Source organism: Ornithodoros turicata, chromosome 7, assembly GCF_037126465.1.
Source record: "Ornithodoros turicata isolate Travis chromosome 7, ASM3712646v1, whole genome shotgun sequence".
Lineage (NCBI taxonomy): Eukaryota > Metazoa > Arthropoda > Arachnida > Ixodida > Argasidae > Ornithodoros > Ornithodoros turicata.
Genome location: NC_088207.1, coordinates 17,692,735 through 17,764,140, shown reverse-complemented (window position 1 = coordinate 17,764,140; position 71,406 = coordinate 17,692,735). Strand labels below are relative to the sequence as shown.

At 44.7% G+C, this 71,406-nt stretch overlaps 5 protein-coding genes across 5 annotated transcripts; 2 read left to right on the top strand and 3 right to left on the bottom strand.

Annotated features, from left to right (window-relative positions):
* Positions 1-3,032: 3,032 nt before the first annotated feature.
* On the bottom strand, positions 3,033-4,828 carry LOC135399619 (5'-nucleotidase domain-containing protein 1-like). The gene has a single exon (XM_064631343.1). The coding sequence runs from the start codon at positions 4,541-4,543 to the stop codon at positions 3,179-3,181; it is 1,365 nt and encodes a 454-aa protein (XP_064487413.1). The 5' UTR covers positions 4,544-4,828; the 3' UTR covers positions 3,033-3,178.
* A 957-nt stretch (positions 4,829-5,785) lies between these two features.
* Positions 5,786-12,287, top strand: LOC135400262 (transcription cofactor vestigial-like protein 4). Its single transcript, XM_064632043.1, has 6 exons — positions 5,786-6,025; positions 7,614-7,690; positions 7,760-7,886; positions 10,084-10,325; positions 10,663-10,764; positions 12,088-12,287. The coding sequence occupies exons 2-6, from the start codon at positions 7,627-7,629 to the stop codon at positions 12,261-12,263; spliced, it is 711 nt and encodes a 236-aa protein (XP_064488113.1). The 5' UTR covers positions 5,786-6,025; positions 7,614-7,626; the 3' UTR covers positions 12,264-12,287.
* Positions 12,288-16,979: 4,692 nt separating this feature from the next.
* LOC135400507 (ubiquitin-like modifier-activating enzyme ATG7) lies at positions 16,980-55,320 on the bottom strand. Its single transcript, XM_064632339.1, has 18 exons — positions 55,165-55,320; positions 53,435-53,489; positions 51,312-51,429; positions 47,642-47,719; positions 43,665-43,781; positions 40,084-40,221; positions 37,379-37,467; positions 35,718-35,836; positions 33,957-34,047; positions 31,757-31,901; positions 29,871-30,029; positions 27,565-27,622; positions 22,759-22,889; positions 22,329-22,487; positions 21,601-21,716; positions 20,793-20,967; positions 17,298-17,417; positions 16,980-17,218 (listed from the first exon to the last, which is right to left on the bottom strand). Exons 1-18 carry the CDS (start codon positions 55,304-55,306, stop codon positions 17,186-17,188), a joined length of 2,043 nt encoding a protein of 680 aa, XP_064488409.1. The 5' UTR covers positions 55,307-55,320; the 3' UTR covers positions 16,980-17,185.
* Positions 55,321-59,686: 4,366 nt separating this feature from the next.
* LOC135400261 (peptidyl-tRNA hydrolase 2, mitochondrial-like) lies at positions 59,687-60,361 on the bottom strand. The gene has a single exon (XM_064632042.1). It carries the CDS (start codon positions 60,214-60,216, stop codon positions 59,698-59,700), a length of 519 nt encoding a protein of 172 aa, XP_064488112.1. The 5' UTR covers positions 60,217-60,361; the 3' UTR covers positions 59,687-59,697.
* Positions 60,362-65,867: 5,506 nt separating this feature from the next.
* On the top strand, positions 65,868-67,592 carry LOC135400506 (androgen-dependent TFPI-regulating protein-like). Its single transcript, XM_064632337.1, has 2 exons — positions 65,868-66,217; positions 67,244-67,592. The coding sequence occupies exons 1-2, from the start codon at positions 65,868-65,870 to the stop codon at positions 67,590-67,592; spliced, it is 699 nt and encodes a 232-aa protein (XP_064488407.1).
* Positions 67,593-71,406: the final 3,814 nt, after the last annotated feature.

Below are 71,406 nucleotides of genomic sequence, written 5' to 3'. Positions count from 1 at the left end.
CCCAGAGTTTCCCTCGCGAGACAGAGAGCAGAAAACCAGAGCTCCCATATCCCATGAAAGGAGCAAGAATCCAGAGTTTCCCTCCTCCCGAGCGGAGCAGGAGGCCAGGCCCCCCATCACCCTGCGAAGAGCAGGAACAGAGTTTCCCTCCCAAGAGAGAGAACAGGAATCCAGAGCTTCCATCCCATGAAGGGAGCAAGAATCCAGAGTTTCCCTACTCCCGAGTGGAGCAGGAACCCAGATCTTCACTCCCCCTGTGAGGAGCAGGAGCCCAGAGTTTCCCTCGCGAGACAGAGAGCAGAAAACCAGAGCTCCCATATCACATGAAAGGAGCAAGAATCCAGAGTTTCCCTCCTCCCGAGCGGAGCAGGAGGCCAGGCCCCCCATCACCCTGCGAAGAGCAGGAACAGAGTTTCCCTCCCAAGAGAGAGAACAGGAATCCAGAGCTTCCATCCCATGAAGGGAGCAAGAATCCAGAGTTTCCCTACTCCCGAGTGGAGCAGGAACCCAGATCTTCCCTCCCCCTGTGAGGAGCAGGAGCCCAGAGTTTCCCTCGCGAGACAGAGAGCAGAAAACCAGAGCTCCCATATCCCATGAAAGGAGCAAGAATCCAGAGTTTCCCTCCTCCCGAGCGGAGCAGGAGGCCAGGCCCCCCATCACCCTGCGAAGAGCAGGAACAGAGTTTCCCTCCCAAGAGAGAGAACAGGAATCCAGAGCTTCCATCCCATGAAGGGAGCAAGAATCCAGAGTTTCCCTACTCCCGAGTGGAGCAGGAACCCAGATCTTCACTCCCCCTGTGAGGAGCAGGAGCCCAGAGTTTCCCTCGCGAGACAGAGAGCAGAAAACCAGAGCTCCCGTATCCCATGAAAGGAGCAAGAATCCAGAGTTTCCCTCCTCCCGAGCGGAGCAGGAGGCCAGGCCCCCCATCACCCTGCGAAGAGCAGGAACAGAGTTTCCCTCCCAAGAGAGAGAACAGGAATCCAGAGCTTCCATCCCATGAAGGGAGCAAGAATCCAGAGTTTCCCTACTCCCGAGTGGAGCAGGAACCCAGATCTTCACTCCCCCTGTGAGGAGCAGGAGCCCAGAGTTTCCCTCGCGAGACAGAGAGCAGAAAACCAGAGCTCCCGTATCCCATGAAAGGAGCAAGAATCCAGAGTTTCCCTCCTCCCGAGCGGAGCAGGAGGCCAGGCCCCCCATCACCCTGCGAGAAGCAGGAACAGAGTTCCTCTCCCAAGAGAGAGACCAGGAAACCAGAGCTTCCGTCCCATGAAGCGAGCAAGAATCCAGAGTTTCCCTCCTCCCGAGTGGAGCAGGAACCCAGATCTTCCATCCCCCTGTGAGGAGCAGGATCCCAGAGTTTCCCTCGCGAGACAGAGAACAGGGAAGCAGCCCAGCAGCAGCCCTGAGGAGCAGGAACACAGTGTCTCTTCCCTGAAAGCAGCAACTCAGTTGTTCTCCACCCCCATTCACCCCCCCCGAGACGAGCAGGAACCCGGGTTTCCCTCCCCAAAGTGGGTCAGGGACCTGGAGTTTCTCTCCTGTGAGAGGAGCTGGAACCCAGACTCCCTTCCTTGAACCAGGATATAGGTTTTTCAGCAGAACAGTGTTTCTATGCCTACACAAGCAAAGTTTCCACAACACAGCCACTTGGAGAACACAATGGAAATGTTATGTAGAGCTGTGAGGCAGTGGTTTACCCACAGTTGCACACATGGGGGGGGGGGTAAAATATTGGAGGGGGTCAATATTAGTTACATTAATAACTTGCTTAATAATGAATTGTTGCTGAAATGTGACTAAAGTTGAAACAACAGAGGGGTGCTTGGGGTGGGGGTGGTAAACTGTTATGAGGGGTGTAGATGGCACCTGGATAAATCACTAGCACTCACTCACAAACTGTCACCATTACTACTCACACCATTCCACCTTTACTGTCTACTGAGCATCTCCACTGACCGACTGATCGAAGAAATAATACGCAGGGGGACAATACGAGGTTTGATCCAAAATTTCCGGGACTTGCATTGCCGTTTGAACACTACTTATTGGGGGACAATGCAAAGGTAAGTGGAAGCACTAGCTTAAGTTGAGAGTCAGCTTGGTAAATTACATGCTTCTCGGCAGACGCGTTCACATGATACGTCCGTTTATGTCATACAGTGCGCTCGAAGATTGGCGTTTTTCATGATGGACCCGAAGACGGAACAGCAAGTGTGCATAAAATTTTGTACGAAGCTTGGCTAGCACACTGCGGAGATACTAGACATGATCCAACAGGTGTTCGGCAAACAGAGTATGAGCCCTACATGGGTGTTTGCATGGCATGCTCAGTTCAAGGCAGGCTGGACGACAACGCACAACCTGCCTCAACTGCACAACACCCGACATGGTTGGCAAAATCGAACAGTTCGTTCGTAAGGACCGACGTCGAACCATGCGAGACATTGCTGATGAGGTGGGAGTTGGTTACGGGACATGCCAACGCATTTTGTCGACGGATCCATCCTGAACTTCGACGTCGGAAGAACTGGCCGCTGCGCCACGACAGCGCGCAGCCTCACATGTCATTGTTCACCAGGGGCTTCTTGACCAGAAACAATATGACTGTTGTCCCACACCCACCATACTTGGCTCCCTGTGACTCTTCTGTATCACCCCGACAAACGTTGAAGATGAAAGGCTACTGTTTCAACACGACTGAGGTGAACCGAGCAGAAATGCCAGGCAGCAGTCGACACCCTCACCGAACACGACTTCCAGGACGTGTTCCAAAAATAGCAGACATGCTGGGACCAGTGCATACATGTGGAGGGGGACTACTACGAAGGTGGTGGCCACTAACAGGCAGAAGCTAAGATTTTGCAGAAGCGACAGTGCCAGTCCCGAAAATTCTGGATCAAACCTCGTATGTCTGCAAATCGATACACACAAAATTGCAGATTTCCTCCAGATAATTCACCTTAGCTGTCCTTGCGCAACCGACAAGCTCAAATGTCTTGGAAGCCACATTTCCCGAATAATGCTAAGTGACAGTGGTGGAACAGATTGTTTATTCTTTCTCCGCATGAGAATAGCATGTCTACTGTTCTACGCGCATATCCCTGAGCATAATTTGTAACTACGCATGTAAAACGCGAGATTCCACGTTGATTGTCGTCGCAAAGATCAATGGTCACCACTACAGCTTGCTTAGACCATTCGGTTTGTACGGTTGAAACCCGCGTGCAAAACTAACTCCATCGAATGCGTCCAGTCGAACTTGTGGAGGTAAGCACGCTAGATACTCCAACGAAGGGATTGCAATTCGTGCTGTCCTGCTCACGGCATCCGCCCACATACTAGGCGATCCTTCACCAAAAAATGATCCCCACACGTCGGAAGACAGATAGACTTGGGCCTCGTGAGACGAAGTCATTTCAGCGGATAGTTCTTCAATTATAGCCACGGTATCGCAGCAGTCATGCAACGATGGTGTCATCACGTCGTCTGTAATGGAGTCGCCTATGTAGACAGCCCGTGGATGATCTTTTCCAGTGCAACGAGCCAACAGCTTCTTCAACTGCATCCAATTGCCTTGCGAGTATACTCCATTTTCCACTAAATCTCCATTCAGTACACCGCCTTCTTTCAATGTATCGGTCACTCGATAATATGGACGCCTGTGTGGATCGTGCATGAAATAACCTGGTTTTCGCGCGTACGTTAGCACGACGTCGAAGTAATCTCGCCAGTCGGACCCTACGCACGCGTTTGCTAGCACCTCGACAAAATCGGCGTTGGAACTCGACAGAAGAAACGTTCGTTTGCCTTCTGCTCTGAGTCTTCGTATCCAAGCAAGCAGCGTCTCCGAGCACGGATGGATCATGTCGTTGGGACGCTCCTTCATAGTGGGGTAAAACAGTCCAGAATTGTTCTGAAAAGAATCGCGCCGATACATTTCGACGAAGCCGCTGTACAAGTCCTCCCATGCCATTTTGTAGTCGTAGGACGAACGGGAATCTACGAAGTCGACCAGATTACAGTACAGGTGTTGTGTGGACACTGTGAAGTAATCGTTGAAGGCAACAAAATTGCTGATGTCTACTTTTGTGGGGCTTCCTCTTATGTGCGGAAAGCACTTCAAAGCTGCTGACGTTCGGGATGGCCCATAAGTTGCGTCCAGTTCTTCATCTGTTAGCTGGCGATGGCCGTGGTAGCCCATGACAATGGCCCGGCTGTCATCAAGCTTGAGAATGTTGCCATTGCACTTGTCAACGATAAGACCCTTCTGGAAAAATCTGATGCCGTCTGCGTACGATCCCAGGTGGGAATCTGGGTAGCCTTTTAGATGCAAATGCGTCCGGACAGAATCGTACACCACTTTGTACAACTTCTTGAGTCTGTATCTTGCCAGAGTATGATCGAGGTCAAAACCCACAGCGTCATAATCGTCGATGCTGAAAGTGGGTTCACGCACAACCGATGCTCCTGTCGGAGGCATACCGCTTACTACTCGAAGAAAAGGAGACTTAAAAAGCACTCTTGAAAGGCAACGCGTTATCATCGAGATATTAGAATGCAGATCGCTCTCATACTGCTAACACCAATGTTCGGCTCACAAAAATTTCGATGCTTGAAAGCACATCAAGAATGGCACAAGCAGTCTCGTTTGGCCTTTCCAGTTGTTTGCATTTTGCTTATTCTTCAAAATTAAAACGGTTAAAATTCAGAGCTATCGCAGGTCACGTATCGCAGTGTCGCGCGCACTGGATCCAAAACGTGAGGCGGCTTGAAAGCTTGAAATGAAGTGTGAAATTCATTTTACCATATTCGCGGTGCAAAACGTACAATCGATACAGACCCACTTGAGGCAGCTTATGTAGTTCAACACAGCTTATATGTTCGTGTGCGTAGTTTCGTGTTTGCCGGTTTGCCCTTTTCTTGGTAGCCAGCGTAGCATGCAGCGTAGCAAGCACAGCAGACGACGCCACGACTGGGACACTCGCAGATATCTCGCTTGTGACGACAACAACAGACTTTCTTCGAATGCTGGAATTTCTAATTGTTTCATGTTCGGAAGAAAGGGTTCCTTTTATTTTGTCCGCAAAATAATTACCGCTGCGTGTCCGGTTTAAGCTGAACTTGCATCGTTAGTGTTGATCACCGTGGTCTTGATAAAGGTTATTTCACTACATATATGAGTTTGTTGAAGTACTAAAGTAAACGTATTTGAAAGCGCGTGATTGAACACTTTCAAAGTGATCTCCACCCATTAATATTTCTGGCTTGAATTCTGAAATAAAACTGGTTAACAACTGAGTAGTCGGTTCGACATTTAACGTGATATCAAACTTTTAAAAACACACCAACAACCAAAGGGGCAACAGATAAGGTGAATGGTACATATAAAGCATTTGGAATCGCTCCATAAGTCGCGTCACCGACTTTCTCTGGTGCGCAACCTACACAACCACAACCCAGCGCGGCTGCGGTTTGTGATTACAAACGGAGAAGGCCTAGTTGGTGGTCGTCTGCTGCCAGTTTGCTTCTAAAATCGATGCGCGAGCATCGACGGTCGACTTATCCGCGATGTTGCTGCAGTATAAAAGCCCTGGCCAGAAATCTGTAGGGTGTTGTGATTTTGAAGTTGGCACCCTTGTTTTTGTATTTTAATGCGCGCACACACGTCCAGAATGGATACCGAACCGAATTCCTGAGCAGGACCCACAAAAACGAAAGGAATTTTTTTGCGCGCAACGCGGTTACGACAGCCAATCGGAGCGGACAACTGGGGTCACGTGAAAAGCGGCATACCACGCATGTTTTCGGGTGGGGGAATCGGAGAATGTTTCCCACTCGCTCTCTTTTTTCTTTTACAGTTTACTGTTGTGTTCGTACTGCATATCCATAAAGCTGTAGTATCGTCAATGAATTGAAGCATCTTCCTTTGTTGTAGACGCCAACTTTGTCTTCGTGAAACTGCAGATCAGTTGCTCCAAGATCGAGCGTATGGTGGAAGGAGCGACGTCCGCCAAGCATACGCCAAGTAAGAGCCTTCCTCCATGGTAAAATTCCAACGCATGACACAGTAACTATTGCCGGCAATGCGTTTTCGCGTGAGCTACAGGCGCTACAAGCGATTCCTAGCGACATTTCTGACCGTGTCACTGATATCTTCATCTGTGTAGCGTCCGTTATCGGCTGGAAGGGCAAGACGGATGCCAAAGAATTCTAGGAATTCGTGCTCGGATCGCTGCGACACCATATGATTCGAGCTCATTTTGAATAACTTTTAGCGTGCAGCAGAATACCAATAACCACACAGCTCCCGGTATGAGCTTTCCAAAGCATGTCGAGCTATTCCTCGGTTTATCCGCATGCACCACACGCACATTATGACATTATGTACTTGGCGTTTTCTTTTTTTTTTTCTTCCTGCATTCTTTAACATTTTTTTTTCTGTTCACTGGAACATTTTTTTTCTTTTTTTTGTCCTTCTCGACCCATTTTTGCGGACTTCCAGTTGACGTACGAGCACTCCAGCTAAATTTTGTGGACACAGCTAGGCACCTCACACACCGCATGGACCTCCAGCTGTGCATAGATTGACAGTCTGGGACTGCCTTGAAGCGCTGGACTAAACCGTTCCCTACAGAGAAGGGCATTTAAGCGCACCACAATGCCCCATGTGCCAGGTCCCACTTGCATGAATGTTGAGGAAATTCCTCAACAGTGTCCTCGGTAACGTTGCCAGGAGCTCTACGAATGAGCAGCATTGATGACGGTGGAACCCGCCTCAAGCTTCCGAAACTACTGAGGACACTACCAAGAAATTTCTTCGCCGTTATGTGGACATGGCTTTCAGGCACCACTTGTCAAGTAAATTGTCCAGTGCTGATGACGAAAAAAAAAAACATCCTCCAAAATCTTGACCAGGGGTCCTTCCCTTTTGCCAAAATCATGGTCAGATGAGTACACTCAGGCAACATGCTTCATGTGTGCACATGTGGTTTCGACCTTACGGTGACGTAAGCGTGGCCTTTGTCGATGTCGCAGAGGCGTGTTACCGAGATACGGGTGATTGAGGACAACGCGGAGATATGATAAAACGTAATCTGCAAGCTTTCTCTGCAGTCGGTGGCTTCCATGCTCGGCACAACAAAGGATGGAAGGTGTTGACACAGCAGCGACATAGCTGCCTATAGAATTGAGTTATAAATAACCGGCTGCAAGTTGAGTTGAAATACTTTTCTAATGGCATGGCTGGGAGGTGGAAGGTTTGAATCTTTCCATCAGCTGTGCTGTCCGAGGTTTCCTCCGACAGACTTTCCCGAATGGATGTTGGCAGAGTTTCCCATCAAGTTGGCCCAGGATGCGTATTAATCCCCTCACGTTCCCTCCAACTGTCCCACTTCAGTTTTTCCCGACTATACGCCACCTACGGCCACAGCTGCTCTGCGGTGCTAATGCCGAATTTAAAAGGCAACAACAAAAGCTCTTCCTCTATTTGAGGAAGCACACTCAATATGCAATCGATACGAAGCAGATAGAGACAGACAGATTTGCGTTGAGGGCCTTGTCTCGCTAAAACACGCGAGTAATTGATTTTTTTTTTCTTTTTTTTATGGTTGCAGATTGCCAAAGAAGATGGAAAACTCGTCGCTAGAAGTTCTTTCGCAGGCGGCAACGTTCGTTGAAACTGAGTCCGCAGGTAGGCATTGGGGCTCACGAGCTTCATCTCCGTACCGACAAATAACACTCGACTGTTGTTCATTCGCAGGTGAGAAATGTGAGGCGATCAGCTCCCCGCGATGCTTCAAGAAAAGAGCCATTGCAAACGCGAGGCAAGATGGCTATTGTGCACCGCCAGCGCAGAAACTCCGTCGAAATGGAAACTTGGAGCCCTTGTAAGTGGACGCGCACGGATACGTTATTGTACCGTGTGTACGCGAGTCTAACGCCTGTCTTTGTTAAACTGTAAGAGCAGTAACTTTTGGGAGAATGTCATTTTAGACAATGAAAAAGTGGCTAGGAAGCAAGCGAGCTGGTGAAGATGATGCATAATGTAAAAACCCCCGAGACTAGGGAACACAAAGGGACAGACACAAACACGAAGTCTCAAACACAGCTGAAAATTTTGCTTCACAAACAAGAAATATATACAAACAGAAGGGAAGGAAACACCAGTTGAGAACAAAACAGGAGGTCATTTCGGGGGAACGAGCAGTCTGTTCAAGGCCGGACCGAGGATTACGGAAGGTTGCTGACACAGTTCCCACAAAAAGTTATGAAAAGGGTCTCTCTCAAAAGCCTTCTGTGAGGGTCCACTTCGGATGCCTTTACAATTGTTTCATCCCATAGAGGGAAGCAATCTGAGCATTCTTCCAAATGTTTTGCAATTTCAGAGTTTGAAGCTTTTTTTACTTTTAATGAATGCTCTCTCAAATTAATGCTCTCTCTCATTTTAGAGATTGTCATAAATAAAATATAGATTAAAAAATATAGGTAACGATAACAGAAAAGTACAGAAAACTTGGAATTTGCAATGAATTAGTTCCACGAAGTCTGAACTTTCCAACAGAGCACAGTTTACTGTAGCACACCTTGGCACTACTTGCGCTACTGGATGTTGATTCAACGCTCTTTCGAACGTAATTTCATTGAGGGATTTACGTAGTAATTTGACCTCGGGGGGGGGGGGGGGGGGGGGGTGCTGGAATTGAGTTGATCAAAAGGGGCGTTCTGACACCCATACGTGCTGCCCTTTTCACCGTTTTTGGCAGGTATTTTTGGGTCTGTGCGGAATAACCCTGGTTCCACTCTCATCCTCAACTCGAGAATTTACGCTTGGTCGCCAAGTCCGCCTGTGAAGGGTTTGATTCCACATGGGCGTCACAGGAGCATTCGCATCTTCACATATCCTGACGAAGCCTCAGGCTAGCAGAAAAGATGCATAACTAAATTATGGCCCCACAATAGATTCCCCAAATTGTCTTGCTGAGTTAATTGTGAGCATGATTGTGAGTGAGCTGACATTGTGAGTATGTGCGGAGATAAATGGCATGGATTACGATTTTATCACTCATGCATGACAGGCCAATGAGAAATGCAAGCTGCTAGATGTGCAGACTCTCTTTGTACCCGATTTTTGTTATCACTAGTTTCATTTAGGCAATACATGCCTTTATCTAGGTTATATCTCGTCCCTCGCGTGACCCGCAAACTTGGTGACAGAATACCGTTGACTCACACACAATAGTAGATACATTACCTTTTGCCACTCAGTTCTGCAGATGCTGCTGTGCAGTGCTTATCCCTTACACCACTACAAATGTTATGCCAAAATAAAAAGATTGCCGTATACAGGTTGCACGGGTGTTCCCCACAGGGAATTGTTGTGTACATGTTGTGTATCTTGAGTGTTCTTTGACATCTGGAACTAGAGCCCTGCACTATCCGCGGATGGAAGCGGATATCCGCAAGTATGGATGAAGTTTGGATGAAAATTCAGAACTTTCTGCGGTGCGTGGATCAGATGCGGATGGCGCGAGGTCGGATGCGGATACGAAGGCGGCGGATCGGTAGCGGATCGGATGCGGATATACCGCGCGCTGTGATTTTTCCATGAGCAATTTATTTGTATCGCATGCCGACAGCGAGCGTATGTTCGGGTTCGCCTTCGACCATGCACGGCCATGATAGAAGAGAAAGCATTCTGGCGTCTCGAACCATGCGACCACCGCCGAGGTAGCGTTCCACGCGCGTTCCAGAAGTCTCTCCATATCGCATTTGTTGAAATGTTTACCTTTGCTTGTCTTTGTGAGTCCTTCCGTGACAGCATGGAGGAATCCGAAATTATACCAACATATGCTTCCTGCGGTCTTTCCGCGTCCTTCGAAACATGCAGATTTTGCGGATGGTGCGTTTTGCTCAGCGGATCGGATGTAAATTGTTGTGTATGCTGCGGTGCGGATCGGATGCGGATAACGTGTGCGCGGATGCGGGTCGGATGCGGATGCCAAAAATCTCATCCGCGCAGGGCTCTATCTGGAACTATACTTGTGAAGCGTATGTCCTAAGACCTGCTTGCCTCACCGTATGCAGGGCTCATCAGACACAGCGTCCCGCGAGCTCGAGCGACTCGGATGACGATGCAGACCAGCCGCTGGACATGAGCAACAAGTCGAGAACAATACCGGAGGCACGTCAGCAGCTGCGACCCTCCGTCATCACCTGCGCTTTCCGAACGCAGTGCCACGTTAAAGATGTCGCAGATACATCTGACAGTTCAGAGGAGAGGGTATCTTCTACTCCAGAAGAATCTCACCTTCCTCCCGATGAATCCAGTGAGTCGGGGCAAAACAGGCAAACTTGTCTCGTGGACATGCACCGTTATTATGTTCGGTCTGTTTGTAACTGTATTAAATTCGGTATCATCATTGGATATTTAAGGTGTTTGAGAAACTAGGCTGATACGCAAATGAGCCTTTTAAATATTCATCAAACGAGAGTTCATTGGAAGGAATACGTTCCTGCGCTTGTATTGTCTGTTTGTTATAGCTTCGTGTAATACTTTGTGCCATTTTACGCTCGTTACGTGGTAAAAAGATCTGAAAGTTTTCGAGTGATGACACCTGTCATTTCATCCTATCTCATGGCACCTGCTACTTTTTCTCTTGGCAGGTATGTGTGACCCAGTGATTGATGAGCACTTTCGACGGTCCCTGGGAAAAGACTATGCGGAACTGTTCACCCCCAACACCTCGAGTAGTGTGTCTGTCACTGGTATGTCAAACCTTCCAAGTCATATTCGCAGCATATGCTACACAATTTAAACCTGATAATGTGTTCAAGCAGTTGGATAGCCCCTTCTCTTCCGCCGATTGGTCACCCCATTGTGCGCAGCAGGTACAGCGGAATGAAAAGCCTAACATCCGCTACAAAAGACGCAGGAGAATAATCTTTTCTTTATTTTGCTCTCCAAACTTAGGCTAATGTAATGCACTTAAAGGACCTTCTTGGTGTGATATCACTTAAAGCACACAGGCAGTTGTTTACTTTTATGTAGTCGCATCACTATCACCGTTGTGCCGCATTATGACCTTTGTCGTCAATGCACCAAAAAGACTCATCATCATCGTAACATACCTTGGTGCGTTAGAAGTCCGCGGTGCAGACACCACTGAAACGTTGCAATTGGACGCCTCACTGACTCTGTCCTCATTCCTACACTCGAATTCTTCATCTCTTGTAAATTCTAGGTCATCATAATCCTCACAGTCTCTCTCGAATAATCGCTGCAGTGTTTCATCACTGGTGAGACTCCTGCTTCTCCGCGATCACATGTCCTCATACAAAAAACGTGTTCCCCCGCAAATTGCCACTGCAAACACTACTGGAATACGATTGCCACCTGTCGTTAAAGGGACTAACCAAATGGGGGGTGCATTGACAGTGTCGCCATCTATTGGCATGCTTTCAAAACATGCACTTTTCTCGAGGCTGATGGATCGCCGGCTTCTTTCGCTTTGGCCCCTTTCACGGGTACCGGCGGATCGCCGGCTTCACAATCGAATGGGTTAAAACAGTAAAAACATCTATGTGGTGTGCTTCCAAACATGTTATATGGATGGATGGATGTTATATGGATGGATACCTGGCACGTGGAATTAAACATGGATGTAAAAAAATCTCTCTCACATGTTCATGCTTTAACAAAATTCTTTCCCATCCCCTTCTCCCCCTGTTCTCTTAATATTGTTGTGTCCCCAGAGTCCCACAGGCAGCAGAAAAACTCCCCCCCCCCAAAAAAAAAAAAAATTGTTAATGTACATAAAGCAACAGACACTATGCAAAAAAAGTGGGTGGGTTCTTCTAACAGAAAAAAAAAAAGAAAAGCAATAGGAGAAACAAAACAAGCACTGAACTTCTGCATTCTTATAAATACAGCACTGCTAAAGAACTTTTATGCAGTTTTACTTGTTATGCAACAGCTGTCAAACTTTCGAAGCTTTTGACATTGTTCATGACTTTTTTGGTGTGCCCAGGACTACAGCCAGGGCATTCCCTAGAGATGATGCTTGAGTAAATGTCTCTGTGATTTTCCAGTGGACGACCACTTTGCAAAGGCCCTGGGAGACACTTGGGTCCACCTTCAGAAGCAGACGACAAAACCTGGGGAGGAGTCAGGTGACCGAGGGTCAGATAGTGGCGACCGCGCTTCCTCACTTGCAAGGTGCCGTCTTGTCATGGAAGTATCGTCTCCAGAGGGCCTTACTGCTTAAATGTATATATTTGTTTGAGTTACAGCGTGTTATGGCATTGTGTCTGATCTGATACATGATGGAGTAAGTTAAGGAACAAATGCTATGGAATGAAATTAATCCACTAGGGCAATCAATGCTCAGATGTATTCCCGCATAGGATTATGGCGACCGTGCCAATCGATAGCAGTAAGTTACATGATTGATGGAGAGAGTCAGATTTGTGAAAGATTCCGTTCAGCATTGGTATGACTGATACCGTGGAAAAATCTTATCGCAGGCAGACTAACGTGTAAATATTCAACACTGACCGTTTTCCCCACATTGGTTTGTGTTTGCAGTGCACGGTAAATGCACTACATACGATGCATTTGCCCCCGGGACGGTAACCAAAATACTACCGTGAAAGAGTTACTTTTAAGATGTAATATAGTTACAAGACTCAAGAAGGAACTATGAAACTTGTGTATGTGAAAGAATGTAACTATAGTTGTACCCTTATTATTTTTTGATGACAGAGAGAGTGCTGGTGTGCATGCATTTTTTACAGTTCATTTGTTTGGGAATATATTCACTCGTGTAATTCTGCTTCCAACACGATTTTGCGGGTCTGCAAGGAGCTGCGGACAAGTGGGTGCATAGCTGTGTGTACTGCTCGCATCAAGGTTAACTTAAACGTTATTTCACGTCTGGAAGAACACACATTACTTTATTTTGTGGGCCACGTGCATTAAGAGGCAAAGCACCACACATGGCACAGTGTTGCACATTATTAGAGCCTGAAGTTTTAGGGTTTTACCCGATTCTTCCCCGAATTTGCACCCCGAATTGAAGGTTGCCTCTTTAGGGTGAAACCCGATTTTTACCTGGCAAATTGCCCTCACTGGGATGTCTGTAGGAATGCATTAATTTACTTGTTTGGCAGAAAAATTCAGTTACATCACCATTTGTACCAAACCACTACAGTTAGTTGAGTAACTGTGCCCAATTTCACCCTGAATTTAGCATACCGGAAGTTTTTTGACCCAAATTCGCACGAATTTACTGCACACGTTTATTTACCCGATTTTTATCCCCCGAATTTAGAAAAAATATTTCCCGACAACTTCAGGCTCTACACATTATTCCTCTCTTTGATCCGGTACAATGTTATGCACGTACATTTAACCCTCGATTTATGTATAGTTAAAGATTCTTTTTAAAAAAATGTTGTTCCTAAGTTGAAGCCTGGAATGAATGCAGATGCACTAGAATGGTAAGACAGGCACTGTGATGTGGGACTATTTTCATTCTTGAAAATACTTTGCTATACTTTGATCTGCACAGTAGTTTCTTCTCAATCATTTCTTTTCATGTCGATCTTGCTTGGGGGAAATGTTAGGAACCTGACAAGTGATGTCTCACTCGTCCTCAATATGCACCCATTTCAAAGTTTGGCTCTAGAGCGAGAGCTGCCTGCCAAGGCTGCCCGTTCGTGCCCCAAGAAGATTGAGAATACTTGGTCTTGTGTTTTAGGGTTACAGCTGTATTTACCCGATATGCATCATTGTCACTTGGGGAGAAATAGCCCGAAAATGAACTTTACAAAGTACCGATTCAACCACCAATACAGGCACTGGAGAATGCTACACGCTGTGCGTTCAGCATAGCCACTTAGTTGCGTGTTCATCTGAATTGTGAGGCAATGTCTTTTTTATTTTACCATGTTGAGTTAAAAAAAAAAAGAAACGAAAAAGGGTCTAACCATACTTCATGGTCGAATCGGCTCAAATAGACTTTCCAGTGTTCGGTATAACTCATTACTGTAACTAGGCTACTTTTTTTGGGTAGCTTTGAACTTCACTTGTTGCATTTCAACTGCAGAAGGTTCTTGAGCAAATCGTTCAATTTCTCTATGTGAGTTGGTTGAGTTCCTTTGGTTTGAGGTTAGTCCCTAAAACATGCGTTCATTATTCGGTAATTGAGGGCATATAAACTGGGGTGGGGGTGTTGTGGAGTGAGTCTCTTGTCCCAGGAGGAGCCAGGGAATTCGAGGGAATCAAGGGTTGGCTGTAGTGGGATCTACAAATCCTGCAAACAAGGCTCTACATATTGATGCTGTTTTACTTCAAAAATGTATTACTATGTAGGAATGGCGCATGCTCCTGCTAAGCAATTATTAAGTTTGTTATATCTTGTACACACACTAAAATGTTGTGCTTCTGCCATGCCAAAGTGCCTACAGTGGGAGTGACACTAACTGACCAAAAGTGCAAGACCGGGATATTGGAGCAATACATTTACAGAGGCCCAGTAAATTTCAACAGGGTTTTGCTGCTGGTTAACACATTCGTGAGAGGAGTAATTAAATCAAACAACTTAACTGTGTGTGTTTCTTTGACGGCGAGACTCATTGCTGCAGGTGCGTGTAAATATGTGAATTTTTTTTATCCATTGCCCACAGCAAGGAGTGCTTGGGAGAAGTGCAAAGTGGTGTTAATGACAACTGCCATAAAGAAGTACCTGCTATTGTGGATTGCTATCCTGTGTTCTGTATATCATGATGAAGCAAAACCACTCCTTGTGCTGCAGTGAGAGTGTGTGTGCGCGCACGCTTAAAATTTTGCGTGAGTGCTACATTTTATTTATTGCTTTGATACACTGTAAATAGAAACTGTTGTAAATTGAACTTATCACTCGAATAAATTATTCCACATATTTGCAGCAGGTGTTAAGACTGATTTGCATTCAGATAGTAACCAATAGAGCAAACTGTCTACCAGTAACTCTTTCATGTCATGCGGACCATTCATAGATATTTGATACAGACAACTGGGGCACAAGAAACAGGCATGCGACAGTTTTTCAAGTTGACAAATATCGTAGCTGAAGGTAAGAGGAGATGGAACAAATGTCTTGCTGTATATCCAGTGGCATACCCACAGAATATTCTAGTGGAAGACAAAGCAAAAAGAAAAGCTTCTCATGGTGCAGAAGTTCTGCCACGTCTTGTGTTCAGTATTTGCAGCATGGCTGTTTACATAGCAGACGACACCATTTGGCCTTGTCATCTGCTACAGCAAAGTGCCAATTTAGCCACCAATACGGGCACTGGCGAACACTGTGCATGCGGCTGTTCCACATTTTGTGTTCATCTAAAAATGCAAGAAGTGCTCTTTTTTATTCTCCACCCAAAAATCTGTTTTTCCTCCCAATAGTGCCCAATTTTACCACTTTATGGCTCCTGAAATAAACCTAAATTTTTATCCCAAATTAAAAAAAAAAAACGGAAATACAAGGCTGTAAGTGCTCTAGAGAACGTTGCTCGTGTGAATCCACGGTTAATGGTGGAGGTTTTAAGATGAATTTTTTAAGACCAAGATGATGTAACTGCATGGTTATTACCTTCCGCCAAGGCCTATGATGACACGACCGTATCATAACAAAGTATATGTTTGACTGCACCAGACCATTAATTAAGGAAAACCGCACAGGGTAAATTCAGACAAAAAATTATTCTGCTCTACGGCAACTCCACGCACATCCAGTTTACACGAGCAACCAGGGTGTCGAACCGAAACGTTTTTCGTTCCGGTTCTATCATAAACGGTCCGGTACCGATCTGCTCCGGAGCAAAAAAGTAACGGTTCATACCGGTTACCGGTTCCGCTTCTGGTGGACATGTTGATTACCAGAAAAAAAAATCAATGCTGCAAAATGTAAACCCGTTTATATGCATACATCATATTTAATATCAATAGGCAGCTGAGAAGTTTTTGCTTGGGCCGAAAACCGTTAAATAAATTTTTCGGTTTCCCTCCTGAGCGAAAAAAACGTATACGGTTTCGATTCCGTTCCGGTTCGCACCAAAATAGCGGTATTTTTCGGTTTTCGGTTCCGGTTTTCGATTCGCTCCAACACCCTCCGAGCAACTATACAGGACAGTAAGCAGCTACTGTTACCTATTACCCTCCACGTCCTACGGACCTGTTCCTGTTCTGCCATTTGAAGTACCGCCTACGAGGAAACGAATTTCATGAGGATAAGGGTAATTTGTAAAGTATGACACAAGTTAATCGGGACTGTTAGGGCACATCCTGTAATACGGGAACGGAAGCTGGTGCAGGTAACAGAAACGGGAACATGTGCCAAGTCCTTTGTTACCGGCAATGCAATAGAAAGTCACCTGCTTGTATTGCATTCGGGTAATGACTATCACTGTTAGTTAGTATTTATTATTATTATTTTCCTTTTTCAGGGAGACTCTATTCCCTGTAATACAAGTTGTTTCTTTGTTATTCAATACAGATTTTCTATTAAGAACCTTGGAGAGCAGCATCGACTGCACTTTTTGCGGGTGGGTTTTTTTCGCGGCCAGGTGGACATTCTGTCGCAGAGAGCACGTAATTACTAGATTAAGAGTTACCTCAAATTAATTAACTTTCTTTCTAATTACTTAGTTACTCTTAATTAATTAGTGGTTGTGAGATAGCAGTATTGGGGACAGACATTATTTAAAGCCACCCTCTTTTTTGAAAATCGTCAAATGAGCACATACCAGTTCGAGATATCCATAGCCAGATTTTGGAATGCAAAAGGTTGAGGAAGAGACGAAAACTGGACCAGGCTATGCCTTTGGGGGGGGGGGGGGGGGGGGGGGGACCGCCCCCCGACGCACCCCCCTTGGAACCACCACTGCCTCACCCTAAGGTGGCAATGGTTGAGAAAGAGCAATGAAGAAACCAGCATAAACGAATGTTCTCGCTCCTAAAAGTTTAGATTCAGATGAATTTATTTGCAATCGGCGCTCTTCGTATTTGTGTAAGTTAGCTGTGCACAAGAGTTGTAGCCATGCACGGTATATTACTGCATAAAATATAACATATATGTGTATGTATCATTTGAAACTGAATTACTTTAGCCGATGTCCGAAATGAAGAATACCGCAGCTAAGTGAGGGAGCTTCATTGTGACTCCGAATCGCTCAGTGCCCAGACCTAGAACAAGAGAAGAGATCTCAGGATTACTTGACGTGTTTCAAGAGCTGCGTAATCAGAGCGAGATTTCCACAATCACCTCGTCAATATCCGTATCCGCATGGAGCTTACTCAGACCGGTGACTTCTTCCAGGTAGCTTGAATCATTAAATACTTTCAATAAAAAGTCGAACCCCTTTTCTTTGTATTCACTAATAACCTGAAAAAAAAAAAGAAGTTCATTGTACTACTAACCACTATATGTTTCATTTATAGTGTTTATCAGTAAACAAAAAGGAAGGGAAGAGAGAGAGGAGATACGGCTGACCACAGTACAGCATAGTACAGATAGGGCCTGACTTTTTCGGGTTTTATTTTTGGCCAAATTCGGGGGGTAAATATCGGGTGATATTTTTCATTTGAAAATTCGGGTGTATTCGGGTTAAATCCCGTTACGGCATATTCTGTCGTCAGGAATTCGGGTGTATTCGGGTGATTTTTTTTTTTGTTTAATAAAAATTTGTCTTAACATGGAACTAATGTTTAGCAATGTTATCAAACTTTATTTTAATGCACGCTTATGAGTGTGCCACGCGGCCCGGATGTTTTCGGGTAGATTCGGGTTAAACCCGAATTTTACAGATTTCGTTCGGGGGGTAAATATCGGGCGGATACGGGTTTAACCCTAAAAAGTCAGGCCCTAAGCATAGTACAGAGCTACAGCCTATAGCAAAATTTAGAAGAATGCAAAATATAACTGTTATCTGTGGGGCACTGATCTTGAGGCACGTTTTCCCTCAAGGTCGAGGGTTCATGCCCCTTTCCCGCAGAAAGGGTTAAGGAAGATGGCTTTTCTGTATGGACCGAGTTTGACACCAAGTGAAAGATGATGGGTCACCTGCTGCATGTAAGGCAATAAACATGCTTGCTTCTTGTTTTTAGAACTGCATGTTCGTGTTCTCTGAGGCTGTGTCTGTGGTTAAGACAGGCCGCGAAGAGAGTCCCTGTGATTTTTGGTGCGAAATCCCACACACGTCTTTTGTAATACAGCAATTATGAAGCTTCAATCAACCACACTACAGTGAAAAATGTTTAACAACAACACTTGAGCAATCTGTGGAAAGAAAAAGAACTGGCTAGTATATCCTTTCAGAATTACAGACATTGTCCAAACTCCAAATTTATTCATCTTACAAAGAATAGAAAGTGTGCATAACCTGTGCTGTGGGAAGAAAGCCTTGTACTTAAACCCGATTTAAACCCGAGTTAAACCCGATACAAATCGTTTTCACTCCCTGACCTTCACCACCGGGGAAACTGAACTTGCCTTTTCTTTTCTATCTGAAAATATGCTCTTTAGTATAATATCATCTGATTTTCTCTATTTTAAAGCACGTGGCATAAAACTAGGTCTTACCCATATCCACAGCATCCATAGGGTTTCTTCGTTTTCGGGTTTTATGATTTTTCAAATTCGGGAGGGAAAAATCTGGTACTATTTACGCACGAGAATTCGGGGAGAAATTGGGCACTACGACCTCTGTTTAGGGTTTCCACCAGGCCGGTATTATACCGGCACGGCCGGTTATTTGCGCGCTCTGCCGGTTGCCGGTAAGAAGGTGATACCGGCAGCCTTTTGCCGGTATTTGTGGCGCAGGACCTTTCATAAGGGCTTTTACGGGGTTTTTCCTTCAACATTCCACTACAGCTAGAATAAATCTGGAGCACAGACCTGACTCCGCAGTCTCCAGTCGTTTTCTTAGTTATTCATTATTATGATTATTCATTGTTATCATTATTATCATTGTTATTCATTACGTCTTATGTTCGGAGGGGACAAGAGCAGTGGTTGTGCAAAGCTGTTGGTGGTTGTGTCGATCAAAGGGAGGAAGAGGGGAGTTGGTGATAGTTCATGTCGCTTCAATGCAGCACTGAGACGGGACGAAGGGCGGTTAAGACAAGGAGACAAACGTATCTGCAAACTCACAACTGACAGGAATTTATTTGCGCAGACAAATCGTGATTGTTTAAATTTGTCTGCGCAAATAAATTCCTGTCAGTTGTGAGTTTGCAGATACGTTTGTCTCCTTGTCTTAACCGCCCTTCGTCCCGTCTCAGTGCTGCATTGAAGCGGGGGTTGTGTCGAGCCAGCTAGAACGTTCCTCACCCACTTTCCCTTTCCCACGAGCCTTTCCTCCTTTCCCTCTATTCCACCTCCTCTCCCTCAGACGGTATTTTTCACTCCGAAAAGTGGTAACCCTACCTCTGTTTGATATGTTGTCGGGGAATTTTCGGGTGAATCGAGAGGCATACGAGAAAAGCCACTGCTGTGACACTGGGACGGGAAACGAGAATCTTTATATTTGAGCTCAGAGCTGGGGTGGCGAATGACCGCGGTATTTGAACACTCGCACGAGCTCCACGAGAGCTCGTCTTTCACTCCTGCGGGAGGGAATCAATAAAGGGAGGACAAATGGGTTGTCACAAATAGCTCTCTTTGCTGATACAGTCGACCCCCGTTTATCCGGAGTTCAGTTTTCCGGATCCCGTGGTATCCGGACAAAAGGCACGGGAACGCATTTTCCTCCGTGTATTTTGTTCTCGTTTATCCGGACTTCAGCTTCCGGACTCGGACAAGAATTCCAGGGAACGAAAGTCTAAAATTCTTGTCATCCAGCTTCAGTTATCCGGACTACCGTGAATAAGAGGAGACGCCGACCCCGCTTCGTCACCATTCTCGCTGCGTTTGGGTTATTCCCGTCACACGTCAGTGACCTACATTCTCCCGAAGGGGACACAACCGTGCACGATGACCCCCTTTTCTATTTGTGTGCGTCCGGTCACGTTGACCATAACGGTACGTTGACCATAAGCCAAGAGACCCGATGACGCCATGACGCTGATGACGCCAGTGAGAAAGAAGGCCCCGTTGAGGAAGAAGCCCCCGTTGTGACAGTTGAGCACGCGAGATCGGCATTAAGGACTGCACTGACATTTTTCTAGCAGCGCAACAACGTGTCTCACATCTATGCAATTAGCAAAAGTTTGCAGGAATTCAGTGCCTACACTACCATGAAACAACTGTCATTCACGAGCTTTCTGTGTTTCAATTAAACCTTGCTCTGTATGACGTTTCTGTTCGGTCCTTTCATTTATCCGGATGCCCCGGTATCCGGACGATTTCGCCGGGAACGGCACCGTCCGGATAAACGGGGGTCGACTGTACTATGATTCACTTTTCCGACGGTTTACCTAGAAAGACAAGTTGAAGGACCACGAGGACGTCGGGTAGATATCGGGTTTTACCAAAATTCTTGAAAACTTGTTCGAGGGGAACTATTGCGAAAAATCGGGTTTAACCTAAAGACGAAGAACCCTACGGATACACCAATGCACATCCACTTTGTGTAGACAGAAAAACACAGAAGTAACAGTGATTAACGCGCGTCCGAATAAACCAATTTCTAGGAGGAACAAGAAACATCCTGACTGCACTACAAGTGCTGCACCATGCTCCGCACACGAAAAATTAAACACGGGAAAAGAGAAAATGCCGCAAAGTTACGTTACGAGAACAGCAAAAGTGCTCGCATACCGTGGGAGAGCACGCCGTGCACATGTGGAACGAAGCACACGATGGAATCATGTAATGCTGTCTGCTGAAGAAGCACCGTATTTGGTGTGGGACGACACCCAGCGGCCCCATCTCTCCCCCTCCGCTTGGAGCACATGCCTGCTCATCTGTGTGATTCTCAGCCGGTGCGTGGCCCCTAAACAGAGAAATGGTTTTCAATCTAGCGAGAGTAGCTCACGAAAGAGAGCCAAAGAGTGCCAGCACCAGGAATTGTTAGCTGTTGAGAAGCTCCATTGATTTATTTTATTTTCAGAGACTACTAACGTCCTCTGAATGTCTACGTCTATGCGTTTGGGTCGTCCTTGGATGGTGCTTGCCTCGGCTTTCCTTTTGACTTTCAACGAGGTCACAGCGAAGAGTACAAGCTGCAAGCACGATGCAAGTTTTGTGCCGAGCTGCATTACACAGTCACTAAGTAAGCAGAACCACGCGTAAAAATAAAATAAAGGCACGAAGCCTGTAGCTCTTCAAACGATGTTCAAAACAAAATGGCGCTGACACCAAACGCCTCTACGAAAAAAAGAAATAAAAAGTTTAAAGGAGCATTGCATGAAGTGTTCACACAAGCAGCTAAAAAAACAATACATATGAAGAGAAAAGAGACATCCCATCCACTGCTGGAGCAACCTTCTTTCAACAATGAGAATTAGCCGAAGCATACTACAAACATATAAGCCTTCAACACCCAAGAAACATTAAAAGGCATCAGCACCTCCCCCCCCCCAATGTTATATGAATTTCAGTGAACTTTCATTTGTGAAGTACTGACCTCAAAGGATGTTGAAGAATGTTAATGAGAAGTTCTACACCCATAGCAGCAGCCATCATACTAATCCCAGGCCTTGTCACTGTACATTGTTGATCTAGTGTTCTGTCCCTCGTTGACTAAGCAAACAGAGGAAGACAAGGGATAAATTATGGGGGTGCAAAATGACTAGAAGACATAACATATACTTTGCAAGCAGTATTTACTATTTCATTTGACGAACAGGCTTGAGAGTGTGCAGCCATCTTTTCTAGTCCAGGGTGTCTGACAAACCGTAACCTTCAAATTCCCTGACTTTTCCAGGTTTTCACTGGCTATTTCAAGCAAAATTCCCTGACCAAAACCAAACAGGAACTGGCACCTGCTCCTAAGAAGAGCTGTGAAGTAACAATTATACTTTCTGAGTAATTTATTACTGTACCTAAGTACATTCTAAAAAGGGGAACTGTTATTTAGGCCCAAGCTGAAAAAAATTTATAGCCTTCCCTGCCCCTCAACTACAAGGTACAAGGTAGCGAGCTATAAAAGTTGGCCATGGCTAACTAACAGTGGTATGGCACAGGCTCCAGTTTGACTCACGCCCCATCAATGTACGGGTCCCGGGACCACAATGTCGAGCCCAGCCCAGGCCCGCCTAAAGAAGGCTTTACCCGACCTGGCCCAAAGACGTGGCTTCCGGGTAAGCTTGAGCCTGGCGTCGTGCTCTAGTAGGTAGGTACATCGATACTTACGTCTGTAGGACCAACTACATCATTGCAGAAGTAGCATCCTAGCTGGTCACCTTTGAGGGGCACACCCATCACGGCTGGAGCGGGAACCTCATTTTCATTCCGCACGCCATGCCTCATCACGAGGAAAGTATCAAAGCCTACGGCAGCATTGATCACAATCTGTGGAACAATAATCAACTTCGAGGACGCTATTCTTCGTATAACATATGACTTCACATATTGGACACATTTACGGAAGAAACCTAAGAAATGCAAGATGAAAAACGGAATTTTGCAATTCTTGCTTTGCAACTTGTTACAGAAATGTAATCTAGCAATGCAAAACATCTACAACGCAACCATTCCCCATTCCTGAATCATTCATATATCCATGCAATGTGGAGATCTACACTTGGGAAATGCAATCTAGATACATAAAGTATCATCAGACCTTTCCCATTGCAGCCCCCAATAGTGTAGGCAGCCATCTTGCTTCTCTGGTGTCCAAGAGCAAGAAAATTACATCATGTTCAGCAATGAGCTCTTCTAATCTGGCCACCTGTGCCTGTGTGCTCCCCTGAGCTGGAAAAGGATGTTTGAGGCACACGGTGAACGGTAGTTATCCACATATGTCAAACAACAACTTTATTTTGGCTTTGGAGAGTGTGTGTGCCTGACATATTGTCAGGAGTCACCGGTAAAATAAAATACCAGCATTGCAAGTGGAGTGGTAATCTCAAGGGGATTAACAAAGCCTCACAAGGTAAGAGAGTAAGTTATACATAGGGCCTGACTTTTTCGGGTTTTATTTTTGGCCAAATTCGGGGGTAAATATCGGGTGATATTTTTCATTTGAAAATTCGGGTGTATTTGGGTTAAATCCCGTTACGGCATATTCTGTCGTCAGGAATTCGGGTGTATTCGAGTGATTTTTTTTTGTTTAATAAAAATTTGTCTTAACATGGAACTAATGTTTAGCAATGTTATCAAACTTTATTTTAATGCACGCGTATGAGTGTGCCACGCGACCTGGATGTTTTCGGGTAGATTCGGGTTAAACCCGAATTTTACAGATTTCGTTCGGGGGGTAAATATCGGGCGGATACGGGTTTAACCCTAAAAAGTCAGGCCCTAGTTATACAGTTGGATCTTGAGAGCAAAAAAATGTGCATGCTGGCCTTGACAAAAAGAGCTACTTGGCAACAATGAACCAAATGTATGTCACTGATGCATGTAACATGATCATGCACTGATAACACGATGCTGCCTCTCACAATCTCGCAGTGCATTATCAGTGTGTGATATCTTTGGACCTGATTTATACAGGGTGTTTCAGTTAAATCCCCGGGCTAAATAATTTGCGAACCGGTGCACCAATCGAATAACTTTCTTTTTTACAAGTATCTGTCCAATACCGCCTACAAGATGCGCACCGCGTGAATGAGCGGGAGGCGCTCATTATTTAAATAAAAATGCAAATGAGTTTCGTAAAAAAGCGTAACTTCTAAATCAGGGCGCTGTCGGTATTAAAATGGGTACTACCCCTTTTGGGACCTTCAGTGGACACCTTTCAGAGAAAAATCTGCCACCGAAGCGGGTCATTTGTTGCAGTAATTAATTGGTTTCGGTTTACGTATTTTTGTCGCGGCTGGTCGCGGCGAAGCGCAAAAGGACGTAATTCATTGGTGTAATTCATTGGTGTAATTCATTGGTGTAAGGACGTAATTCATTGATGGATAAGGGAGTGAAAGAGCGTCTTTTTGCGCTTCGCCGCGACCAGCCACGACAAAAATACGTAAACCGAAACCAATTAATTACTGCAACAAATGACCCGCTTCGGTGGCAGATTTTTCTCTGAAAGGTGTCCACTGAAGGTCCCAAATGGGGTAGTACCCATTTTAATACCGACAGTGCCCTGCTTTAGAAGTTACGCTTTTTTACGAAACTCATTTGCATTTTTATTTAAATAATGAGCGCCTCCCGCTCATTCACGCGGTGCGCATCTTGTAGGCGGTATTGGACAGATACTTGTAAAAAAGAAAGTTATTCGATTGGTGCACCGGTTCACGAATTATTTAGCCCGGGGATTTAACTGAAACACCCTGTATAACTTGTTCAAAGGCAATGTTTTCCTGCACTTTCATGTACATACTGTACGCTGTATCACAGATAAATTGCAAGGCTATCTTTTTGTGCAACATGATATCGAGATATCAGCTGCAGCAGCAGAGCAACCACAAGCATTCTTTTGGAATGCACTGAATTAGAGCTTGACCCTTGTGTATTCGCGTTTTCTGTTTATCGAAAATCTGGGGTTTCAAATCGGGTGTTATTTCAGGAGCTGTAAAATATGGCAATATCGGGCTATGTAGGTATATACCGGGAAGAAAATAAATAAAGTGCGCGTCTTGCATTTCTGACAAACAACGAGATGTCCAGCAGCTGTGCTGTTTGCACAGTGTTCTCCAGTGCTTGTATTGGCGGCTCAGTTGATGCTTCGCCAAGTTAGTTTTCGGCAGTGATAAAGTTCCGGGAAAAGTATTTTCTGCAAAAATATGTACCTATTTTCACGCGTATTAGCCGCACCGCAGATAAGCCGCAGGACTCGTTTTTAGATACATTTTGAATTTTTTTTTGCAGATAAGCCGCACTCGCAGATAAGCCGCGGGTAATACGACGCGACTGCTTTGTGCGCTAAACCAGTGATGCACATACAAACTCAATAGAGACTTTATCGCTATGAAAACGGGTATCATTTCTTCGACAGAAAAAAGGCTAACATCAGAAATATTACAGAGCGGCTCACTAAGACATGTTCCAGAAGACATGATTCACTGTCACCCCTTTTGTTAAAGCTGCGTGGGGGAATGTATCTGGAAGGTCAGACCACTCGAATATGGACTCGTCCCTGTTCGGTATTGTTCGTGCTATGGCAGGGCGGTCCTGTTCCGAAAAACATGACGCACTGCCTGCCCTTTCGTTTCATCCAGGGTATTGGGAAAATACCAGGGAAAGATAGTCATCAGATAAGCCGCATCCGCGCATAAGCCGCAGAGCGTCCGTGAAAACAAAAAATCTCGCATAAGCCGCGGCTAATACGCGTGAAAATACGGTACCTTATATGCAGTAAGAAGTCCTGCCAGTACTACTTGCACTACTACTACTTGTACTTGCACAGCACTACTAAATACTTGAAGTAAAGTATAAGGCAGGGAGAAATGTAACTGAAGTACTTTTTTAGGTACCCTCAAATACAACATGTTGTTTTCGTGTTACGCCTTTTAGCTGTTTACAGGGACTAATATGCACATACATTCGTTCAAATGCAACCTCTTAGATAAACCACACATGGACGCTATATGCACCAGCAAACAAAGCGGGAGAGCACGTTCAAGCGAGCCAATAGACCTCTACCAGAGAAACGTCATCATGACGTTGGTAGGCAGACTGAAACCTAAAGAAAAACGGAAGCGGAGGGCTGGGCTCCACAAATGGGCACGTGTTCGCTGCCTCCTATTGAAAGAAAGGTGGGCCCAAAGGTCGCGTTCCCTTTCAGGGACCATCATAATCCCCTCAAGACCGTGGCTTTCAGACGCGACCTTGTTTGCCCCTAGCCTTTGAGCGTAGTTCAAGTCAACCAAACTGGTGGCGCTGTCGAACACTATGACGTTATTTGTTTACAAACAGGGAGAGGTCTATTCAATGGCTCCGACAGGATTGCGAACTGACGCATGCTGTCAACACCACAATGAACATTGCAGTAGCGTGCCGGGTGCGGTGCCGGCTGTACTTCAACCGAAAGTACAGCAAAATGTATTTCAAGTAAAGAAGAAAGTATTATTCAGCAGAATTACTCGAAGTAAAGTAAAAGTACCTCCAAAAGTACTTGAAGTACTAAAGTACAGAATACTTCAAGTACTGCCCATCACTGTTTTTTTGGGGATTTTAGGGTTTTACCCCAAGTGATGATGGTTCAAACGGGGTGGTAAAAACAGGTTTTTACTGGGTTTAACCGTACAACACAAGGCCATAGTTATAGCTGAATGAAAACAAATGTGAGACCCAGAAGAGGATCTGGGAAGGAAACGAGTATATTTAGGTGAAACTCACAGATAAAACACTAATGCTACATCATGCTTGTTAAATATATATAATCTTGAGCAGATGAGACGTACGTATTGTGCCTCAAGGCTGTTGCATGCACTCCTACACATAAAATCTCTTTTTTTTTTTTCCATCTTGTGAGAAAATGTTTTTCACTCTGAAACCTAATTCACTATTGCATAATTTAGTTTCTTGCACTGAAAAATTTTGCAGTTTGTTGCTGCTGGCAATCAGAGCATCTAGAACCGTCTAGCAGCACCTATACCGGGTGTCTCAGTTAAATCCCCGGGCTAAATAATTCGCGAACCGGTGCACCAATCGAATAACTTCCTTTTTTACAAGTATTTGTCCAATACCGCCTACAAGATGCGCACCGCGTGAATGAGCGGGAGGCGCTCATTATTTAAATAAAAATTCAAATGAGTTTCGTGAAAAAAGCTAACTTCTAAACCAGGGCGTCGTCGGCATTAAAATGGGTACTACCCCTTCTGGGACCTTCAGTAGATATCCTTCAGAGAAAAATCTGCAACCAAAGCAGGTCATTTGTTGCAGTAATTAATTGGTTTCGGTTTACATATTTTTGTCGCGGCTGGTCACGGTGAAGCGCAAAAGGACGCTCTTTCACACCCAAGTCCACCAATGAATTACGTCCTTACACCAATGAATTACACCAATGAATTACATCCTTCAATAACCTTCGGCAACCTTAACAATAACACTGCAAGCGCGATTGCAGCAACCCTTGGGGCCATGGGAAATCTTAACTGAACAAAATTATTCTGTTATTTTAACGCGAGGATTTTGTTCACTTAACATTCCCCCAGTGCCCCCAGGGTGGCTGTAATCGCGCTTGGAAATAAGACTTTTTTTTTCTTCTTGAATGTTATTATTAAGGTTGATGGGAGCTGTACCTTGAGTGACAGAGCAAAGAAATAAAGTCCCACACCTAGAAGTATCAAAATTAAGCACACTAATGTTTTAAGGTTACCATGATATTTCATGGCTCCTTTAGGCCCAGAAAAAATAAAAATGTTCGCTCGAAATATCGTTAGCTTCTGTTCCAACAACTTTTTACTTTTGCCAGCATGACTGATATTATTATTCAGTAAGATCATCTATACACACATGCAGATTACAGAGAGATGTTCAGCACCTTTCTCAGGAACTGAATGACCTGGCATAGGAATGGTGAGATCTACAGCTTTGGAGTTCTGGAAAAAGATATTTGCATTAGTTGTAGCTGCAGTACCAAAATGATCAAATATCCCTCGTCTACCAAGTAGCACATGTCAGCATACTAAATGCTTGTAGCATTGTTAGGGATGTTAGTTACAAGGCATTAGTTTGAAGGGATAAATTAAGACCTTGGTTTAAGGTAACTATAGCTATCGCCAATGGCAAATTTTGAATTCTGCGACATGAAAGTTCAGATTCTGTGCTATTCCATCGAGCACAAATATAAAAAAATAAATAGTAATAAATAAACAATGATAATTCAGTCACAATCGGTGGAATAAAGCTTTGTTTGTTTGTTGCCTGGAATGTAAATTTCACGCATCGTACACAACACTTTGAGCTGTGCTGAACTACCGCATCACAAAGATTGCCATTCCTCAGACAACAGGGCTTCAAGTATATTCACAAAGCCACCAAACAGAAGTGCACATGACATGCATTACCAAAAGCATTGTAGTGAGAGTTCTTACATCATTCTGGGACCCTTAAAGGGGCAATAAACAGGTATACAAGGCACACTTTTTTTTAATGTATCGCGATACGTTGCCGACGGTGAATGTTTTCAAAAAATTGTTGTCGTAAAAAAGTAAATAATGACGCCAAACCGACTGAATATTCACTGCACTCTTTCGCCCTTACGCTCCGCCCTGCGATCTCCTGGCGACAATAGCGACATGTCATTTTGACGTCGCGCATCATCAGCCATTTAGAATGTGGGACGCCTATACATCAATTTTGTTATAATATCGAGAGGTGAGGTCAACTCTAAACATATTCCCACTTGTCAAATCCAAGATAGCCAGTACAAACCGTACCAAAACCCCTCAATATTCTATTTCACGTGCGCATTATGTTTCCCGTGCTGTATTGCTCCGCGAGGTCACCGCGATCACCCCACAACCGGTTCCCTCGCGAGCTGCAGCTTGTCTCAGTGGGGTCCGTCATTGGCTAGGAGAGCGAAAACTCCCCCACTTCCAGCGCCTAGAATTTGGTGTTGCTATACGCTGGAATATAATGACGTGACTTGGTTCCAAGGATAAGGAGATACTCGCGTGGATTATGCTCTTTGAATGGCATTGTTTCGTGTTAAAGACGCGCGCTAGAAGCAAAAGAATTTCATATTTGGATATCGTGAGCTATGTTCTTTCATTGGGCATAATAATTGGAGAATGTTCCTCGACCTGTTTTGTGCCCCTTTAAGCATTGAGTAGCATTAGTATAAACAAAAAGAAGAAAAGAAAAGGTACCACAATCAATTCCGTTTAGTTTAGCAGCAGCCCTGAAGTACATCCCCCATTCTGCTGGCAACTTGTGATGAGGTAACACACACACACACCCTGAACTTTACTAATGGCATGATTCCTTGCTTTAGTAATGGAAAATGGGGGAGAAAACCTGTATACAAAATGATACTATGCTGAGACCTCTACCAACCATGTAAGTGCTTTATAAACAATTGCATAGAGGAACAGTAACAGTTAGTGCAATATGCTTATCTAACCATGTTCGATGTCCCTCCACGTATCCACCTGAGTGTCACGCAAGAAGCTAAAAAAATCGGGGACATTCCTGTGCAAACAAAAAATTGTATCCTTTCAGTTTCATTATAGAACCCTGCTGGAAACCGTCTCGTTCAAAATCCTATGAAAATCTCATTGAACCTATTGGATATCATGTACACAAATCTCATTCAGTGACTGCGAAAATTCTCACCCCCAATAGATGATTTGGGACAAATATTACATTGAAAATGGTGCCATATTCAATGAAATCACAGTATGTGTTGATGAGATGTAATGAGAAATCACAGCAAGTGTTAATGAGATATAATGAGAAGTCACAGAAAGTGTTAATGAGATGTAATGAGAAGTGGTGGCTTCAAACTCATGGAATGCCCCCATCATGTCTCGTTGAACCAATGAGCCCCAGCAGGATCTTTCTCATTGGAATGGTTCTCCATTTCGAGTTGCCAGTAGGTTTGTTGTGGTATAGTCACATTAGATGTGTAGAGCTTTCCAATGAGTATAAATGAATTCCCGCAAAAATGAATTAGACTCAATGTGATTTGGATAATTTACTGGATCAATGCACTACATATTGTATTCTCTCCCTCCACGTATCCACCTGAGTGTCACGCAAGAAGCTAAAAAAATCGGGGACATTCCTGTGCAACCAAAAAATTGTATCCTTTCAGTTTCATTATAGAAAAAGGCTAACACTTACTATGACAGGGAAGATTTCCTTGAGAGCCAGAGCAGCAGCCTCAGCTTTGTGTTTCCCACCTCCTTGACAGTCCTCAAATTTGTACAGTGACTGCCGCACTGGATTTGAGTACGACACTTTTGAGTTGTCCACAAATGTTATGTTCCTTACACCCCAGCCCTGGAATGTTGAAAACTGTACAGTCAACTATATGCGCTTAGTCATTGCATCATATTAATTGTGCTGTATCATTTTTGAGGGATGGTATATATTTCTTGAATGTCTCACTTGTACAGCTATGCCTACATGGCATTGTGATCCGTGGTGGTCCTACCTGAGATGAACCCTGGTCACACTCAAGCTGCTAGCAGCAAAACGAGACCATTTATTCTATGTATCATTATAGGAAGAAGAAACAAAAGTGATGTTCCATATAGTCTCCCTCCCTCATGACATATTTGTCGGCTGAGGAATCTTATTCTCAATTTAACGGCCTTCGATGAGCCAGAACCATCAAGGAACCTTTATAGGCATTACTACGCAACATATAATTCTTCACGAGGAACAAAAACAAACGTGAGCCTCCAGAAAGCACCACTCATCCAGTGAGCGATGCAAGTGAGAACAGAACATGAGAGAACTGATGTTCTGAGGCTGGAACAACATAGAAAGGACAAATACATACAAAGCCTCAAATTGCCTAAGAAATTAACGATGAAAGATGGAAGTCACTGAAAAGGTTAGCCAGCTGTAGGACTCGAACCCACATCTTCTGAAGGAGAGAGAATAGAGAACAGAACATTACTTTTGGGCTAAGTAGTTATAACACTACTGCATCTGGGGCTACCCGATCAGAAGGCTAGCGGGTCTAATTCCTGATTGAGTATGCAAGTGTAGTATAGAATTTATTTACTTCTAGAAATATTTCTAAGATTAAGGCAGTTCAGAAGATGTCACTTCGATTCATACAGATGGCCTAGCTCTGTCAGTGAACTTTATGACAAAGCTGGTGTGGAAACGCTTGGAAAAAGATGTAGAGGAACGTTGTAGCGGATGAGGACAAACACAACACAAGCATCGCAATGCGGAGTTACATAACACTAGACAAAGAGTTGAGTACAAACAGTCAACGACATATGTGACGTAGCAAATTACTGCCGTTGCTCGTGATTGTCACGCTACGAGTCTTAGGTGTCACTACAACAGCCACAGCACAGCATGACTGATGATTAGAGCCTGAAGTTTTCGGGAAATATTTTTTTCTAAATTCGGGGGGTAAAAATCCGGTAAATAAACATGTGCACTAAATTCATGTGAATTCGGGTGAAAAAATTTCCAGTATGCTAAATTCGGGGTGAAATCGGGCTCAGTTACTCAACTAACTGTAGTGGTTTGGTACAAATGGTGATGTAACTGAATTTTTCTGCCAAACAAGTAAATTAATGCATTTCTACAGACATCCCAGTGAGGGCAATTTGCCAGGTAAAAATCGGGTTTCACCCTAAAGAGGCAACCTTCAATTCGGGGTGCAAATTCGGGGAAGAATCGGGTAAAACCCTAAAACTTCAGGCGCTACTGATGATCTCCCTCCATATTGAAAGCAGTAGCTTGAACACTGCTCAGGCACGCCAAGACAGGATGTGCTTATTTATTAGGATTAAACTCTTTTTTCTACATAGCATCTACAGGTAACTACTATGATTATACGGTGAACAGTGCAATTACGATATGGCTTAGACACGAGTGATGTGTTTTACCTATCTATATTCTATAAGCTTCCTTCTGATACACTTCTTAACATACAGGGATAAAATTCAAAAATCAAATGCCACTACCCCACATTGTTTGTATGTATGGAAGGTAACCCATGTTTGCCAGTCACAGTACATTTCACACGGTGTACTTACCATGAGGCCCCGGGCAACATTGCAGCCCAGTGTTCCAGATCCTAGTAACAAGCATCTTGTGGCAGAGATATACTCCAATTCCAGTGAGGGAGCCAGACGCCATCGCATGAGTTTTAAGTTGAGGTCAACAGCAGACTCCGATAGCCTGGAGTGTACAGAGGTCAAATATAACTTACGTGATACTGCCTGATTGAATTGGAATTGGAATTGGAACAGAAAGAAAAATATGGAGAGGTTTGTCCTGACCCAGTCAGAACTGGCTACTCCAAAACGCTTTTGTGGGTTATACTGTTTCTTGGTGTACAGTAGAACAGGCTAGTAAAGCAACCAGGCAAGTTAAAAAAGGAAAAAGACACACTCTCGCCAAAGACAAGGGCATCCCACATATCCCATTCAGTATTTCAATGGTTGCTGCACATCTGTTTATGCAACTGCACGCACAGTATCGTACCAGTCGTGTGCTACCGTTCCCAGGCAGGCTAGCACATGGTTCTGCTTCAACAAACATAACTACCACAATTTCCAGAGTACAGTAGAACCCTGTTATTGTAACCCTAATTTTAGTAAAAACCTGGTTATTGTAAACACAAGTGCCAGTCCCAACTGGATCCCAACTTCTACACGTTGCACACTTGTGCTGTCATTGTTTGCTCTAATTGACTCAAATTTTTCATTTTTTATTTAGATCTGCGTATCTGTCCAATTTGCTCATTTGGAATTAATTTGTAAATATTTTTTATGCTGCTTATATTAACATCCTATTATCAAATGTTAACCACTCCCCTCTGTATTTCCTCACACTCCTGAGGATAAATAAATAAATTACTACACCTCATATAGCTTAATGTTCTGATATAGTCAACCACAACAACTCGGGATATCGGTTATAGTAAAAATTATTTGCCATGGCTGCTGCTGTAGGAGGCATAGCAGAGGGAGGAATAGACAAAAACACCAGAAGAGGCATGGGGAGAACTTAGTTTAGCAGTGGCACTGCATGTGACAACACTGTCGTTGCCCTCAATCGCTTCACTAGTGCTTCGCACGTTTGTGTCGTTTGTCACTTGTGCTGTGCGGTTTCCATGTGTTTCAGCCAGCAACAGAGTCAGTTGCAGTCAAGAACAGGATTAACAACATTTTGCCCAGATGACCAACACGGATAACTTTTTTTGCAAGATACAGTTTTGCTAAGGAGCAGACTGCTATAATCAACTTTTTTAAGCCCACATGAGTGATTTTGCAGCATTACAGTTTTTGTTCTGAGCCCAATAAACCTTCGATTTTCACTGCCTTTTTGTACCCTGTTACAGGGATTTTAAGGGATTTTTAAGATGTTCCTCATATAACAAAAACTGATCCAGTAAATCTAGGGTTTGGTCCTGACCGGTTTACTATAACGGGGTTCTATTGTGACATGTGCGTCATACGTTGCAAAAAGTATCCTGAAGAGGCGGTGCACGCTATCTACCGGCCCTGCTGTCTACCGGTGCGTGTTGTGCATCAATTTTCTTTCTCCCAGAAGAGCGGCTCCTAAGAAGTTGCTGCACTACCTCTATTCTCTAGCCTTGGCTCAGACACTTGACAAAGGCATAAATCATTTATTTAAGTGCCATGTTAGGGAAATATGGTGAACAATGAATGACACACAGCGAGCACGAGTAGCAGAGAGAGGTGATGGGCATGCACATCTGTGATAGATCACATAAGAAGTACTTACACTGGATGCACAAGCTTGATTACCGTTACTAACTTTGATTAGCACTAACTTTGAACCGTTTGATTCCTAACAGTTATATAGAGTTTGCAATTTATGGGCATTATTAATGCCAGTCTTCTCACCTCCCCCCCCCAGTGCATGTTATACATCGATGCGCAATAAACACTGGACATTTTCCAAATTCCGCTAACCATTGAAGTTCATGTTATACAGAGGAAAACATGATACCTGACTAAAATCTATGCCAAACAGGAGCCATATTTCCTGGCACTTGTCAGCGAATTGACACCAGCTATATAAGTGCTCCTAGAAGACATTTCCGTTCACTTGCTAAAGTCTTATGCGAATGTTATGGAGCAGGGCTGACTGTACCGTTCAGTTATGCTTAAATTTGACGTACATTCAAAGAAAACGCAAAAGGAAGTGTAATAAAAATTTGTGACACTCTCTCCTAATTCAATGAGGAACACAACACTGGCTAACCTGACTGGATCCATGCTGTTGCTGAGGTTCACCATACGAGGACCCAGTTGTCCGGATACGTTTCTCTCCCAACCAACGTATTTCACAGGATCTAAGAGGAGAAAATGGCAGGTAAATGCCTGCCAGGTAAAACACGCCCAAGCTGTCCAAACATGGAAAAATAACCTGGTGGAGTGGAAGTGAGCTATCGCGGTTTAGAGGCTGCATGATGCAGAGGAAAAGCCTTCCCTTTGGAAATGACGGGGAAAAAATTTCAAGTGTGATTTTTAAACAATCAAAGGATAAAAGAACTGGTATAACACGCTCCATACAATGTGTACTAACCATATCCTTTTTAACTATCCAAATCTTTTAAAGTAAACGCCTCAAATGTGCAATGAACTATTGTGCAGCCCCGGGCCCTTGGCCACTGAACAGAAGGAAGCTGCCCTCTCAAAAAAGATTAACGTCCATGTGAGGCAGTACATAGCACTTCTTGTGGCTCATGTACAGTAGCCAACTGATTTTCTGGACTTGACGGCAACCGTAAAGAAATCTGAATAATACAGCAGTCTTTAAAATCAGATTATCACAAAATTAAACTTTATTTCACCTCAGCTGCACTAAACAGGTGTGTAATTGCACCCTGGCTCATGTGGCATATGCGTGTGATGATATCTGCCTGCATTTGCATGAGTGTCGCATGTTCGTCGTACACATTTGACGATAGCGGCAACGCAATCGTCTTTCAGACTGACAGCTGCTCGAGCGTGTGCCACACAATTTACTGAATGGATGCGGCCATAGCATAGAAAGCTGGAGGACAGCAAGAGCATGCCCAAACAGAAAATCGAGTAGCATCCCGACTCGCCAAAGTGCCGGCGTGCGCTCGCCCACTCCGGCTTGCCGCCACCGTGGTACGGTTCGGGAGTTTTAGAGCAGTTTCGCCTAGGATTCTAATTACCGTAACTTCACACCTACAAGCCGTACCGCAGAGAAGCCGCAGGGTCTGGTTTCCCTCTCTTACGAAAAAATATCCAGCGCATAAACCGCACCATCAGATAAGCTCTACCTAGGCAGTGAGCAATGTAAAGTGACTTTACACTGCTCCCGACTCCTCACATATTTCAAAAACACATTCGCATAGCTTGGTGAGAGGGTAAGGTTCGGGAGGAGTTTGTCGACGCCATCCTCTACATCCACAAAAACTGTGTAACAGTGATGCGCTTGCCCGTGTGCGTCCTGGATTTAATTTGGTATCGTGCTGTTGTGGTGTTAAACCGAGAGTTCTTGTACGTTTGTGGCCGTGTCTTCTCTTCTTATAGATTTACTTATAAATTTGTTTGATAAGCGCTAGAAATGCGTACGTCACGGCTGGGAATACTAGGCCGGGCTCTATTCGCTGAGTTACCGGCATAGGCCGGGCACTATTCACTGGGCCACCGGGCCGGGCCACATAAAAACGTGAAGGTCTGGACCCTGGCATGGCCTGGAAAGGTCGGCCCATGCAGGGCTCTAGACCGTACATCGAAACTGCACTCCATCTTTCTTTTGTTGAGCTTGAAGTGGGTACTCGGAGCGGTCGCAGATTTTGTTGTTGCCACTATAGCTTCTGCCAATTACGCATCCCTTATTACTGTATTTACTCACATAGTAACTAACACACTTTTTTAACAAAAAAGACAGAGCATTAGTTATGCGAGTTCAATACTCAATGTACAGTTAACTATCACTGTGATACCATCAGCAAAAGTGAAACCTTAAAGATGACTAAAAACATACCTGGTATCGTAAAGTCAGCCAAGTGCACACTAAGCACAAGACTGTGTCTGCAGGAGATCTGCCCATGCTTCGATTGTCTTCTGTAGCAAATAAGTTGCCACTGAGAAACATCTTTGCCCCTGCAGTGAAGGAAAGTTTACACTGTCATCGGATGTTTTGTTCAAGTCCCCTGCTGCCAGCAGTGGTGGCTTATGAGTTAGATTTGAGAGGACAATTTTCTGGCGAAATCGCATGACAAAAACAGTTTCAATCAACACAAGCTCTCAGCTGCAGGACTTTCTATTGCAGGACTTTCTAGTGACTGTATTGACTTGTAGCATTTTTGAACATTTTTAGATGCCATAACAACCTTTTTCAGAGGTGCTTGTGATGTTGCGAACGTATTGGCTTATGCTCAAAGCTACTCAAGGGTGAACGTACAGCAGCCTAGCATGTGAGTGTCAGTTAACAGCGACATTCCAGGAATCATTGTAAGCAGTGACGCTTACATTAACAGATACTTTGGTATGCTTAGTATGAAATACTAGCTTCTGCTTCCACAACACGACATCAGCAATTTCATTCTGAAAGTCGGCACAGAACCTCGGTTCCGAAAATCCGAGTTTATCAGTTCATCTGCACAATGGTGGCGACACCATTCGGACAGGGCATTGTACCAGATGCGATGCGTTTTCTGCAAAACCTTTTCAATGACACAATACTGAGGTTCTACTGGATAAGATTATGTGTTATGAGTATCAATAGCGTCTGAGGTTTTCGGGTTTTACCCGTTTCTTCCCCCGAATTAACCCCAATAAGCACACACTTAGCCTCACAAAGGCTGCAGTACATGAAATAAATAAATAAATTTAGTGATTCGGTTAACCCGATTTTTACCCGAAACGGGGCCCTTTTGTGACGCGCAGCGGAACCACGGTGCACAACTAGTGGAAGAGGGGGAGGGATCACCGACAAAAGGAGGTGACGCTGCAACCGTGACGGCAGTGTCATTTGGGTTTTCTGAGGTCACATGCATCCAGAGCACATGCGTGTCAAGATCTCGTTGAAAAACCGCTGCGGCATGCATGACTTCCCGCAGTCCCACGTGTACTGTGCCCATTCAGGACAACTGTACTGTCCCACAGCGGAAGCAACACCCAGCGCCAAACAACTTAGTAGCAACTTAGATAGTTCTGAAAAGAAAGGAGTCAGGAGCCAATGTAGGCAGAACTGCCGATGAATCGCTGAACGTAACGGAATACTGACGCTCACTTCTCCTTTGTCGTCGCAGAAACGAAAACGAAAGCACTTCTCACGTTAAGACTTGTAACAGTGTCACGTTAAGCAAAGTGCGCAGGTTTCCATCACCATGCAGATTTGAATTACCATTCCACTCAATGCAGGTTTGAATTGCCATAGACCTTTTAGTACAGTCCTCATTTTCCCACAGGCAGTGTTATTACCTACTTTAAAAGCTGTTTTCTTTTTACATTTGTGATGTGTATAACAAGCCTGATAAACCCGATTTTTACCTGTGTCGTATATTACCAGAAATTTTACACCCAAATTCACCCGAATTGGACGCCAATGTTTTCCACCCGATTTTTACCCCCCAAATTTGCCAAAAAATGTTTCCCGAAAACCTCAGACACTATAAAGTGTGATCATATAAAGTCACTTACCAGTGAACAGCAAGGAGGGATATCAAATTCCTCAGAGGCCATCCTGGATGCTTCTCATTTGTTGATGGATCCGAGAAGCAGACGTAGAACTAAAGGAAAAGTGTGACAAACAATATTTCTTTTTTTGCACATGTTTATCTATGCACAGGTGCCCCCAAGATAAAGTACCGTATTTTCACGCGTATTAGCCGCGGCTTATGCGCGATTTTTTTTTCTCACGGGTGCCCTGCGGCTTATCCACCGGTGCGGCTTATCTGATGACTATTTTTTCCTGGTATTTTCCCCGTACGCCGATTTTAACGAAAGGGCCGACAGTGTCTCTGGAACAGCACTGCCCTGCCGATGCACGAACAGTGCGTAACAGGCACGGGTCCACATTCGAGTAGATTGATTTTCCTGGTGGTGACAGGAAAGTGGTGACAGTGATTCACGTCTTCTGGAAGATCACTGACCCATCAGTCCACGAAAAACACCCGACAAGGGCACAATCCGATCTTGGTAGAACTCCAGAACTGACCTCCTCTGTTGTACACTGTGCCGATCCCGGAGTATGGACCACAGGGATTATGGCCTTCTCTATGGTCTCCTTTGTCGCACAAATCAGTCGTCTCGTATTGCCCGCGGCTTATCTGCGGGTGCGGCTTATCTGCCAGAAAATTTTCAAAACGTCCCAAAAAACGCGTCCTGCGGCTTATCTGCGGTGCGGCTTATACGCGTGAAATTACGGTACCGTATTAATCTACCTTTCTCTAACAAATACCTGCGGCACAGAGGATGCTGGAACTTCAATCACACACACTCAAATATTGTTTATAAGATGTTTTAGCTTATAAACTGCTTTCGATAAATCAAAACAGTTGTGAAATGAATCTCTTACTTTCGGAGGAATCATGCTGGTGATGTGGGGATTTGTCTTTCAAACACATCAAGCAAAGTGCAACACTGATGCAAATTGATGTGTTCGGAAATTGCTGGCCACCGAAAATATGGCACTGCGAGAGCGGAGTCGTTCCTCTCTCTCTCTCTCTGGGTTCCCACAAATACAGTCGCCAACCGATTTTTCGGACATGCCCGATTATTCGGACTCGTTCACGGAACGGCCGCGGGTCCTATAGAGTTTATGTATAACAACGTCCACAATTTCGGACGCCGTGCAGCTCCGTCGCTCGATATTTCGGACTCTGTCTGCCCAACCAGCGAATTTCTCTCTTGAGGTGACTCAAAATATTGGTATCGTCCGAAATTCGTATCAAAAGAAATAACCAACTAAAATATTGAGGCAAAAAATAGGCAGTGATGACTGTTCATTTTACATTCCCCTGAGTAGAAGGGGTCTGCTGTAACGGTTTTGCGTCTTCGGTTTTGGCCAACGGCCCAGCACGTGCTGTCCGCCCGCGTGTCGCGCGACAGCGCTGTAAAGTGAGCTCCATCTAATACACGCATGCGTTAGGTGAAGCCGACTTGCGGACTTGATGACGGCGGTGCCTCAGACAACGTACACTGACAAAATAGAAGGTGATGTTATCAGGCAGAGCTGGAAGTGCGTTAGGAAAGCATCGATAAACTTTTCCAGCTTACTAGGGCTTAGTAAAGTTTATTTTGAAGCGAAATTCGTTTTTTCGGACTGCTCGATTATTCGGACTTTTGCGCGATCCCCACAGAGTCGGAAAAATCGGACGGCGACTGCATAATATTGCAAAACACTTATTGTTAATGAGCGCCTAACTTTAGCAAACTTTAAATGTAAGGGCACGTGAAAATTTGGAGCAAGAATTGATGCACTGAAAACAAAATATGAAATCTCGAACTTTATTTTCACAGTTGGCCGTTCGCAAGCATTTAGGGTACTTTGCAGGACAAGCATGTGTAATTCCATTTCGATTAAATATGGTGAGCACAATCTTAGGGGCATCACAAAGTAAGGCAATCAAGCCACGAACTTTAGCGTCTAGATTACGCAAAATTTAGTGGCAGTGAATACGCGTCTTGCACCCGATGCATGAAACACAAAATTATGGGGTTTACAATACTAGGTATTATCACAGAGAAAGACGTCAGAGTCTCTTCATGAAAGGTAGCTGCTTGCTCTTCTGCAGGACAATTCCCCGTTTAGCATCACACAGTTTGGGTGAACGTTATTTAAAAAAGCAGCATGCTTGGGAGACAAGTATGGCTTTGTGCATTGAATACATGGACAATAATGTTACATATGAAGGATTAAAGAAATGTGGTAACAGATGCTGTTCTCAAACCATTTCAGTAAAATTAAAAACCTGCATAGACATCAATACGCTGCCTTGCCATTTTTTTGAGGTGCCGATGAATCATAGAATGCACACTTACTAACAGTGAAAAATAAGAGAAAAGGTTAGTTTTCAAAATTGTAAAAAGTTTTGGAACAGCTATCATAGCAAGGTTTAGACTGCCAGGGTACAACACAAACCTACTGTCAAACAAACCAAAAAGGTTAAGAAGCTAAAAGTTTTCAAATTTTCATGGTTTATCAACGAAGAACAGAACCAAATGGTAATGTTTGTACGAATTTTTAGTGCATAATACATCCTGTAGCATGCAGTACAGTTGCAAACCTTATTTTTATTCATTTTACTTGCAGTGCGAACCCCGTACTTTATTTTTGGGAGCCCTTTGCATCTATCGACACTTGCTCTATTTGTTACGTCCACACACCCATGTTTTTACAATACCTTGGCTTTCTTTGCAATTAGGGAGGAGATGTTGGACAGGGAAGCCAGCTGTACACTGTTGTCACTCATGTCAATCACAAAAAATGCTCTGCATGATGATCCAGAAAGGTTGCTGTAACTTTCATTCAGTTCAGTCATCTGGAAATTAAAATACGGAACATAAGACGACTGGAAGGATATTGCGGTAACACACTGAATCTTGTATGTTGAATGCAATCTAACATTTCAGTAAAGTTTCTTAACCTCACATCAGATTCTTCTAACTTTGCCTTAGTGGACAACCACGTTCTACACTGGAACTGGTCTAATCACTGGTTGGCAAAAACTCGTTCCGGGTTTGCGCCCAGGTGGCAAGATGATGTGACAGTGTAGCCAGTGGAAGATGAAGGTGGATATGTATCACGTGCTACAACTTCTTGTATCAACCAGTAACCAATGTTGAAAATCTGGTGCAAAGTAGGCAAAAAGCAACTCATGGGTGAGGAAAGGAACACCACCTCCTCTACATTTGGTGACCTGGACTACAAACACCTCCGTCCGGTGAAGGATACAGCCTTCTACCGTCCCAAATTACACAACAACCAGCGTCATCAGAACAAAGCACATTCGCACACCTGCTCAGGAAGCAGACGATGCTGCAAGGGCCCCGACACGTGAGCCTACAGAGAACTCCTTTACGACAGGGGTCGTAATGGGAGGTAACGTGCTCGCTTCTTCCAATTCGGCACACTCCAGTTTTAGCTCCCCGTACTGGTCACGGTACGCTGTGATCCCGCCCTCTTCGAGCTGCCACCTACTTTGTGATGGCACTCTCCGGCATCATCAGCAACAATTCGACGAGCAACGCGCTTCGGTACTGGTCTCAGTATGTCGCTAGTATGGGCAGGGGATCCTGAAACAATTTCCAAACTTGCTCTTAACCCCCTTGACCGTTTTTGGAATGATGTCTCACGTTCAAAAAAGGAGGCACCTTCTTTTCCATTTCCAGCTGTTGTAAAGAGAGGAATGGCCACCGGACTGGTTTCGGCACGGTGACGCTCGGGAACTTCGGGCAAGCGCGCACACCTAAAACGCGCTGATGCTGCATCAGAGGCAGTAAACTAATCATCATATTTTCCAGTGTAGTTAACGTGTATGGTAGAAGCTGTTGCTAAGAGGCAAGTACATGTGCGAACGAAGCAGCGAAGTAGCGAGCGTGAGTAAAGAGCAGATAACGGCATCGTACACAGAATGACAGAATCGGTTCCAAAATCAGCACGGTGAGTCGGGCCTGTGGGTGCAAGTTAAAAAATAATAATAATAATGCATAAAAAAAAAAACTCACGGATGAAGATGGCACAAGACACATGAAAGAACTGGTGAGAAGCATGCAAGCTGGTGACTGGAACACATGACAATATCCCTCTAAATCTGTTCGTGTCAGAACTGTGCCTGTTAGGAAGCCTGTTCTCTTTCACCCTTGACCTTGTTTGTGTTTCTATAAATATGTTCATTTATGTATTAAATGCAGTGATGGCCACTAACTACTTCTACAGTAGTTTAACTATAACTACTAACTACTTTGCGATTGAGTAGTTTAACTAGTAGTTCAACCACTTTTCAGGGGAGTAGTTAAAACTACTTCTTTAACTACTGCAATGTAGTTTAACTACATCTATAACTACTTAACGTTGTACATCAACACCAATCCCATTCTATAGCGTTCTTAGACACTTAAATATGAATCACAAGCAGCGATAAAAGTGAAGATTTAGTACACATGCACGTCACAATTGTACTGCACCTCCGTTCTCATCAAATAAGTAGCTCAAGGTAAAAGTCGGAAGTACAATCGTGCCGTAAAGCTTGCGGCAAAATCGGAAGTAGTTGGCGCCTGCAGTAACCTAGCTACTGTAGTTAACTACTCGAAATAGTAGTTTAACTAGTAGTTGCACACTACATTTCTGCAAGTAGTTGATAACTGCTTTTTAACTACAATCAGGTAGTTTAACAAGTAGTATAACTACATGTAGTTAACTACTGGCCATCACTGGTGTCTACCAACCTGGAAAACAGGGAATTGTCAGGGAATTTTGAGGTGACTGGAAAAGTCCGGGGATTGTCAGGGAATTTGGCCAAAAAGCAGCTGAAGTCAGGGGAAATCGCAGACAAGTGCATGATGATGCACGGCGAATTGCGAGTGCCGACCGGTGGTTGAGCGGTGATGCCGCAGCAACGGTGCTGCGAGTAGCAGTTCACCAGCACGACAAGGTCTGAGGCAGAAAGGTAGGGTAGCCTTATGAGGAGGGGGGGGACGGGATATACGTTTATTTCGGAAAGGTCATGTTTATGAGGGATCTGGTACCAAACGTTAAGAGCACCAAAAACAAAAGGGTACCAAGTTCCCTTTTCTTTTTTTTGTCAGGGAATTCACTTGAAATAGTCAGTGAAAACCTGGAAAAGTCAAGGAATTTGAAAGCTACAATTTGTAGTTTAACTACAACTATAACTACTTAACGTTGTCTATCAATACCAATCCCTTGTAGTGCTCTTGGACACCTAAATATGAATCACAAGCAATGATAAACTTTGGCTCAAGCCATTGCTACGATCGTCAAATACAAAGCTTGCGGCGAAATTCTTTCTGTGCCTACGTGATAAACTAAGTTGCAGAATTATTTCACAGCAAATGAGGCTTCACTAGACAAGCATTAAAAGCGAAGATTTAGTACACATGCACGGCACAATTGCTCTGCACCTCCTTTCTCATCAAACAAGTAGCTCCAGGTAAAAGTCAGAAGCACAATCGTGCCGTAAAGCTTGCGGCAAAATCAGAAGTAGTTGGCGCCTTCAGTAACCTAACTACTGTAGTTAACTACTTAAAATAGTAGTTTAACTAGTAGTTGCTACTACATTTCTGCAAGTAGTTGATAACTACTTTTTAACTACAATCAGGTAGTTTAACTAGTAGCTTAACTACATGTAGTTAACTACTGGCCATCACTGATTAAATGTTCAGCTGAGTCTGAGACTATGTCCGCGTGTTTGCCCGTGCCCCTTGTACCTAGACTCTGGGTTTTACCGTCATAAGAGACATACTGCTCCACTACACACACGTTCGTATTGGTTCTACAAAAATCAAAAAAAAAAATATTCTACACACGTTCAATCGTCATGCAGGCCGAGCAAACATGGGATGCCAACAAGTTAGCAGTAATCCTGAACCCATTTGATAAGTCTGGCGTTGATGAGAAGGAATTGAGACACAGAGCAGCGAGGTGACCAATGTCTACCATGATGGGAACTCTGTTGGATCAGAGTTTTATGGGTTTCAGTAATCATTGCATCCACAAAAAACGTAATAGAAAGAACTTAAAGTCGACACAGAGGCATTGATTAACATGGACACTAATGGCGACGTAGAGTATGCAGTTCCCATTCACTACTGAACAGTATCTTCGTCTGCATGGCACGTTACACATCAGCCTTTTTCACTTTTTTTTTTCTTTCAGGGAGCACATTATACAGAGGAAAGCATGGTACCTAAATTGAAGCATGAGGATTGCAAAACAAAGAGCTGGATATAGGTATCGTTCTCTGACCTGTTTGTCTGTGAAAACATCAGAGAGCTGCTTTATGGGTTCAGACAGAAGCGTTTGGCCAGGGTAGCAGACTGCTGGAAATGCGAACCAGTAGTAGTAATGGTATTTCTTGATGTCCTGCAAAAGGGGGACAGATGTGACATTAACAAGGAACCATCATATACATCTACATCAGCTTCACCCTATGAAACGTTTTTATAACACTGTGCTTTCAAACTGCTGCATGAAGTACACATATGAGTACGAGGTAAAACCTTAAGATTTATATAATTTATATAATTAATTTATTTTATCTAGGCTAAGTAATTCACAGCACCCACTGGGTCCACACATAAACCTATTGTATCGGGCTTACATAGAAAGGGCACTACCCAGATTTTTCTACAACAGACATTCCTAACTGTTTATCGTAATGTATATGGCTTGTACAACCATGGAAGTGTCGAGGAACATTCCATGTGTATTGAACTAATGGCGCTTTATACAGAGTGGAACATGTCTCCCAAAGTATGATGCAGTATGAGGAGGATGAGTACACCTCGGCAGGCATAACTCCAAGAGGTGTTTTGTGAGCAGGTACCTATATTCTCACCAGCCTTGTTCGGCACGCAACAGTAGTAGTTAGCTGAAGCGTTGACTGTGAGAAGATTAGGAAGGTCCCCCATAGCCTGCTTAGTCTAACGTATTTTAGGGCTCTGTGAATACGTAGTCATTTTTAAACCAAACCAAGTGCGGAGCAAACGGTTGTACATTTGAAGGAAATGGTCATACATGCAAAGGGAATATAAGGCAAATTGTTATACAGTAGACTTCCGTTAATACGACTTCCGATAATTCGATTTTCCGCTTAATTCGATCGAATTCGAAGGTCCCGTCAAATGCCCGTATGCCTCTATTGATAAAAAAGTTCGTTATTTCGAACGTGAAATCAGTGCACATCGTGTAATTCGATCGATGCGTCCGCGAACCAGGCATCCGCGTCGCCCGCACCGCACATACAAGATAAAGTTCGCCCTGAAGTTCAGGTGGCAGATCGGCAGACGACGATTGAACAGTACCGATCCGTTCCGATAACCGCGAGTTTTTGTGCACCGAACGCTATCGTATTTGCGTACGTAAGCGATAGCGTTTGTGGTTCTGCGCACGCGCAAAACATAGAGCTTCGCGCATTGTGCAGAACCACCACGCATCTCTTGTGTACGCAAAGCCAATGGCGTACGATGCACTAAAACTCGAATTCATTTGGTGGTGGTGGGTGGTGGTTCGTGCCGTGCGAGGAGGAGACGTCTTTTTCTCGTTTTTGCTTTCCGTTTATTGTTCTACGTTTCACCGGGCTTTCGTTCGGAAACTGTTCGTGCAACAAGAGTCCGATACACAACGTGCGCTCGACGAGTTTCGAATTTCGATGACTTCGTGGAAGTGGACATCGTCGTCGTCAGACGTGTCCTGCCCGGGCAAGATGGCGGAAGCGAAACGGAAGACGATGTCACCGAGCGCATTCAGTGGGTGGGTGCGTGCACGCACGCACACTGCGAGCTTTCCGCGAAATCGTCTACAGTTTCGCTTCCGCCATCTTGCGCGGGCAGGAAACGCCTGGCACCGATGTTGTAGCGCGCGCGCGAGCGCTCTATGTGCAATGTGTCGAGATGCGCGTTTCAAGCGTGAGCGACAGCAGAGGAATGCACAAAGGTGACATTGACCTCTACAATTTTTCTGCCTATTCTTTAATTCGACCTTCGGATAATTCGATCAAATTTCGCGTTCCCGTCAGGGTCGAATTAACGGAAGTTTACTGTATAACTGAAATTAATATGAAGTTACGTTTCTAATCGAAATACACACACAGCACATACATAGGGCCCAAATTTTTCGGGTTATAATTTTCCGCAACGTCGGAGGGTAAATATCTTAGGCTTGTTATACAGGGTGTCCCAGAAAACGTGTCATTGAATTAGAATAAAAAAACTACGCCACCTAGAATCATGCGGTCAACAGCATTTGTTCTTATTAGGTTTTTGCCACCTCCTAATGTCAGTGTCATGTACTCCAAGTTTAATTATGTAAATATTTGTGAACTGAACTCGGAAATTTGCCAAGTAAAGGTCACTTTTTTACCCCACCAATATGAAGAGCATGCTGAATTCACTCAAATTCATGATAATTCACAGTAATATTCCCGAGCTATCCCATTGAAAAAAATAGCCGAATATCATGCTTTTCGGAGCACCGGACCATAGTACGCGATGACTTTTTGAGCGCAATCGCTCTCAGTGCGACGAAAGAAGGTTGCGAAGCCAACCCACAGAGTGATAGTAGAAAAAGTAACAGCTCCTAAAATTGGGAGAGGGAAAGCATTATCCCAGCGAAAGTCGAACGTGATAAGCCGTGCCTGTTTTATCTCCTTCTGCGATGTCGGGGAGGGCTGGGTTTCCAACCTCCTTTCGTCGGACTGACAAAGATTGCGCTGAAAAATTCATCGTGCGCTATTCTGTGTGACCTCCGTAGAGCATGATGTTCGGCTATTTTTTCCAATGAGATAGCTCCTGAATATCCCTGTCAATTATCATTAATTTGACTAAATTAGACACGCTCTTCACATTGGTGTGGTAAAAAAGTGACCTTTACTAGGCAAATTTCCGACTTAAGCTCGCAAAAATTTACATATTTAAGCTTACGTTACACGACATACACATGAGGAGGTGGCAAAAACCCAGTAAGAACAAATGCCATTGACCGCATGACTCTAGGTGGTGTAGTTTTTTAATTATAATTCATTGACACGTTTTCTGGGACACCCTGTATAATAGGTTATGTATTTTGCTTCAATAACTCGGGTGTAATCGGGTTCGACTGTACCTGATTCAACCCAATTCTGGATAAATCGGATCAAATCAGCTTTAAATCTTCTGTTTACTCAGCATAATAGTACACATAACACGCCAGTAGACACCGAGTATTAAAGACTAGTACATGCGTCAAAGAGGCGGGGTCTCTGGTTTGACAGTTTGTATGAGCATATTTATGCATTTACACAGATTTGAAAACCCTGTGTTAGTTGTGATGACTTTGGATCACGCTGGTTTAGCAGTTTTCCAAGAAATATCGGGTTAAACACTGTATTTGCCGATTTCCACCAGGGGGTAAGTATCAGGTGTATCGGGTGTAACCCTAAAAAGTCAGGCCCTACATATACACAGTGTACATGATATGTGCGTATAGATCATTGTAGGAAGCAGCACTCGCTCGCTTTTATACTGTCTCTTGTAGCTTACATGCGCAGTTTGAGAAATATTTAAAGAATATTAGTTTTGAAAGAGACATTCGATTTGAAGTTTGAGTCAAACACACAATTCCTCGCATCAGTAGTAGAAAAACCCAAATTTTGAATTTCTTGAAGTGTATTTCAATCTCTCTCTCCTACTTATCGCTCTCTTAATTCATCAACTTCTGCCAATTTCCATCACCCAATCCCTGCTCCTCATCTCTCTTTTGGTTTCAGCCAACTAGTTGGTATTTTTCGTGGTGAAAGATAGCAACCCTTATCTCAGGAGACGAGATGCAGCATGAAGTACTAAGAAATTCCTTAAATGAGGGATGCTCTATGAACTTTGAGGAGTTTTTGCCCTTGGAGGTGGCCATGATCCCAGCTTCCCTATATACACAAGCAAACAATATACTGCTACATAGGTGTACAGCAATATGTACATATTCAGTCATGCGAGTTACAAGGCATGAGCTTTCCCAGCACTCTCCCCTCTAACCGGCAATGATCTTAGATAAAAAAACAAAAAAGTCCCAAAAGCAAAGAGATATGTGCGTCACACACACCCCTGAGTTCCAACACCCTCTGAAATGGAAACCGGCACAAATTCCTGTGTCCAGTGACTGTTCAGATCATTGTCATGTCTCCTCACATTTTAACTCAATGCAAAACAAAAACACAAACAAATGCAAAACAAAGTAGCTTGTAAACTTACGGCAAAGGTGAGGACAAAGAATGGCACCAACAGTGATGGATCGCGCAGTGCATCACCAGACTGGATCTTTTCCCAAAGCTGAGAAAAAGAAAGAACAAAATACAGTCTTAGAAAGAAAGAAAAAATAATTTCCCAGAAAAATTCCAAACACACAAATTCACGACATAAAAGTATGTATTCTATGTTCTTACGATTATATATGCGCACTCCCCCCCTTTGGGTGAGAAAAACTAGGAAAACGATGACCTGCAAAATGGGTCTGAAGTGACATTTGGTAACGGCATGTCCAGTGGGGCCAAGGTGAACAAGTGCTATCTGCTCGGAGTACCCAACCCACATCACAGGGATGACAGCATGGTAAAACAGTAGTGAAATGTGTGCTTGAATCTCGCGGGCAAGTACGCTGGCAAGGCAAACTGTGCAGTTTGTGGAATAAAAAAAAAATTAGGAGGCTGAAGACAACACTTGTGTTATTGGATGGGAAAAGTGGAAGGTGCAATCTCTGGCAAGAATCAGCCGAGTGCACATGAGCGTCTCACGTCCCACCTTCTCACACATTTCCTGCACTGTGGGAAGATTCTGCACTCGTTGGCTTATGTCATGTGCAGCATTGCTTTCACATCTTTGACACGGTTCCCTTAGAAGTCGGCCCAGGACACACATTCCTCAGGGCGTCAGTCACGACGTTGCCCACATCTGTGAGGCCAACAACGGCGAGCCCTTACACCACCACCTCACATACTGGTAAAATTTTGTCCTTGATAACGTCTTTGAGCATACATTCCTCGTCGATCTCCACTGGAGACCCCTTGCTCGAGAAAGCTGCTCATGCGAATACTCGATAGGAACAAGGAGACCAACACAGGCTGAACAGGCAACATGCATGGAAGTGCAGATCAAACGGCCTAACGCAGAGCAAGGCGTACATGCTGATTCCTGAGTACGAAGTGGTTTTTACTTTTTACAAAGTGTTTCATGTAGTCTGGGGTACCTTGGGGCACGCTTTTTGCTAGAATGATTTGAACAAAAGCTTCTGGTAACACAGACACATAATTCAAAACAGACACATGTACTATAACGGGATACTACCTGTTGCACTAATGACTCTGATGAATGTACAGTGACACAATGTAAAAAGGCACATGTTATGTTTGCACGTAATTCCAAACATCCACGGATGACAACCGAGAAATAAAGGTGATGCGTAGTGTAAAAAAATATGGTAGACATGGCCTCAACTTTTATTCCCTCAAAACTGCGAGAGGCTTGTTGCACCGGAATTTTACTTTGTCTCAAACACGGAATATTTCACTTCTTCTAGCTTGCCAGAGCCCACCATTTAGGGTCTGAGGTTTTCGGGTTTTACACGATTCTTCCCCGAATTTACCCCCTGAATTGGACATTTAGTGATTCGGGTAAAACCCGATTTCTCCCCGAACCAGGGGTCCTATTGTCGCGCGGCGCGGAACCACGGCACAACTGCGGCGGTAGGAGAGAGGGAGTGTCACCGATGGAAGGAGGTGACACCGCAGCCATGAGGACGAAACGTGTGAGAAGTTTCCTCAGTGTCAAAATGACACACGTACATACCGTGGCCTTGTACGTGCGTCAAAGTAACGACACCTACAGGGTTAGTCTCGCAAACGTTACACATTTTGATCGCATCATAAAAATAGAAGACTGGGTTTATCCAACACCAAACTTTGCAGACTGGTAGCCATTTGTCTGAAGTTTTGCTCTAATTTTTTGTGAGCATTATGGTCCTGTAGAAGAAAAATTAAAAATCAAGCAAAATTTCACTCTATGCATTTTCTATGGCCTATCTCACTCAAAAGCCGCCATTTTCTGCTGTGTGCACTTCATTTTCATTTCACCACACACAGGTGGCATCAGCATACAGAACAAGACTGCAACAAGAGGTATGGAGGACAGAACAAAGACGTCTAGATGCGACGAGATCAGCTACGGAGCTGATCGTGATTTTAATTCGGCCGCGAGCCTTGCGCTCACTTCCTCTTTCTTGTGGCGAGAAAGAGGAAGTGAGCGCAAGGCTCGCGGCCGAATTTCTCGCCACAGAGGATTGGTGCATAACGTCAGAATCGGCATGTCACATCGTTGTAGGCAGCGCTACCTGTGTGAAGTGATGTGAACGTGAAGCAGACACAACAAAAACTGGTGGTGTTTGTGGGGGATAGGCCATTGGCAACGCATGGGGCGCGATTTTGCTTTATTTTTAATTTTCTTCCTACATGACCATAGAGATTACAAAAAATTAGAATGAAACTTCAGATAAACGGCTATCAGTCTACAAAGTTTGGGATGGGTCAAACCTAGCCTTCTATTTTTACAGTGCGATCGAAATGTGTAACGTTTGCTAGAATAACCCTGTAGATACAGAAGGCGGAGAGGAGGTATTAATACCTCCTCTCCCTCCTTCACTACGTGGACACATATAGTCAGAATTCGTCTGCTACAGTGGTTCGCCATTCTGCCAGTTCAAGAACTCGCAAATGATTGCAGCGAACTTCGCAAATTTGAACCTGTAAACTAGAAGGGCGACAGGCTTTCCAGCAAATGAGTCTTGAAAAAAAAAAAATGTCTAACCGTTTTGTGTTTTATTTTGTTCCCCATTTAGTGCGCAAGGACGTTCATTACTCGCAGACGACAGCGGCTGATGGTGGCTCGTCTCCATGGCTACGATAGCTGAAAGCACGTTTGTCATTGGCTACGGTCGTTGAAAACACGACCCTGATTGGCTGACTCTTAACTGTTACGTCACGTCGACGAGCGTGCGGGCTTTCTGTATCTACAGGGTGAATTTAGCAAAGCTTATACATTTCGATTGTGTCGTAAAATATAAGATAACGTCTCCGGCACTTCAAACTTTGCAGACTGATAGACATTCGTCTCAAGTTTCAACCATTTTTTTTTTCAAATGCTATCACTTTGTAGAAAAAAGGTTAGAAGCAAAGTCTGAAACAGCGAAAAAAGTTTCTAAGGATCAGCAGAACATAACTGTGACCATGCTTGTTTTCGGGACTTAACTGTTACTTCCAGAAGCCTTTATCCTGTGACGTGATATTAGATACGATATCGAAGGGCAATTTTGCAAACATTCGAATTTGATTTGTATTTGAAAATTTCAATATTCGCATGCCTCTAGCATTCTCCTTTGCATTTTGAACAAAAAAAAAAAAAAAAGGGAAACTCCACATAGTTGCTGTTTCCATCATGTAGTGAGATCCGTTGCCGCAACCACTCATACAACATAGTGAACCAATGAAAAAATGGCTAGGAAGCAAGCGAGCTGGTGAACCAGCCATTATGCTGTTGATTTTGACAAGATAGAAATTAATATGCTTTAGAAAAACATTGTCTTCTTCCAAAACATGGGCAGGACAAAAGAAGCAGTGCTGGGTAATGTCAGCCCGGTGTTGCTTTCAGTGACCTCTTGCTTCTAGGAGTTGGAACACCCGCATCGTTGTAAGATCTTCACACTTTTGGAAGGAGATATTTCGCACACATGTTCCTGACAGCTGAAAGGCTACAGATATAGCACAACCTTTGTGGTGATTTTGTGTTGGAATCGCACTTCAATCCATGTAACTGCAGGCACTTGGCAAATGCTCCTGTGGCTACAGTGTCACAGCGATTTCAACAATGATCATACCTTGTCACCAGCGTCTTTCATGAGCTTTGCCTTGTCTATTTCCTTCATGGCATCCAAAGTATTCATGTTGCATAGAAAGCCATGAAGCGGGCAGCTGGCTGGAGGAATTTCTGTATCTCTGCAGAGATGAATTGCAACAACTGAGCATACTACGTAGTAGAGCCTTCAGTCATGTTACCAATGATAAAAGAGTTGTGCCATTGGAGAACACTGCTCACATGCACATTACAAGTGGCATACACCCCATAAAGTGCATATTCACATGAGCGAAGTCCCCAGGGAAGATTCTAGTGGAAGAAAAAGCAGGAAACTGCTCACAGAGACCAAGTTCTGCCCCATTTTATGTTCAGCATTCACATGGTGCCGGAATATCGGGAGTGGCGTATTGCGCACTTAGCAGACGACACCACCAGCATTTTTCTTCCTGTCGTCTGCTACGGAATATCTTGTGGTTGTGTCGCAGGATATTCCCCATGTTCATCAGTGTACGTGAAGACACAATGTTGAGAGCTCACGTCACAGCAGAAAGATGACGTTTTTCGCATCTTCTGCTGGAGTATTCTGTGGAATGTCGCACGCGTGAATACACGGATAGGGTAATGTATTAGGACAGAATAGTGTTCTGGTGACCCATTGACTTGCTCAAGTACGAGTTCTTCAATAAGGTAACTCAGCAGCTGAACATTGTATCCTATGGTGTGGTACAGTAGTAGAAGTAACTGTTACACCCTTGATCAACAGGGGCCAAGGTGGCATGGCCTTTTCAGTAGTCGCATTCTCTCACAAGAAGTTGTTATTAAGGGTGGAACAATGTCATTTCTTTTATCTGTAGTATCAATATTTCATATGGTATCAATAAATATCAACAAGATATCGGTGTAATGCCTATACTCTTCTCACAGATGTTGGCAAAGTATCAATATGTATCCATAAATTACTAATGTTTTTAAATGATATTGTAATCGATGTTTATTAGTATTCAGTTTCAGGTATCAATATTATTTATCATTATCAAAAAATTTGTACGTTTTGTACCTATAGTTGTTAGTCACTGCAAGAGAATATAGGGACTGATTGTGGGAAATTTCCTTTTTAATTCCCCTCACCAGGTATTGTTTTTCCCTGTGCCCAGACTCGGGTTTTTTCAGTATGGAGTTGCCATTCCTATTACCCACAGGGTCGGTGCATCAAAAAGGCATTGAAATAATTTTGCATTGCTCTTAATTAACTAGCTAATTTAGATTAATTTTGTAACTTTTAACTTAAATGAAAACTTTGGGTAGTTGGTACATAGATCCAATCAACGATCAGTGTGAAAGCTACAAAGGAAAACCCTTTCTCTTTGTACTGCGTTTTGGCATGGTTGTTGAGTGCATGTAACTTTTAATCGAGAGAAAATGGGCAATTCATAAAGCCTTCAGGAACCGTGGATTCAGTTGTTTGCAAGGGAGTACCTCTTCTGAGGGTCTTTTTTCCAGATTCCAAAAATGAACAATTTGCCAATATCATGGCTTAATGGCAGGTACAGGAATTAAAGACTTTTTGTTTGCTCACAGCACACTCGAGGGGGCTAGTGTCGTAGTGCACCAAAGTCCCAGGTCAGAATTGTCGCGTGGTACTCTCAAAATAGTGCATGCTTTTTTTCCTGAGGTACTTGATCACAAGTGACTGAATCGGGTGTTTCTGAAGTCACCCTGCAACGTTTTCTGTACTATTTTTCTCCAACCCAAAGCCAGTATATTTAGGAACTGCCTAATTAATCTCAATTAATTCACTAATTAAGTGAATATAAAACTGTTATATTAACAGTTATTATGATTATCACTATTAATTAATAGGTGTAACACTAAAATATGGGGAGCTGCAGAGGACGACTGCCAACGAAAGCCCGTTAGTTTCATTGTCATCTAATGCACCAGTTAGAAAATAGCATGTTCTTAAAGTTTCGTTATCTAGAGCATCCTGTGGGTGCAACATATACACCAATGGACAAACAGAACATAAACATTTCCAAAAGCTCGATCAAGTGGTGGTACATGGACAGCTCACTTGTCCATTATCTCTTGCCTCTGCACAAGTTACAAAAGCAGCAGTAGTGTCGGAGCCATATTTCTTGTACTTACAGCTGGAAAGCTTTGTAATCGAGGTTGGCAAGGGCAGGCAAGCCACTGGCTAAATCTGCAAAGATCAAAGAAGAAACACTACACATGCAATCTAACTGGTGTTCAAAATAGAATTGATGACACGAAAAAGCAGACCAATAAGAGAGGTGTAGCAAGGTTTGTGACTTCTGCTTAACAATAGGCATTCAAGATAGGATGACGAAAAGGGCCACATTAACATAGTAAAAGGGCAACGCAGCAGACAGTGCTGTAAACCACAAAACAAAAATAAGCATGTGTGATACCCTGGTGGTCGTATTCAGCATGCGGCACATGCAAATATAAAAGCCTCTTGCTTAGGGCAAATTTCTTCGATTTCGAGGACAAGGTCCAGCCCAACACCCTTTTGGGGTCAGTAACCTGACTGTTTTAAAGTAGCACAGAAGTCATTTTTAACAACCAGTTTTCTTCCTATAAAACTGTTAAGTAGGCAAGTAAGATGCACCATGTGAAGTAATTTACACCACGGAGTCATAATTATCGCAGAAATTGAATTTAAAATACGCCGCAAAAAGTGACCGTGCGCAACGGCGGTGAAGAGCAGTACCAGCCTGTGATCTGCCTGGAACCTGGCGCTGACGCTATAAGGAGAACGCTCGCTGATTGGCCTAGAGAAATGTTGTCTGCTACTTCGCTGTACGGGGTTCTGATAAAGCCTTTCTCCTTGCTCGGTAATGCTTTGGCCGCTCCTTCTATCCTCAATTCTCCGGGAGAACTGGCAAAACTGGTTTACGGCGGCTAAGGCACAAGGCGCTGACCCTCACTGACCAGAGAACCAGAATGAGTTCTCCTTATACCGTCATCGGTGACGTGGCATCATACCTCCTCATCCTCGTTATAGCTGGAGTGGCGAGTTAAGGGGAATGCGCGGAGCTATGTTTATGTGAGTTTTTTTCTGGGAAACAAATTGCAGACATCAAAACCTTTCGTGCTATTCGGTATAATGACACACACACTTTCATCAGATGTCTTAATCTGAAATTTTTTTGGATGGCCCTCTGTGCTCCTTTAAAGTAGCACAGAAGTCATTTTTAACACCCTGTTTTCTTTGTATAAAACTGCTAAGCAGGCCAGTAAGATGCACCATAAGAATTAATTCACCCCATAGTCATAATTATCGCAGAAACTGAATTCAAAGTATGCCACAAAAAGCGACCGTGCACCACGGCGGTGGAGAGCAGTACCAGCCTGTGGTCTGCCTGGGACCTCACGCTGATGTTACAGGGGCCATGCTCGTTGATTGGTCGAGAGAAACCTTGTCTGCTACTCTGCTGTCGTCTGTTACTCGGCCGTTCGGGGTTCTGAAAAAGCATTGCTCCTGGCTTGGTCACAATTTGGCTGCTCCTTCTACCCCCAATTCTTCGGGGGAACTGCCAAAACTGGTTTCGTCGGAAAAGGGACAGGGCGTTGACCTCCACTGACCAGCGAACCAGAACGAATTGCCCCTGTAACATCATCGGTGACGTGGCATCATACTTCTCCTCCTCGTTACACCCGGAACGGCGAGTTAAGGGTGAACGCTGTTTATGCGAGTTTTGTTTTTCTGGGAAACAAATTGCACACATCAAAACCTTTCGCGCTATGCGGTAAAATAACACACACTTTCATCAGATGTCGTCATCTGAAATTGTTTCTTGATGGCCCTCTGAATTCCTTTAAACTGCCAGCCACAAAAAAGTAAGAGAGCTCACTGCATGAATAGGAAGCCCATATTGGAACAGGTGAGTCATCCAGTCTGTAGATGTTGAGTATACGTTGAGTAAGCTCATACCAGAACCCAGTGTCCAGAGCAGAGGCAAAAGGAACATACTGTAGGCTCTCTGGGTCCCCCATCAATGCCTCATTCCCAGGAGCACTGCAAGTAGTAGACGTGAGGCACATATTGTTACGACAAGACTGCAGCAAGATATGAGGGTTTTGTTCGAAGAATTTATTAGGGCGCACTGAAAAAATTGGTGAAGATAAGCTGTACCAAACATACATAGCGAAATGTTCTGTACCGCGAAACCAAATACAAATTTCTGACATGCAAAACACAGTACTGAAATTTAAATTACAAGATCACTAAATATCTAACATGCATGGCCATAAGAATTATGCATTCACAGTAACATGAAACGACGGTTATTAAGTGCACTCACGTGGCAGTGCATCACGTAAAACAAAATGGGAAAAACTTGGGGTCAATGTTGCATTCAAAACTGAGGCACACCGTCAGTAATTCTTGTAAACATTGATGATGAACGGAAATTGAAATACTACATCAATCACAAAGCTCAATATGTACCATGCAGAAATATATATCATTCCCATGGTGTACCATGAGCATATTTATACCACGGGAAAGGAATAGGAATTTATTACGCAATAAAGTTAAGCTGATAAGGGAAGCCGCTGACAGGTGCATTAGCTAAGTTTCAATAGGTTTAATATTTTAAAGATATTTTGCTATTTATTATTGAGTTATCTTTATTATTTTAAATTTCAGATTTCCATAGATTACATGGATAAGATTCAGCCCTTTCACGATAAGAAGCAATATACAGGAGAACAAAGATTTGATATCAGGCGTCCTTTGGAAGCTTCTGGTGGTATAAAAAAGGGGTTTGGAAATAAAACATCTTGGTTAAGTTCAGTGCTTCTGTCATCTTTTTGTTCCTGTTTCTAAGCAGTGGGGCATTTATCAAGTAGACATCTCCCTGTTTCTAAACAAACGACCTCATAGTGCTCGACAGCGGTTGAACGGTTCGGTCGAGTTGAACTACACTCGAAGCTAGAGGCGAAGAAGGTCGTGCCCGAAAGCTACAGTCTTGAGGGGATTACGATGGTCCCTGAAAGGGACGCGACCTTCGGTACTACTTTTCTTTCAATAGGAGGCAACGAACAAGTGTCCATTAGTGGAAGTCCTCCCCTTTCTATTTGTTTTGGTCTGTCTACCAATGTCATGATGATGTTACTCGGGTAGAGGTTTATCTGAAGAACTATGCAACCAAATTTTCGTCAAACAATACAATCTAACTGTGAAAACACCATGTGTATTGATGTACCATTTATCTCAACATAGGTGCATATACCAAGAGATTAAGTGCACACATCCAGACTGTAACTACATGTATAGTGATTGCTACACCTCATGAGTGTCTGGCTCAACCAGATTATGCTGGTTAATTTTTATAAGTAAAAAAAAAAACTGCTAACCTGAAGAAAATGGGGTAACATGTGTTCGATACATCATTTTCTTCTCTCTAGTTTGAGCAATAGTGAGACAAACTCATACATTTGACACAAACTTGTACACTCGACAAAAAGAGCGAGTGTTTGAGGTTTCCAGTGTCTTATGGCTCATTCACGTAAGATAACAAAAATATTTTACAAAAGGATCTTGTACTGCAATGCAGGGCAGGCAGGAGATACAACGACATGTGACCGAAGTCAAGTACTTGTCACTGAGCTTCCCAGGCAGCAAAACATGTTGGCCCAGTAATTAATAATAATTGGGTGTTTACGTCGCGAGACAACTGAGATCATGAGCGACGCCACAGCGGTCGGTCTGTGGATTGCTTTTGCCCACCTGAGGGTTCTTTAACGTGCGATGAAAGCTCATCACACGGCACCCCGTATTTAACGTCCCTCGCGGAAGACGGCGTGTCTAAGCAACTTGTACCCTGCCACCAAGTTGCTGGCGTCCTCGGCCGGGTTCGAACCCGCGATCTCGGGATCAGAAGGCGAACACGCTACCGACTGAGCCACCGAGGCCGGTGTTGGCCCAGTATTGCCAGCCGACATGCTATGCTGCTTGGGGTGTCTAGAGATCAGCAGTATACGTCGCTCGCACGGCTCTCATTGGTGACTTCCGTATACTTCACCGAAATTAAGCATAGTATTTCACAGCGTTACTCTTTTTTTTTTTAAATTGCATAATATTATGTTGGAATATTATGCGACATAGGATCCTTCTTATTATTAATCATTATGCAGTATTATTACTAAGCAGCATGATTTGACCTGATGATTACCGTAAATTATACTACAGCCATTTATAATATCTGCACAAAAAAACAGGGCATAGCACAGTCACAGAGGTTTTGCAGCTGAGGGTGCTAAGGTGGTTGCCTTGCCTGGTTACCCCTGAACGTAGAGCTTGGCATGAGGTTAACAATTGCAGAACATATATTCAATAGGTTTCAATAGGTTGGAAAGCCGGTGGGCCGGTGAGACTAATTAGAAGGAAATCCCCAAATTGGGAGCCACGAATATTTCTGAAGCAGACTGAAATATCAGTTGTACCCAATCTCAAAGAAATGTGCTACATGAAGCAATTGTTTATTTTTTTCCCCCAGATCCCACTTCACTACACTTGAAAATTTAGACTCAAGGCCAGACTTTTTTTTTTTTTTTGCTTATCATCATCATACTATACAGGGTGTTTAAAAAAACGTGTCATTCGGACTTGATAAAAAGACGGGGCGACGGAAAAATACTGGGTAAACGGCATTTGTGTGGCAACTGAATTTGCATTCTTGCAAAAATATTTTCATTTGATTTTAATTAAAAGAAAATAAATTTCTTTAATTGAACTCCAAAATTGCCCAAGCCAACTAGAGTCACTAAATAAGCTACGCTTCAGAGTAGCGACACTGTGCCGCCATGTTGTTTCGGATGACCTCGAGCGCCATCCATTTAGCGCTCTTCGAAGTGTCGTCTTCTTCCACTGCTGAACTTCCACTTCATCTATTTCTACTGCCAAAATAGAGGTGGGGCTAGAGGTCATCCGAAACAACATGGCGGCTCAGTGTCGCTACTCTGAAGCGTAGCTTATTTAGTGACTCTAAAGTCAACCTAACATTTTTTTTTTACAGGATTAGAGAGCCCGTAGCAAACTTAGTCTGATCCACCAAGAAATCCGCTCAATATTGCAAATGGAACTGCCCAAAAAAAGTCCCAAAATTAAGGCTTCAAAGTTTCGGGTATTCAACGGCGCACCAAATCAGTCGCAAAGATGTGTGGAGAGGAGGACATGCTCCTGCCCCCATGAAAGATAGAAGGTCGAAAAAAAAAAGGAGGGCGGGAAAAAAGAGGCAGAATCATTTTTTTGCCACTTATCAACGTGTGGTAGAATGTCATCCGCCTTGTTATCGGCGGGTCTCGTCCTCCTCTCCGTGCATGTTTGGGACTGGTTTGGTGCGCCGTTGAACACCCGAAACTTTGAAGCCTCAATTTTGGGACTTTTTTTGGGCAGTTCCATTTGCAATATCGAGCGGATTTCTTGGTGGATCTCACGAAGTTCGGTACGGGCTCTCTAATTCTGTAGAAAAAATGTTAGGTTGACTTGGGAAATTTTGGAGTTCAATTAAAGAAATTCAATTTCTTTTAATTAAAATCAAATGAAAATATTTTTGCAAGATGGCTAATTCAGTTGCCACACAAATGTCGTTTACCCGTATTTTTTTATAAAGTCCGAATGACACATTTTTTTGAAACACTATAATAACATGTGCAGCGTGCAAGCCTCATCCAGAATCGTGGAGTGGGTTGGGGCAGCTTTCTTTGAAGGTATTGCTTTGAAGAGATGACAAACTCTTCGTAAATTATATTCCTAGAGGTAGTTGCCTCGAAATACATTTTGAAACCCTACCCACAAAAACTCTAAGTGCACAAGCAAGTTCAGTGGCGATACACAAAATAAGACAAGTTACTTCTCCTACTATTATTGTCCAGTGCCTTGCACATAATGCGGAGATTCTCACTTTGAAATGGCGTCCAGGCATGCTTACATGCTGAAAAGGGTGAAGCATGTGTACATGTTGAACGGCATGAGAATGTCATGTTGAATGACATTTCATTGGTTTGATCATGCCTCCTCATAAATTGGGCTTCAAGTTTCTACACACTGCAAGCTATTAAATCTGTAATGCATGATCTAAGGACTGCAGCTGATGGAAAGGACAAACCTACAGCTCTCCAAATAGCTGGCGAGGTATGCTCCCATTACATGGCAGTGATGTCACGCAGTCGTCAACACATCAGGTACAAAAGGTCATACCTTGCAAAACCATAAAAGTAAAGAGACATAACACTCTGTCTATTGAATTCCAGATTTATATGACGACAAGAACCACAATGAAAACAACTATCAGTATGACATAATCAGGCATAGCTCTGAGATACTGTGAAAACAGAGCATCACAAAATGGTGGGCAGCCCTCTACAGTAAAGCAGTTCTCTCAATACAGTTTGAGATGTTTCGTTATACTATCAACCAAATCTTCGGGGCCAGGTCCAATGCCTAGAACTGTTTTTGTTCCGGGAGCAATCTGCGTGCGACCTGCATCTCGTATCAGACTGGTAGTCAGTCCCACACTGATAGCCTTGTCAGCTAAGGCCATCATTTCCTCTTCGCTTGAAACTTTCAGCACAACTTTCCTCTGTCCGTGCATCTCCCAAATCTTCAGTATGTCCGGACTACGCTTAAGGAGTTGCTTGTAGGCCACAACAGAAGCATGCGAGCACTGTGCTGCAACTTTTCCTTTCTCCATCTTGACGTTGTTACGAACAACGAGAACAAGTTTGTATTCGCCCCCGTAAGCACCTTCGTCCTCTTGTACGAACGAGCCGGGTGCCAACCATTTTCGAATACTTTTTCTAACACCAAATCTCATGCCCAAAATAAAGCCGAGCCCGATACCCGAAGTTACGCCGACTAAAAATGACATCTTGCTAAGAGTCTCTACTAGATTATTCATCGCAGTAGTGCGGTACACGGCGTTGACAGCTTGCTATGCAAACGCTAATTCCTTAATTGTTCGTGGGATAACTACAGAGAGGCGAAAAACACATGATATCATACGAACTTCTGAAGCCACGACTGAATTGAAAGCATCTTACCTCGACACACCGAAAAGTGGATGTAAATCGCACCCGTATGCGGACGAGCATGTTGGCAGACCACTTTCAGAATACCGCGTGACCGTGATTGTCTGTCGTCTGCTACCGTTGGCTACGTCAACCATCGTCAGATCAGTGTCGTCAACAGAGCAGTAGCAGTGTTGCCAAGCCTGATTCCGCTGTCCCTCTTTGAATTTCCCTCAGAAGCCACGCTCGGCCACGCTATCACGGTATAAGTTTATAAAGATGTCGACGCGCATACTTTCGTCGAATGAAGTTTCATGAAAACACTCATTGCGCACCTCAGTATGGAACAGGAGGTGCATAAAATATGATATTCCTCTGCAAAAAGAACATGCCCATTGAACACTTGGGCGATGAAGGAAAAAATACACAGTCCAGTGGTCCAGTCTGGTATAGTAATGAGAACACAATAAGTCCAGGGAATGGAACTCTTCGGAATAAAACTTTAATATTCACAAGGGGCAGAAAACACATTTATTAGAGGGAAAGGGAATATTCCCAAGTTTTTGTGCAGGAAATGTTCAGCAGAAACGGGCTATATAGCCTAACACATGTGGTTTACCCGCCTCTTTTTTATGTTAGTTATCCACCCCACCCATGTTCGACGATACACCTGACAGGACCCAAAGCACTATCTTTATGAACCAGTGTCCCCAAGAACACAGGCAGTGGCGCACATTGTCTTCACTTCCCGCTACTGTCTTTGCGCCTCCGATTGACTGTGCATCCTGGTGACAAGTTAACAATCTCCCCTCACCAGTGATTTCCCCAGAAATTCACTGCTGGTGGGTGCCGAGCTTTCAAGGGGGGGGGGGGGGTATACTTGGTGAAGGTTCCACTTATGGAATTTTTCTTGGACACGGAAAGAATCGTGGCACAATTGTGATATATCTGCACAGCTTTCACGTTTTATTTGTACATGTTATTACGTTAGAACACAGTACATTAGAATATAGATTCATTATGAACGGCATTTCAACATTAAGGTCCATAATCGCACGACTGACAAAGAAAAAAGACTAGCACCTTGTCTCACGGAGCTCAATGAATACCTAGCAACCAAAGGTGAAAACCTTGGGCGAAAAAAGCAGAACACCTTGCTTGATTGAGTTGGGCGCAAATGGTTCTTGATGATCCACATTGAGTTTGCGTGCCTGCACGCATTTTTGCTCGTATATGTGCGCAATATATATATGCATTGAACAGTCAATTTCAAATGATTTTGGACGAATGCATGGTACGATCATCTGCATGACTGTGGTCCTACAGCATAAGTTTGACAGTACAGGATGTAATTCGCTGCGCCGGACTCACTACCAGGACGTGTTGGTGGCCGAGATAGGTGGAGTCACCTGAGAAATTTCACGGGGGGGGGGGGGAGGTAGGGAAATCCCTGCCCCTCACTTGACAAAGAACAGACCTCGTTCGAAATGTCGTGTTTGTATAACTGCTTTCTTGTTCATACGCACGTTCATACGTGGAACTAATGGCATACCCAAGGGCAGATTCAGGATTTTTCTTAGGGTGGAGGGGGGTTCTGTCTTGGAAAGCGTGCTATTTAATACCAAAGTCTATTGATACTTTATGTAATGACTGAAATTGAGGGGTGGCAGGACATCCGGAGCCCCCCCCCCCCCTTAAATCCGCCCCTGGGCATACCAGACAGGTTCGGTGGGTAAAAGGTAATCATACAATCCTGTGTCAGTGAACAAATAATGAAACTACCAATATATATCTCTACCCCAGAAAATTTATCGTGACGTTGGTAGACAGACTGAAACCGAAACAAATTGGAAGGGGAGGGTTGGGTTCCACGAATGGGCACTTATAAACCTCTACCCGAGAAACGTCATCATGACGTTGGTGGACAGACTGAAACCGAAACAGATCCGAAGGGGACAGCTGGGTTCCACGAATGGGCGTTTGTTCGCTGCCTCCTATTGAAAGAAAACTAGGACCGAAGGTCGCGTCCCTTTCAAAGACCATCGTAATCCCCTCAAGACCATGGCTTTCTGGGGCGTCCTTGTTCGCCCCCTAGCTTTAAGCGTACTTCAACTCTACCAAATTGGTGGCGCTGTCGAACATTATGACGTCATTTGTTTACAGACAGGTAGAGGTCTATTCGCTGCCTCCTACTGAAAGGAAAATAGGACCGAAGGTCGCGTACCTTTCAGAGAGCATCGTAATCCCCTCAAGACCGCGGCTTTCGGGCGCGACCTTGTTCGCCCCCTAGCTTTGAGCGTACTTCAACTCTACCAAATTGCGTGTCTTCCCATTTCGCCTATTCCCATTTTGCCTAATGCTTCTTAGCAGATTATCTCGCCATCCCTTAGCAGGTTCACCGACCTCGAACTGCAGGGGGTCCCATTTGGCCTAATGTATGCTGCAGACAGTCCCACTTCGCCTACTAATGCGTGTTACGTAAGAAAGAAGGCGGTCCTCTGGCATGCTGCCAAAAGTCCATTTCGGATCTTCATATAACTTTAGATGCAACCTTGTTGGTTTCATTGAAGCATGAGGTCTGTATTTATAATTCATATTACACTAGGGTTTCTTCCCTCATCTGTTGGTTCACAAATATAGACTGTGCAAGAGTGAAAACATAGTTTTTATTTACATTTTTTAAATTAAAAGGGCAGCTTTCTTTTCTGCACTTCAAAATTCTTCCAAATTTGCAGCTCTACTCAATATGCATTAGATGTCCCACGGCATCGAGGTACGACATCATGTCCCGTTCGCCATTCTGAATTATTGACTGCTCAATGACATTCTTAAGTAGCATCACAACTTTTTATTAATTCCAACGCCCTACGCCGGCTTTTTCAAATGACCCTAAGTGATTTGGGAGAAATTCACAGCACACCCTGGAGGAGACTAGAATTTGTACGACACCGACCAGAAAAGAAATTCCTGTCGGAAAATATTTCCGTGTATAACTCCCACCGTTAGATAATGCGCAGGCCCTCTTCAGAGCACCTTTTTACCGAATAACGCGCGCGTTATACACCGGAAAATACGGTAGTTAGGTTGAACGTGGGTTAAGGCGTCTCGCTCGGTGGTGTCGTGCTAACTGGGAGGCGGTGGGTTCGAATCCTACCACCGGTTGCGCTGTCTGAGGTTTTCCCTGGGTTTTCCGAAAACTTTCGAGACGAATACCGGCACAGTTCCCCCTGAAGTCTGCCCAAGACGCATATTAACCCCCTATTCCCCCACTCCTTCCTGCTGTCCTCTCTCCATCTGTTCTCATCTGTACGTCGCTCATAGCCACCTCTCATCTCCACATAGCCACATCTCGCTCATAGCCACCTCGCCGTCGCTCATAGCTTCGCGGCGCTAACACGAAAGAAAAAAAAAAGGGTTAAATTAAACACGACTATACTGACACCAGTTTCCATATTTAACATCGCTCAGGTGACACTGAACATGGCTCGAAGCCTTGTTTCATTCGTCATGCTGTCCATCAGGAGTCACTTATGTAAAATGTTTGTAAAATGTTTTTGTTATATTTGTACATTATATTTACACCTTATATTTGCAAATGTAAAGGGTCTTTGTTTCGGACGACGTAAGGTAGTTGTTCGACGAGCACATTCATTTCTTGCACACGTCATCATCGGGTCGGAGCGTGTAAGTAACGCCCACTTGCCGACAGTCCCGTTTTGCCTAATGAGATTGCACCGCAGTCCCATTTCGCCTAACGGCTGTTACCCCTCCCGCCTCTTTAATCCGATAATCCGGGTTAGGCAAAATGGGAATAGGCGAAATGGGATGTAACCCCAAATTGGTGGCGCTGTCGAACACTATGACGTCATTTGTCTACGAGAGGTCTATTACCACCAACACAGGGCAAGCACAGTTTTTTCAGCATAATTGGAAAAACAGGGAAAAAATGGTGGAGGGAAAACAAGTCGGATAGCGTTTTTTTTTTTTTTTCTATACAATAAAATACAAAGGGACATAGGTCAGTTAGTGCAACTGGTATAGCTGGCGCACAGCTGATATAACTTGCGGATACCGGCATCAGATTATAGTCGCACCACTTGCACCAGTCGGATTGCCTCTGGGTCACCTTTTTATTTTTCCCGCTTTCTAAGCACTTTTGTTTCCTTTTTCTTTTTTGCATCGCGTTGTGGTGGTATTGTTAATGCGTGCTGTTTCGTGGGCCTTACCGGGAAAGTTCCAGGTGGGCCACCGCGGTTTGAAACGTCATGGGCCACCCAGCACGGTCTGGGCTGGAGCAAGCTATAATCACCTTTCACGACGAGACCAGGAGGTGACGCGGGTTCGAATGCCTGCGCCGGCTCTGTTGTCTAGGTGTTTTACCTGTGTTTGCTTCAGGCGGCTATAAGATGAATGTCAGTTCTATGCGGAAGCAGCACGACGGACCTCTCGCTCGTTGGTGGTAGCCAAGGTCGAGCTGAAGACTGGGAGGTGGTGGGTCCGAATCCTACCACGGGCTGTGCTGTCTGAGGTTTTCCCTGGGGTTTCCGAAGACTTTTCAGACGAATGTCGGTACGATTCCCCCTGAAGCAGGTGCAGGACGCATACTAACCCCCTGTCCCCACCCTTCCCGCTGTCCTCTCTCTGTCAACGTCTGTACTCCGCTCAAAGCTGCCGTTGCTTAGCAGCGCTGACATAGCTAAAAGGTGTTCCATGCGAGGTCCGCAGAAGACGTAATTTGTCCATCGAAAAACATGCCGCCACACCGGTAGGCCGGGAGACGTGGTGGTGCTGCTGAAAGGGCTAGCCGTCGTCAGCCGGTAGGATGGTGAAAGGGCTTGCCGTTGTCGGCCTCACGTATGTGGGCAACGTCACGACTGACGCCCTGGGCCGACTTCTAGGGGAACTGTGCCGACATATATCTGAAAGCGTCTGAGGAAAACCCAGGAAAAACCCTAGACAGCACAGCCGGCACCGGGATTCGAACCCGGGTACCGCCCAGTCTCGACGTGACATGGCTAGCACGCTAACCACTGAGCCACGGGAGCTCGTACCAGCCGGTAGGATAGCGCTCGGTAATAACGCGCCACCAACCAACTATGGGGCCACCTAACGAGCCCCGTGTGTTTGTAGCTCTGCCGAAGTTTCGGTTTGGGTTTTGATAAGTGGCTTCCATTTCGGAGCCGGTGCTTGTAGCTTCGTTCTTCGTGTACTATGTGGCTGCAGGTCTGGGTCCAGGAAAGTGAAGGAGAGACCGCGGCGAGTGTGTTCCGGGTTTTCTACAATTCGTCTCGATGCTAGTCGTTGCGCGCAGACGAAGAAGAAGAAATTTGGAAGAGTCGAGGAACCATCTTTCATGGTTATTTCACCAGCAGTCTCCATCTTCTCTTCTATATCCAGCAGCTGGGATGAACTTTGCAGAGTAATGACAGGACGCCACTCTTGCTGAGCCCAGGATCACTTGAGCATCCATAACACCACCTGGACGAAGCAGAAAGCATTTATTTTTTTCTTGAACACATACGCAAACAGCCTGCATAGCGGCATGCACCGCGTTATCAATAGCCCAGGAGTAGTGAAGGCCTTCCACTTGATTGCGTTCACTACGTTCGCCTTCACCATCTTCTACTTCAAGCGGTATCTGGACATTCCTCAGCCGTATCCCAGACACCGGTTGTACGGACGAGCCAAGTACGCGTCGCACTGGAACCTAACGCTTCTCTGCTTCATTTTCTGCTTGTCCTGCGTCATCGACTGGGCTCCAATCCCTTTCAAGGGACAGCTATGTCACCTACGAGACCATATCTTTCTGTCTGTGTCTCTCCCAAGCTGTGTCTTCGTACCCACCTTCTTCTGGTCTATGTACCACGTAGACAGAGAACTTATCTTCCCAAGGTGAGCTGAGCCACTGAAGCATAGACAGACGAACACAAGACGTATAGGCCACACAACGTCCTAGTTGCGAACAGGGCCTGCGAGAGGGAGATCAGCCGGAGGTGGAGCCCGGGGGCCCGAGCTTCTCAGGGGCCCGCTCGCCCCCAAGGACGCCTCCGCCTGGTGCTACGGTTGGTAGCACCAGGAGACGTGAGGATAGGGGGCCCATAATTTCTCTCGAGGGCTCTGCTTGCAAACTTGAGTGAAAGAATGATTAGTGCTGGTTTGGTATCGCGGAAGCTCATATATAGGGTGTGTACAGAAAAAGTAGCCCCAACATTTTCGCACACAGCGGGTCCCTTGCTTTCCGAAAGAACTTCCGTCTGCGCACGACGGCACATTTATGCGATGAAAATCAAGAAAAAAATCGTGGTAACCAAACTCTGCGCAACGAAATCGTTGGCCACGCGAACTTTGCTCCATGTATTTCCAATGGGACATTGCAGTGTAGCACAGTTGCGTCGCCCTACCGCTAGGGGTGCCACCTATGCAGAAACGAAACGAAATCTGGCACGCCTAGCGGTAGCTAGACGAAACTGTACAGTGATTTTGAGTTTGAGAAGGACCTGTCCTTGTGTATGCTGTTTGGGATGGTCTATGCGCGTGGAAGTCGTAGTCCCCGTTCCTCCTTGAGAGGTGGCTGTCGTATATCGCAACGTTGCACCTGTCTACGAGAACTATCGAAGGCGTATTGCTTTCAAAGGCAATTAAACCACACTCCACGTGAGATGAACAGGGTACGCCACAAATACCGGTCAATTGGCTGGATGACCATGAGTCATTGAACCGGCCGGGAGAGCACTTTTGAAGATCAAAGGAGTAAAGCTGTCCCCTGTCCCTGAGGCTCATGCTTGTAATTCTAGCCCGATCATTGTTTTCACAGGCTTTTTAAAGTAACTTACCCAAGCCTTGCGCTGTGGTAATGGTTGTGAAAATCCTGAAATAAGTAAACAATACACAAGGTATTTTTTCTTTATTCCGTCACAGGTGCCTGGAACTGTACTATCCGACGTGGCTAAACCACTTGATCCATACGGCCATCCTGCCTTTCGCCCTCTTGGAGGCTATGCTCTGTCGCCATCGGCAACCGTCCAGGAAGGGGGCCTTCATCACTCTCTTTGCCTATGTTTCTTGTTACGTTACCTGGCTCAATTACCTGGGAATCGTGCACAGCGTCTGGGTGTATCCTGTATTCGAAGTCCTCTCCACAACTGGCACCATCGCCTTCATAACATCCGGCTCTGTGGTCATATTCATTTTCTACATATGCCTCGAGAAGGTCAATATCTTATGGTGGGCACACCAAGGGATGCGCTTGGACGTCCATACTCGATAGCGTGCCAATTTATGGGGAACTATATCACACGACTTTTCGCTGCAACATTGTTTAGTGCTATTTCACTCTGTGTTTAATCTCAAAAGAAATGCCCGACGATAGTTACGTACGATACGTTATAGTACATTGTCAAGTTTTCTAGCAACCGAATTTCAGAAATTGCTCCGCTAAGCGAAAGTGACGGAGTCCCGCATCTAGCAATGCTGACACTCCTCGTGGCGCAGTCTATTAAAAAAAGCTACAGCTACGCTAACCAGCTCGCCTGAAATCAATTTCCCTTCTGCGTTGTCCCCTGGAATTTCGTGAGATAAGGGCCAGTTCTCACTTGGCGACGCCCGACGCGGCGGCGTGAGCGGGCGGTGGAAATAGATGCGCATTTCCGGAGACGGGAGAGGAGAGACGTCGAGCCAAAAAAAAAAAACTGAGCAAAAAAAAAAAAAGTGAACTGGCCGCCAGTTCTGACTTTGCGACGTCCGACGCGGCGTCGTGAGAGGGCGGCGGAAGTAGAGGCGCATTTCCGCCGCCCCATCAGCGCGCACGATTTTCATGTTCCCACCACAGTGGCATTCTGTCGTCCAAAGCAGACGAAACATCAGGAGGCGTGGCCTTTCTGTGTCACCTTATTGGTCGACAGCTGTCGTTCACGGCCGCTCTCGCCGACGTCGTGAAAGAAGTTCGGCATGGCAGTTTTTTTTTTTTTGGCTCGACGTCTCTCCTTTCCCGACTCCGGAAATGCGCGTCTAGTTCCGCCGTCCGCTCACGACGCTGCGTCGGGCATCGCTACGTGAGAATTGGCCCTAAGACGCCCGTCGTCGAACGCGCACGGTTGGTGCATCCTCGAACTGGGATTCGGGGTTTTGGGATTTACCCGAAAAACATACGCCGGTAAAATGTAAAGCAAATCGGATTTATCCGAAAAGATCCGCTTTTGAGGGTTCCAGTAATAAGGTATTGCAACATGCACGTGCCGAAGGGTAGCACTGCGGTCCACTTATTCCCAATCACGTGATATCTTGATGTGATTGGGAAGCGCATCGTTGGCGAAACAAGCGCATGTCGGTGTTTGCGTCGTGTAACATCGTGGCTTTCGCGTTTAGTGAGGTGAGGTCAGGGTAGTATCTACCTCGCATATAAAGTTTTCCTCCGTATCTCCTTCGCGCAATGGCATCCATCATTGGAAACAATCAAAACAACCCATTATCGTCGGCTGCCAACCACGGGTCGTGACATCTGCATGGCGTTCTGACATACAGGGTGTCAGAAACACGTAAGAAAACAGGTGCTTCACTATAGTAGCATCTGTTTCTTAGTCAAGTAGCTGAAAATAGCGCTCGTTTCTCTTTTATCGCTCGCTTTAAATAAAATTGCTGGACACGTTAGAGCAAACACCCTGTAGATTGTTTGCAAACAGCTAGTCGGTGCTAATCGAGAGCTGAGCAACAAAAGCCATGCCCCGATGACTGCGAACGCGCGAAAGTCGTTAATGACTAAGGGAATGCTGGACACCTTTCCACGTTCACACGATCATCCATGAAAACCGCGGAGGTCGCGAAGGTGTCCAAAACAGCGCCGCGGTGATTGGCTCGATTCGACTTTCGCTGTCACATCTAGGCTAGCGTTGATCTAAACCGATCAGCGTCCTCCATGAGGACAGTGGCGGGAAGGAAGGGCAGCGACAGCAAACATGGCGGAGCTCGTTTACAAAATTATAATTAAGGCTTTAAAACAACACCAAAGATTGTAGGACGGCAAATACAAGGGGCCCAGAAATGTTCGAGTGAAGATCGCCGCCGTGCGGCGGTGTGGTTTATTAGAAGAGTTTGGCCATTGGAAGGAGCCTGTCTCAAAGCGCGCCATTTGACGTCACACGATGGGCGGCGCCAAGGCCAGTGGCACCATTTTGTATCAGAGCTATCGCCCATTTCGCCATTTTGGAGCAGAGGCACTGCCTTGAGATCCCCGCGTGGCGCCGCGGCTCGCCTTTGATCCCCGTCAAGTGGGCGGAGCGATGATGGCTCTGACGTCACGGCGGTTCCCCATCACAGAATGGCCGAACTCTCGTCATAAATGACTAACTTCGCCTAACTTTTTCCTGTGCATAATGTTACAATGTAACTGCACCACCAATTTTTCGATACGCCCCCCCCCCCCCCCCCGAGGATGCGGTTCTAGATAAGCTAGTGTGTGCGCGTGAAGACAAGCGCGTCGATCGTGTGAACACTAGACCGTGTGAAAGTGACTAGACGCATACTGCTGAGTTAATAAGCTTGCATTAATCATCTAGTCACCCGTATAGAAAGGCTTATCCTGTGCAACACGGTACTTCAGCACCCTTGTGTGCATACTGCGCAAGTGTTCTGCGATCTCTAAGGAGGCAAGTCTAATATTTTGACTTTGTCCTTCAAGCCTGCAACATTTTGACTTTGCATTCCAATAACGATAGCTGTGCATCATGACGTTTAGAAATCAATTCAGAGAGTACATATGTTGAAGTGTTGAGGGGCATTAAAGTGCTCGCCCAGTGCTGGGGACACGGGTAAACAGACCACGACCTACTAATTCGCGAGGGGGCCTAACCACCACGATCGTTAGCTAGGGAGGAACAGTCAGGGGACCACATAGTTGGTAACAACACGTACAGACGCGTCTGTTACTAATAACGGCATACGAACACATTTATATTTTCCTAAAATATAAGGATTCGGTTCACCTTCCCAACAAAGCACTGACTTTATTTGGATAACTTGGAGGTGTCGTCAGGCTCCAACAGCTCCCCATAGCTAGTTGGAGTTAATTCACACAACACTGGGCACACGACCAATGAGAGTGAAGCGTTGTAGATATTACGCATAGCTAGTCGACCAATCAGGATCCTTAACGTTTTGGCTGACCTTTCGACCGGTTCTGGTTACCACCGGCTTCTACTGGATTTCACCCCTGCCGCCGTTATCCGGTATTCAAAACAACTGAAGCGACTTTTGGCTAAAAGTAACATTTATTCACACAAAGCACCAATTCAAGGACCTGCACTGTGAATACAAAGTCCACTGTGTTGCTGACACACTCTAACCAAGTTCGAACTTGGCGCGAAACGAACACACCGTTCAATTCCTAATACCGAGCCAGCCTCATGGGTGCGTACCATTTCATGATGAGCATTCTTTCGCTGCTGCAGTGTAGCATCCATTACTGCAAAATGGAAAGCGCTTGTGTGGCACGTAATCCTGTCTTTGTTGTCAGTCCTCGAGACAGCACCAGAACGTGTTTTACGCTCCATCCGCTCGATTTCAGTTTCGCAGTTGATGGACTGTTCGTGGCATAATAATTGTGTCCAGAAACAGCACAATACGCGTAGAATCACACCGACGCACGAATCAGCCCGTGAACATATTTCCACAAACTGTTCTGTCGATTGACACCACCAAAACACAGGAGGACGACGTGCCGGCCGTGCTATTTCGAAACTACACTCTTAAAAATGAACTTCACCGCATAGCACGCTCCTAGCCAACCATAATCTCGAATGATATCGTTATCTGCCCTGATTTGTTGAAAACGGGAGGCGTACGCCTTTTTTGTGACACTTATGCTGTTCATAATTGTCACAAAAAAGGCGTAGGCCTACCGTTTTCAACAAATCAGGGCAGATAACGATATCATTTGAGATTGTGGTTGGCTAGGAGCGTGCTATGCGGTGAAGTTCATTTTTAAGAGTGTATGGTGAAACGGCCGAGACGCTGCACACATACATAAGCGCGTACAAAGTGCGATTTGAAAACATCGTCGACCAATGGGAGCGCGCGCGCAGTCTCGG

Bases quoted from the DNA above. Each gene is read 5' to 3' on its own strand.
- LOC135400507 (XM_064632339.1), bottom strand. From the start codon at position 55,306: ATGGGGGACCCAGAGAGCCTACAGTATGTTCCTTTTGCCTCTGCTCTG. The intron at 37,468-40,083 runs GTATTGTAAAAA...CTTTTCCTTTAG, and splicing joins TAATTGCAAAGAAAGCCAAG to TTCTACGTCTGCTTCTCGGA. The intron at 27,623-29,870 runs GTAAGTGTTAGC...ATCTTTTTCCAG, and splicing joins AGGAAATCTTCCCTGTCATA to AACTCCAAAGCTGTAGATCT.
- LOC135399619 (XM_064631343.1), bottom strand. From the start codon at position 4,543: ATGATAACGCGTTGCCTTTCAAGAGTGCTTTTTAAGTCTCCTTTTCTT.
- LOC135400506 (XM_064632337.1), top strand. From the start codon at position 65,868: ATGCACCGCGTTATCAATAGCCCAGGAGTAGTGAAGGCCTTCCACTTG. The intron at 66,218-67,243 runs GTGAGCTGAGCC...ATTCCGTCACAG, and splicing joins AGAGAACTTATCTTCCCAAG to GTGCCTGGAACTGTACTATC.
- LOC135400262 (XM_064632043.1), top strand. From the start codon at position 7,627: ATGGAAAACTCGTCGCTAGAAGTTCTTTCGCAGGCGGCAACGTTCGTT. The intron at 7,691-7,759 runs GTAGGCATTGGG...GTTCATTCGCAG, and splicing joins CGTTGAAACTGAGTCCGCAG to GTGAGAAATGTGAGGCGATC. The intron at 10,765-12,087 runs GTATGTCAAACC...GTGATTTTCCAG, and splicing joins GAGTAGTGTGTCTGTCACTG to TGGACGACCACTTTGCAAAG.
- LOC135400261 (XM_064632042.1), bottom strand. From the start codon at position 60,216: ATGAATAATCTAGTAGAGACTCTTAGCAAGATGTCATTTTTAGTCGGC.